Below are 72,089 nucleotides of genomic sequence, written 5' to 3'. Positions count from 1 at the left end.
AACAATATTATGCTGTTTGCTAGTTAACCAAAATGCGGACATTTTACAGCCAATGTGAGTTATATGTAGCAAGAAACCGTGAAACCTTTTATGAGACACTTTATTGTCATTGCATATACTGCATCACTATAATTTTCAAAACCTGACCCAAAATAAAAGTCTGGAGCCTGTGAATATCAACTTTGGCATTTCCTCCCTGGAAATGGGACAGTTGACAAAGAACGTGATTGTCCCATCCTTTGTGTTGTTTACTTTATTTGTATGTCAGACAAGATCTCAAATGAGATGATTCATCTGAAGGGGTAACTTCACAATAAAGGTTTAAAAAAAAGATCTAATTGCGCTTATGGACGCAAACATTTTGCGGCGGCTTACTTCACACTCAAGGGCTGGCACTCGTTTGTGATTGAGGCCGATTCCAATAAACTTGACTTGCTTCAAAACTTTTACAAAGAACATACATGGAATATTCTAGAAGGGTCAAGCCGTCTGCTTTTTGTTAACCCAAAGCTTTTCCCTGATTCAGGATTAAAAATCAGGGCAGCAAACGAACAGTCAGTGAAGAGCTTCTCAAAATGAGGTGATGATGTCACTGGAGTCAAAATGTAGTGATGTCACTGAAGTCCAAACTTCAGGCAGTCATTTGTAGCAATTAATTTGTAGTCAAGTAGTATTTTACAAGTCAGAAACACTATTGAGCTCTTGAGAAAGGCGGTACCTAAAACTACCGTAAGCCAATTCCCAAAAACCGAGTTTTACATCTTCTCTCATTTCATTTTGTTTCATTTTCAAATCCATTTTTGTCAGGAGAAATCCTTCAACGTCTGTCTTTGTTTGAACACTTCTGAACCAAACTGCTTGCAGTATTTCTGTAAATTTGCGTCCTGGCTCGGAACCACACTTGTAATTTAGGTCTACAGCCCCGAGTAAGTTTGGGAAACTGCGGTCTATAGAGAGAGTGCCGAATGTAACTCCGCCCCCTCTGGCACCGACGGCCGCTTAAAGCAAACGCGGTGAATTCTTTGCAGCTCCTGCTTGTCCCCACCGCGCTGTGAGGTGCGAGGGTGTGGCCCGCTAATCTGAGCCAGCTGAACTGAAGCGAAGGCCAACTCGGAGCCACATCGACAAAACACAAACACGAGCGGGAGTGATTTGCACGGCAGACAAGTGGAGCGAGCCGGCCCGTCTACAATAGAGATGTTCTTGTAAACAAGAGCGCGGCGCTAAAACAATACAGCTGTGTCTCCGCTGGCTAAGCGGCGGTCGTCATCGCTCAGTGTTTACGAAAAGCGAACGGCGAGCCCCACGCAGTCTGGAGAACGCAAACCGAGCCCGTCCAAAGGCATCAGCGATACACTTCTTCTTGATCGCAAATTGTCATCTTAGCACAACGTCCTGCCCAAGTAATGCAAAGTGACAGTTTTCCCCCCGTCGTATCTGAAGGCCCGCAACACTTTCTCCACGGCAACATTTCCAAAACTAATCATCGGTCTTTATGGAAAAAGAGCTTATCATATGCAAAGTGCTCCACATCAATGTCTTCATATTCTCGTTTGAGAAATTCATTGCGCTGAGAATTCCCTGGGGAACGGCAAGTTTCTGCCTCGCTAAAGTTTTTTCTTTTTTTTTTTAATTCTCTCGCTTTAATTCAACTTGGCACGTTATTTCTCAGAAATACCGTCGGGCTCGGGGGAGACACACAGACGTGGTCGCACTTGTTAGTGCTGAATAAAGATCAGACAATGGCTGAGGGGAGAGGGGCGGCAGTCTAGTGAGGTATTGACACAGGAGATATTGCCTGAACAAAGTGGATCCGTGAGAAAAGGGAGCGAGCGTGAAGGGAGGCGGGAAAAAAAAGAGAAAGATTATCTTAATTTTCATTCAGGAGCTGCTTAGTGCAGCACCTGTGCATGAATAATGTCATTTATAGGCACATTGAGATGTGCATAATTCCCCCTTAAATCATACACATTAGCGGCATAACAAGGGATGAACAAGTCGGCCTCTCGCAGGCTCGCTCGGGAGCTTCATTGTCAGCCGCTCACCTCCCTGCTAAGAATGTACTTCTTTATTCAAACACTTGGCTCTCCTCTCATTTAACATTTGCTATTCGGACCACAGGGGCTGTGAGGTTACATATCCTGCTTCATATTACCGAGCTGGATTTCATTTGTGCCCCGCAATACTTCAATATAAGGCTAATGGAGCGCCGGCGGCGTCATAACGTTTGTGTTTTCGAGTCTTAAAGCGCCGGGGGTCGTACGGCGGTACAAATACACGATTCGTAGCATTGTTTACCATCAAACGGCCACGGAAAAAAGATTGACTGCTTCTAAAGAGCGGAAATGACGTACTTGCGTTTGGCTAAAGGTTAGCTAGTTTGGGTGAGCTTGATGTAATAGTCTAACACAGTGGTCCCTAACCGTTTTTGCGCCACGGACCAATTAAGTGTCAGAAATATTTTCGCGGACCGGCCTTTACATAAATAAATGATACTTTTCTATAAATTTATAATAAATATATATGTCGCACGCATGCGGGGTTTGTTGTTAAAATAATAAATTTACCGAAACACACACAACAGCAGCAGTAACAATCACGACCCGGCGAAACTCCCGCTCACTGTCAACTACTTCCGGGTACCGAGAATACGTTCTAAACATCACACTGTCCATGTTCTACGCAAAATTATACATTGTACAACCGTAACCGTACGTAGCATATTCTCAATCAATAATTAGCTCAGACTACCAGCAGTATTACAAGTTCTGATCATCAACTTTTCAACAGATTTACTCACCTGAAACACCAACGACAGTTACACTCGCGACCCGGCGAAACTTCCGCTCACTGTCAACTACTTCCGGGTATTGAGGACCCCCGTAGTTGTCCCAGGTGCCTTATTGAAATCCCCAAATATTCGCCACTGATACTATACATTTTAAGAAAAAAACCTAAACTAATTAATCAAAGTATTAATCAAATAATTTTCATTATAACAATTAATTAATTGGGAAAAAAGTTATTAAAAAACAAACTAAGATACAATGTCATTTCCGTCGTTGTAACCATTGAATAAAACAAAACACAAAACACAATTCAGCAAGGCATTAAGAAGATTTTTCTTTCTAAATATAAGCATATCTTATAACGTACACAATGTTGCTGATTTTCCAATCGATACATAACCACTGACTAAACATCGGACAAGACCGCATTCTTGGGTAACAAGTAATGGCTAAGCTAACAGGGTACTTCAGTTATATTTGTGTACTCCTATTCACTTTTCACACAATTCCGCATGGACACAAAACAACATAAAACACTTTTCCATTTGGGCATAAGGTCAATTATTTTATTTTTTTTACCAATGGTAAACATTCACCACTCAAAATAACCTTCCAAAATTTTGTGATGAATTTGTCTCACTGTTCCATATTTTTTTTACTTTTAAGTCAAACTAAATAAATAAGAGAAGACAATTTGCATGTGTACGGGATACTTAGGGTTAAATTCTGAGAAATTCTCAAACCACGGTATCTTTGTCTCAGCGGAATAAATTTACACCAAGAGCATGTCAAACAGTTGAGAACAAGGCGGGTGGGGTTCCAACATGCCACAGTCACAGAAAGTGTTTGTCAGCCACGTCAGGTTTTGTGTTGCTCTGGGAGACACACACACACACACACACACACACAGTAGCCTACAGTAGAAAACAAAAGTAGTAACGAGCATGCCATCAGAGAAAAATGTCAGCAATTTGGGCCCACACTGCAGACGCTGAAGCGGCCCACGCGGCCCAAAGTTCACCACGACAATGTTCGCCATTGTGGTGTCATCTGGTTTACGGCGGGCCCGTTTGAATTTCAACTATGCTGGCGAGGATTTACCGTAGGAGGCGTCTGAGGGAGTTTGCCATACTGACACATTTTATGGCATGATCCTGCAACCACAGAGGGATATCAATCCGGAGCGCCATATCACTTCTTTTACAAAATCAATTTGACCTTTCCTTCACACGTGAACTTCCTTCCGTCTTTAAAGGGAACTGAGGCTTCCCCTTTTCCTCGTGCGCAGCGGCGCCGACATCATCATTTATATCGAGATCATTATTCTTAATCCCTGCGAGCATTCCGGTAATGTTGGATAATTGCAGTGGCGTGACCTCAGGACAAACGCCATTATGAGTCCAAAGGATGACAAGTAATCTGAAGGATGTCAAATTGGCTAGCCGCACGAGACACTCCCTGCCGTATTCCGCCTTTTTTTTTTTTTATTTATCCACATATCTTTGAGATAAGCAACCCAAATAAATGATTCACATCAATTAAGGTTTAATCCCGCACAATGAGAAGTTGTGCAACTATTTCTTTTATGCCGGAACAGCGCTCTTCCTATCGCCCGAGGACATGTCTGTTAAATAAAACCATCAGAGCTTTACGTTGGTGCAATTTGCATATTAAATGCTGGATGGGACATGACGGTAGAATTGGCTAAAGCAATCTAATCATTGCGCCACTCTGACTAGAATCCCAAACACTTTTTTGGCCGATTGGATTTTCGTTCTGAGGACACCGTTTTTAAATTCAGCCTTAAAACAAGTTTGCAGTTCATCGGGAAAAACCGGTGCATAAAAAAACATTTTTACCCCAATATATCATTTTTTTGTTACCACCGGACACGCTATCACCTGCTAAATTTGAAAACAAAACATTTTTTAAACGTCCTGGGAGGTGGCACGTGAAAAAAAAATTGGGCCTAACATGCCGAGCAAGCGGATACTTTCTAACAGGGGTTGACTGCAACAAACATGGCGTGCGGCTGTGTGTGTGTGTGTGTATCACGCTGATCACCTCTGATAGTCTGCTGCCCCATGGCTACACATGCCCTGTTTAGGCAGAGACAAGAAGACACCCGCTTGTATCATGGTCAAAGGCTTCAAGCGCCATAGCTCGGAGGCCCGCATCACTACGCCGCAATTAAAACACACAGACGTGACGTGATATTCTTCTGCAGCATGCGGAACTCTTCTCCTAACAAAAGCAACACCAAAGAGGGAAGAAAATAAAAATAATAAAAATCAGGAAATGAGGAGAAGAAAACAGAAAGTAAATGAAAAGCAATTGGAAAGCAAATTAGGAGAGGACATAAGAAAGGCAAAGGGACAAGACAACCAAGATAATTGAAGAAAGGAAACAAAAAAAGCGGATAAGCGAGGAATTTACCACGATAAAAAGGATTGGAAAAGTAGACAGGAAAGGACAAAACGCAGAGGACATGAAGGAACTTTAAGATGAGTTAGCGGAAGTTGCTGAATGCTTTGTAGAGTGGACACAAAGTGCAGAGCAGCAAACTTCTCAGCCGGGCGTCACTGTGACTTGCTGTGATTTGTTTGCCCCGTGGCGAGCGGCGGTCCGCATGGGAAGACGAGAGGTGCCCCGAGTCCGTTCGCCTCGCTTCTATCGGGTCACATCACACGCCGGCGTCACTTCCATGTCCACTCACTTCGGACCTGACCCACTTTTCCCAGTCCGAGCGCGGTGCCGTCATCCCGTCCGCCTCGGCCGATAGAGCCTGACACGCGGTGATTGGATCCGCAGTTAATTAAAGCCTTGCTGCGCCCGCGTCCCCATCAGCAGATTGATGCTCGACCGCATCACGCAAATGAGAAGGGCCAAACGTTTGAAACTTTGGTCAACTTTGACAAATGCGGTCGAGAGGACAGAATGAAACCCCAACTCTCTTTTCAAGTCACTTGCTGTTCTGCTACCCGAAACAACAGTTTGGAATTTCTAACGTTGTCGTACATATTACACACATAGAATAAATATGCTTGTCGCCAACCAAGTTTCTCATCTTCATTCTCTGCAATATTTCATCGCTTGTCACAAGGCACATGGCTTGGCTCCAATCAAGGAATCAATCTGTGCTTTCACTCAAATAATGATGGAGAGAAAAATGTTTTTGAGCTTTGGGCCTGGGAAGTTGCCTTGGATCCTGGACATCTGAGATGTCTTTTTTTTTTTAAACTGAAAACACCCACACAAATTGACTAGTATCCCCCCCCCCCAAAGTCACCCAAGCCCCTCTCTGCAAATTTGGGCATGATTACAAGTGAGAAAAGCAAAGGGGGGTCTAGCTTCATGGCAGCAATGGAAGATATTGCTCCCATGTGTGCTCTCACACACACGCACACACACACACACACACACACCTCAGCCACAAGTACACACGTGCCCAGCAAGTCGACTCAATATGCACAGTTGCACAAATGGCATGACTCGGAAAGTCTCCAAACCTCACTGGAGGTGAAAAGTGTCCGAGAAGAACTTGAACAAAAACGCTCTGTGGCTTTGGCGTGGCTACCATATTCTACTTTTCCTGAAGTCTTTGAAAAAGAAAAAAAAATAGATGAGCCAAGCTAAATATTGCAAGATTAAGGGCTCCAATGACATTGCTTTTCTCTGATTTAAATTGAGTGGAAGCATCATTACACTTTAAAAGTCTTCAGTGGAAAAAAAAAAAAAAAAAAAAAGTCATTGAGTAAAAAGTCATCTAATTACCAGAGGACAAATGCATATAATTCTTGCCGCCAACCCCCACCTTGTGGCTTGTACTCAAAAGGGAATGTTGTCAACCATTTGGGGATTATGGTTCACGACAGCTCAAGCACTTTTCACTTGAGGTGTCAAGGTTTCACCGGCTGCAAGAGGAGAGTTAATTCCTGCCAGGACAGCCGGCACTTGGGGATCTTTGCAAATTCTGCTCCTGAGTGGCTTGTCATCCACGGCAGAAAGCTACATTCAAGATGACGTTTTCAAGTCTCTCTCTTGCGCAATTTATTTTTTTTGCTATTACTTTTTTATTCATTTATTTAATTTAATTTATTTGTATTTATTATTGTTTTTATTTTTTGTAGGGGAATAATGTCATTGCGCTGTTATGCCCCCCCAGCACAGTTCCCTTGATTCAAGATTCAAGATTCAAGATTCAAGATTCAAGATTCAAGATTCAAGATTCAAGAATTCAAGATTCTAACTACTTGTTACACTAAATATATTGAACTTTTAAAACGTACGACAGAATGTTGACTAATAACGATGTGAAATTATTTTTATCCTAAAAGGTCTAAAAAATCTTAACTAGAATCCTGTGGTGCGTTTTTTTGCAATTTACTTTGAACAATAACATTGACAAGGATTTAAAACATGCATTAAATATACAATAATCAAGTAGGATTGTACCTTTGGATTACAATTGAGGTCAAATATTTTAAGACAAATGTTTAAAAAAAAAAAAATGTTTTCAATACAAGGCCTGACATGACATTTTAAAAAGGAGACAAGCCCTGATTTTGCAACATCCGATTTCCGCGCGTAGCACAAAACTTACCAAAAGACTTGCGGATGCGCGGACAGATGATGAACGTGAATCTTACGAAGATTTGTTACCGACTGACCGTGTAAAAGTTCCCCTCTGACATCCTGCTGCTCACCACGCTCATTTTCTTGAGATATTAGCCAATTTAATTACACTTAAGAGCATTAAGGAGCAACTTTAACTGTAATTTGCAGTTCATGAACTGTTTTTGAAAATGACTCTTAATATAATTAACTTCTGTCATTAGGCCTAATCCCTGCAGGCTGTGCTTCCTTAAAGACATTACATACAGGCGAGGCGAGGCGAGGAAAGGCGAGGCCACATTCATCCTTCTCCAGCAGGAAGGTTGGACCAGGAAGTGGCGTAATTAACTTTTCCCACGGAGTCAAAAAGCTGATAAAACGACGCCTTGGCAAAAAACAGATTCTTCTTAGCAACGCTGCAGAAATGAGAGCGGGCAAAGGGTTAACAAATGGCTGCTGATTTTTTTTTTTTTTTTCCCGAAGACATTAACCCCGTGTTCACTCAAAGTGTCACGTCGTGCTCGGCTGAAGAATGCTGCTTAATTACAGCAGATATTTTACGTCCGAAATGCTGAGCTCTCATTAAATGGAGTTGCAAGTGAAGTGAAGGCCTCAACGGCATATGTGGCTTCATCAAAAATACATGCTGATCCCTGAAAAAAAAAAAAAAAAAGAAAGTGGTCATTTCGAAAAAGGAATCAACCCCGCACCTTGCGATGCTTTGCTTAACGTCTCCTCCGATGAGGTTGAGGACGTGTCACTTTGTCTATGGCGGCCTTTTAATCAGGCTCCAGCCGCGCCGAACTGACCGCTGATTTTTGCATGATATGATTACACCTACCATGCTGCGCGCCGTCGTGAATCAGCCTCCCTCCTCTCGAAAACCTGTAATGAGCGATGTACCCTGCGCCCAGCTGGGACCATGATCCGGCATCCTAATCAGCCTTCAGCCCAGAAAAAGAAAATTAAAAAAAAAAAAAAAGCCGCATGTTAGAATCTGTGTTTGTGCATATCAAAAGATTACCACTTTGGCAAAACACATAATCACTTACCCCGTAGTGACGGGTGGGGGTCCGGGTGGGGGGGTTCTTCTTTGAATGCGGGAAGATGCTACCACTGTTAGATGACCAGCTGCATGTTTGATTTGTGTGGGTGAAGTCAACTCAGTTACTCAACAAATTTAAATCGGAATCAACAGCAAAATATGGCAATCCCATACGATGTTTCTACTTTGATATCGACCTGGAGCGAGAAAGTGAAGCGCAGAGAGTCTCTGTCCCTGAATCAGATGATCCATCACTGCCATAAAAATCTTGTATTTTGGTTTTTGACAATCGTGTCATGTTCTCGGAATCGGTCAATCGCTTGGTGTTGTGGTGAAGAATCGGTTTCACACGGAAAAAAAAAAAAGATGATACAACTCATTACGTTCGACTCTATCCTGCTCATCGTAAATTAGCAATACGTTAAGTTTGAAATATTTTGGTTTTTGCTATTTTTGATTTCTTTGAAGAAAAGTAATATGGTGATGGCAATCCGTGGTGGCGCCCTCTATTGACCAACCTCCACCGGTTGGCAAGATTTTTTCGCAGTTGTCCAGTTCAGCCTCTACAATCATTTGGATAAGACGGAAAATGAGAATAAAATATTTTCAAGGTTAAAACTCATCTTGGTGTGACTTTATTCTATTTTTGTTTTTCAATGATTAACATTTGCATGTTGTTCTACCTTCTGTTCCTATCTTTTCACTGCTGCTTTTATTTTGAAAAATGGCACATCAATAAAGCGTGAGCTTGGCTTATTTTTCCCATCTTCTGCGTTTGTAGAATATTTATTCATGATAATGCGGGCAGGGAGTCGGCGAGTGATGCCGAAACATTAGGCGAGTGTCTTTCATCAGCATCTTCCTCCTGCCCCCCTCCTCCCCCCCTCCTCCCCCCCTTCAGCACCACTGGCATCAGGCTGCACCACCTGCTCCAGGCCTCATTCCGCTCGGGCCAGAAAGAACAGCTGGCCGCTCTTCTGACACTGTGATTGGTTAATCCCTGCTGGTCACTTGTGCCTTCTCCTCCCTGCGTGTCATTGAACTTTTCTCTCGCCCAGAGCCAAGACCCTCCTTCATTCTTTGGCCGCACCCGGCAAACGGTCCGGCTCCCATGTTGGGGTTGTGCTCATCAGGTAAATGTCTGCAAGTCTCATTTTAGTCTTGACTTGTCAATAAGTGGATCAACACAGATTGATGCTGAGCAATTTTGACTCAGTGAAGATCATTAAGAGCTGGGCGAGGATTAGCACCACTGTTGCTCTCGAGGGAAACCATGTAGGCTTGAGGGACGCATTTGTGTTATTTTTTTGGTGACCATATGTGGATGAGGTTAAAAATAAATGGTATAAAAAATGTGAAATTTTAATATGAAAATCCACATGTATGTCAAGTTATTTCATACGAAAAATAAGAGGGGTCAACAATTTTTTTTTTTGTAAATCAGAGAGGCAAGTAAACTTTGCTAAAATAATTTTTTCAAACACATCAAGTCTTTATCATTATAATGATGCTAAAACAATAATATCATATGTGGTCTTTGTAAATTAAGGTGCTATATCAGGTGGATTTTTTTTTTTAGAACGTCAGGTATAAATCAGAAGAAAATAGTCAAAAGCTTTTTTGATTGCTTAAAACAAAAACTTGATATGATGGAAAATCAAAATGTCAAAAATCAAAAATGTGCTGTTGACAGGTCCAATTTGATGTATAAAACACACACAAGCTTATTTTACTGTTTTGTAAATTGGATTATTTGCAATAAATAAATTAACCGGTAGTTGATCAAAAGAGATAATAATCAAATTAAATGGCCCAAAATGTTAAATGTAAACTGAATTTTTTTTTTGGACAGAATAAACGAATTATTAGATCTTGTAATGAGTCAAATAAATCTCAAAATATGACAGGACTCTTGATAATCTAAATACTGGTTGGGCCGGATTAAAGAACAAAGCGGGTCATACACGGCCCCAGGCAATACTTTAGCCAAGCGCTCTTCCGAGGTTGGCTGAAGCTCATCGACTCTACAACAGCGATTCTTTGCTTCCATGTTGAAATTACCGATTGTGTTATGCTTGAGTTCAATCCAGTTTGCAGGCCCAGCGATGTGTTTTGAGAGCATTTTGACAACACGAGCGTATCGCTGTCATTGAGCGCCACGCAGCCATATGCCCGGCCCAGATTGGCGGTTTGTGTTGGACAGCTGAGCTGCGATGATTCACTGCGGGGCTTCGCCGACACCAAAGCGAAGTGTACATTTAGCCCGAGGCCATAGCGCTGCCTGCGCACGCGCTCGCTCCCGCCGCCTCCATTGACTCCTTTACATCGAAAACACCGTCTTGCTCTAATCACTGTCGCCCCGTCGTCTTGCTCTTCAGCAATCGAATGTGTTGGGGTGGGGGAGGGGGCGGGGGACGTGATTTTTGTGTGTGGAGGGGGTGGGGTCAGGGGGTTCCATTTTGCAGTCCTGGATGGGAGTGACACAGGGTCAAGCTAACACAGAGATGCTAACGTAGCCATTATCTATCTATCTATCTATCTATCTATCTATCTATCTATCTATCTATCTATCTATCTATCTATCTATCTATCTATCTATCTATCTATCTATCTATCTATCTATCTATCTATCTATCTATCTATCTATCTATCTATCTAATAAATAAATAATCAAATCATTTTTATGATTTGATTATTTATTTATTATTTTATAATGATATGATTTCTTTCTTTTTTTACGCTTAGTAGCGATGGACATCATAATGTTTTGGGTCGCAAGAGCAGAAATAATTGTTTTCGTGTTGAAATCAGTTAGTAAATGAAGTGCCCCAAAAATCAATGCTGTTCACGTACGTACATCGAGCTCGATTGCAATTAGAAGTGGACCTCCACTAACAGTGCCAGACGATATTGATCAGCGCACGGAACTGGATCACTTTCAGCCACTGTTTGCGGAGTGACACGAGCGATGCGATGGCTCGCTTCGTCTCTTTTTTCGTCTTTGGCTCGCTCGTGTAGTGCTTCGCTCCCGCAATTGCATCACACCCATTCTGACCTTTGACCTTCTTTTCAGCCTGGTCAGAAAGATGTAGCGGACGCTCACTTATTTTGTTGATGTGGCCTTGACAGCATCCCCCCCCCCCCCCCCCCGGCTGGGCTGAACCAACTGGCCCACTCGTTCAACACTTTCCGCCACGTCACATATCAAATTCGACAGCTAATCAACATTTAGCCCCGCTCGCTGCCCCGCTTTCATCCACGAGATAGTCTGCGAATGATCCGGTGGCGACGCGATCGATGGGGGAAAAGGCAAAGCTGGTTGTGATGTTTGGCATGGCTCAACCTTTGCCGCTTTCATCTGGGCCTTTTGAAGTTGCCGTTCATCTGCATAAAGCGAAGTGAAGGGCGGGATGGAGTCCACCTGTCAGCGCCAAGTACAAACGCGGGAGGACGGAAACACAGCTAGAATTTCCTCCTGCTCAAATTAATTGGTGTTTAACATGGGAAAAAAAGTTTTGTGTGTATGTGGGGCGAATCAATCTTTTTGAAATGAGGAATACATTATTTATTTATTTATTTATTTATTTATTTATTTATTTATTTATTTATTTATTTATTTTAAAAGTCCACATTTGTGTAAATAAGAGTAAATTTACTTTATTTTAATACATTTATTTATTTTAAAATATTTGCATAGTTTTCTAAATGAATCGCATTACAGTAATCAATAATAGCAATGAATAAAAAAAAAACTCAGCATGAGAAGCAGCACAAAAATTTGTCGCCTCCAAATAAACAAAGACGACGCGGCGAGCGTTTTGTATTTTGTAATTTGGCTACTTTTATTCGAGCAGGGTCATTTTCAAGAGAAATTACAAATCAAGAATTCAATAATACTTTTACAAAGACATTTCAGGAAAGATTCTTCTTCAGTCATGATATCATACATAGTATTTAACAGTCCCTCTTCATTTTTTAGCTTAAAAAAAAGAAACAAAGATGAAGAAAGTGGAATTTTTTTTTCAGTCGAAAATACAGTGTTTTCACAATTGTATAAAAGTTCCCAAATTTGGAATTTTCCATTATGTGGAAAATAGAGGAAATAAAATAAAATAAGATTAAACTTCGCATTTCACAATGTTTCAAAACACAATAAATGCTCTCTTTACGTAAATTTTGCCCTATGATCAACACCATGTTCCTTTTTACTAAAATATATCTATATATTGAAGACCTATAGTACTGTACACAACAGTATGAAATAAATAAAATTAGGAAATATAAAATGGGCCACATAAATAAGTTTTTTTTTCTTCCGACCTACAAATAAAATGAATGCAATTTGTTCGTTTTCCAAAAAAAGAAAGAAAAAAAAAAGGTTTGGTGTAATACTGACAAAGAAACATTGCACAACATAATGTAAACTAAGTAACTGCTGCCTAGAGTCTTAATACTGACACGGGTGCCGCAGAGAACAATGGTAAACCATCCCATAATACTGAAGCTGGTGGGTAAAAAAAAAAAAAAAAAAAAAAAAGTAACCTTCCTTTGACACAATACGAGGGTGGCACTTGCAGAAAACACACAGGTTAAAAGGTTTGCATATAAGGCTTCTTCTTTTTCATAAAACACCTCAAAGGCTTCATCCTTCATTTGACCCCTCCCCTCCCCGTTTTTTTTTTTTTTCCCTTAAGACGGAGGCACCGCCAGCTCATCCGCCTCCTCCTCCTCCTCCTCCTCTTTGCCCCGTTTCCTTCACAGTCTTCATGATTGGAGGCCTGACACAGTGCGGCTGCAGGTGGCGGAACCAAAGGTGGGTGACGACAAACACCGAAGGGCTGAAGGGGGGGTACGCAGACCCCGCTGCTCTTGTTCCGACCCCGTATAAATATATACATAGGCAACGCTTCCTTTTTTCTTTTTTTTTTCTTCTTCTTCTTGGTGATTACAGAAGCGGAGTGCAATTTGTACAAGTCACTGTTTTGTGCTATAAATACTATGGAACACGGACGGGCAAGGGGAGGTTAGCACCACACTCTTGTGTCTGTACATTTTTTTCCAAATGTATTTATTCTTTGTCGGGTTTGCATAATGCAGCTTCAGTCACAAACCCCTCCCCTTCCCTTCCACCGCCGCCGCCACTGCCGCCGCCTCATTGATTTAGCGGTCGAAGCTTCCCGGAAGCTTCAGGCACGTGCACGTAAGGGTTTAAAACATCCCCGTCTTAAACCCAACAGGTAAGAATACCGAAGCGGGAGAAAAACGTTTTTCCCCCCCCGGCGACTACATGGCGTCCTCCATGGCGTCCTCGCGATCCGATTTGGTTTCCATTTTGCCATCCAGCGAACTGTCGTCCATCGAGTGCTCTCCGTTCTCCTCTTCGTCCCTCAACGTGTCCGGGTCCGTGTCCATGCTCTTGCTTTCCTCCTCCTCCTCAAACTCAAACTCGTCCTCCCTGCGTCCCATCTTTCCGTATTCTTGGTCCACTTCCTTGCGTCCCTCTACGATCCCTCCGTTCACGCCGTCGTGCCGTAAGATGGCCTCGCGCTCCGCCGCCACCGCCGCCAGCTCGGGGTAACCCTGAGGAGCCATTCCTTGCAAGTAGGCCCGGCTCATCAGCAGCTCGGTGGGCTCCAGGTGGCCCTTCTCGCGGGCCTCCCTCTCGGCCGCCTCGCGTTCCTCCGCCTCGCGCTTGCAGTACGAGTAACGATGGTTCATGTGCTGCGAGTACGAGCCCGAGTGCGAAAATCGTTTCCCGCATTTGTCGCACTGGTAGGGCTTCTCGCCCGAGTGCAAGCGCGAGTGCTCGATCAGATGGTGCTTGTGTTTGAAGGCCTTTTTGCAGATCTGGCATTGGTGCGGTCGCTTGCCTGCGGACACACAAAAGAAAAGAGCGGACGCCGTGAGCGCCGTGACGACGGGCGGGACGCCACAACAAATCACACAAAAGCAGAGGAAAAGCAAAGAGTTGGATGGATTGGATGGCGTGGAGCAAAATGACATAACGGGGACATCAAATCCAGAGTTATTCAAATTGGGAGCGGAAAATGCGCTAGCATTCGCCGCCTGATATTAGGAAAGTTCCCTCCTGCGGTCCAAACAAAGAAACTCGTCGACGCGTCGCCAACACGCCGGTTGAGGAGTCGAGAAATCGGCGGGATCTACTCGGGAGGGGGGAGGGGCTTATCTGGAAATAGGATTGAAGTTCACGTTGATAGCATGCCTGCCACAGGAAGCCGCCATTTCATTTCTTTGAAACTTTTCGCAAACGAGACGAGGCGAAAGGGCTTTTTAATCTCCAGTCCGACCACTTCCCTTCTGTGCGGGGACCAGAACAACACGGCGACGTGAGCGAGAAAGCGGAGCTGCCCCGGCCCACCCCGCTTTCATGTCCGAATAGATAAGACGCACAAAAGCGGCAAACACTAGACGAGAGATACCGACTCTGAAATGAATGATGCAACCCCATGAAAGAGGAACTGGCTACGCTAACGCTAATAAGAAAGACTCGTTTGCGGCGCTCTGAAGGCGTCGATGCGATCTCTCGCCAATAACGGGGCCGCTTTTACTCGTCGGGCTAACCAATAGCGAAAAGTATGTCCGCCCTGTTGATGAAGAAGCAAGTTACAAGATGTGCAACAGAGGAAGGAGGAAGAGGAGGGGACAAGTTAAAAGATTCACTGAGGATTTTCAATACAAACATTGACAAAAGGAAATATAATGGGGTTGGAAATAAGGGTCTAGAACAGTATATACCTGTGTGTTCATATTTGTGTCTGAGAAGGGAACTGCTCTTCTGGAATGTTTTGTCGCACAAGTCACACGCGTACATACCACTTTCAGTCTTCTTAATCTTCTTCCGCGACAGACAGGAGTCGGGGTCTGTCATGTCGTCCAGCCCTGACATGTAATCGGCGGTAGCGTCAAGCAGCTCGCCCTTAGCAAGGACAAAGAACAACAGAGAAGACGAGAGGACACACAGAAAAAAATCAATTGGGGTTGGAATTCAGATAACACAAAAATTCCTAATCTTATATATTTACTCGTTCCCTCGCTTTTCACCGGTGATGCGTTTCGTGTTAAACGATTAGGCCCCGCCGGCAACGCAAACAGTTCCATAAATAGTTGTTACAAAAAGTTTCAAATGTACTTTCCCAGTCTGAATGATGTGCCCAGCGAAGGACTAATAACAGGCTAGGTCAGAATTTAGCCCGCGCCGTGCCCCAAATCAGCTAAGCAAGGATGGAGCTAACGAGAACTTTGATGGCTAATACACGGATCAGAAAATTCTGGCACTATTTGATTCTGGTGTCAATATAGGTGTCAAATTGGGACTCTCCAACCTTGGGGACTGAAGTTTTCATTCGATTTAAATGTTAGTAACATTTACATGCTAGAAGGGCTATGCTAAAAATGCTAATCCAATGCTAACCGAGAATTTAGATGGCTGATACACGAATCGCAAAATTTTTGCACTTGACGATTAGTGTCAATGTAGGCCTGATCCAATTTAGGACTCTCCAACCTTGGGGACTGAATTTTTTTTGGTGTCATTTAATTTAAATGTAAGTGACATTTACATCTCGTTAGGAGTGCTATGCTAAAAATGCTAATCCAATGCTATCCAAACGTTAGCATCGAAATCTTTGTCTAAAAATGCAATGAAAGTCTTTTATCTGGCCTGAACGGAGATTTGCAAGGTGGTCTATTGTTTCTCCTTTCAGTCCAGTCAGTAAGAGTAAAATCTCTCTTTATATGATGAAGACAAGTGTGGCGTGTGAATTGATGGAGAACAATACGCGGCGGTGAGAGGAACATTCTGCGGCGGCGATCACAATCACAAGGTGTGACGTGTTCCTTTAATGAACTTGACAATGCGAGGATGTTTGAAGACGGGACGGCGCTATCACTCGGCAATCAATTCCAGCTAAACGCCTGTAGCTGTATTTTTAAAATCTAATTTAATAACTTAGAATGAGAAACATTATTAATACTTTTTTTTTCTCATCAAAATGGTTTCCCTCTATGTTAAACAGCCCTCAGCATGCAGCGGTAATGAACACGGGTGCATTATTAAAGTGCACTCGCAAGCTAATCTCGCTTTAAAATGCGACTGAGGTGTGGCGGGGTGTTCTTCAAGGCGGGATTTGTTATTTCTGCAAACATTGTGGGGCTTTTGCAATTTGGTACCAGGAAGATGATGACTCAACACCGAGTCTAGTGATGGAACACATTTTTTTGGCGCTAATTAGCAGAGATAAGCGTTCATTTGGTTCCGCCTGGAGCCGTCACCGAAACGCAGGTGGTTTATTTACCTGGAAACCATGTTTCCGCTGGTACTTTCTCCGCTGTTGCATCTCAGCAAAGGTAGCGGCACCGGCTGCGTATGTGTAGGCCATGTGCGGTAGGAAACCCATCTGCTCCATACCCGGGTAGGGCCGGAGTCCCGGGATGCTGGCCTGCATGGGCGGCATGAACGTGGCCGGCGGAAAAGCCGTCTGAGGTGGAAGTGACGTGTACATGGGTTTGGCGGCAAAGGGGTTAATGCCAAAGATGGGGCTAGTGCTTTTCTCCAGGTTGCCGTTGTTGGCGGAGGCGGAGAATTCCTTCTTGAGATAGGCTAGGTTCAGAGGCTCCTCAAAGTGCTCGCGCGGCGAAGGGACGCCGCTAAGCTCGACGGAGACGCTGTTGACTTTGGGTCGGCTCTTCACCGTCAACGCGTGCTTAGGTTCCTTGATGAGTCGCGGGAGAGAAAGGTCCAGCGGCTCGGCTTGCAGGTCCTCCGACACCAGGCTGTTGGGGGTGTACGAACTGCTGTGCGAATGTTTGGAGGAGGTGGACGACAGGTTGAGAGGTGACGGAGTGTTGCTGCGGGAATGGTCTAACTTGTCACCCGTGGGTTTGGCGTCGCCAAATTGGTGGTTTTTCAAATGTCTGAGGGAGTTGTCACAGTTGTTGTGGAGCTCGGCGATGGCTGGAGATGTAATACGGTCGCCCGGTTTGATTAGAGACATGGGCGACCGCGCTGCCAGAGGGTCTTTGGGGGGACTGTGGCGGTTGTTGCTACCCACAAGCATTTCCGCGTTGTTCTTGTGCTCGAGCGGCGGCGGCGTTCTGCTGCTACCGTATGGAAACATCTTCCGCTGATCAAACCACTGCTTAACGAATTCCTGAGGAAGGCCGACGGCAATGGAAATCTTGAGCAGCTCTTCGGAGTTGGGCTCCATGTTCATGGCGAAATACGCCTTGAGCACAGACATGTGGTCCCTGTAGGGGTGAAGGGAACCCGCCATTCCCTTTTCGGTCAAAATGGAAGATGTCAGATGAGCGTTCTTCTCCATGAAGATATGCTTGTTGGGCATCAGGTTCTCGCTGGGTTGGAGCACGGCTTTGATCTCCTCGTTCATTTTGCACAGGTAGCGCTCGTGTTGGTGGAGAGGGATGGGACCCGGGAAGGTTTCTTTACAATACTGACACGCGTACGGCGTGAACATGTTCTCTGATGCCTTTTCCTCCATGCCACCTTCCAGCATGTGGTTGGCTTTCTCGTGTTTGATATTGCTAATCTGTCTCTTTGAGTCTGCGGTCAAGCTCTGGAGACAGGCTTTGGCTTCGTTGACCTTCTCAAGCGTGTAGTCTATGATGCTTTTGGTGGCGCCGTTGTGATTGACGAGCGGAAGACTGACCTGCCCCCCTGCTGAGTTTAGGCCCTGTTTTTGCTCCTCCACCTGTGAGCCCAGTTCCTTCATGTAGGCCGTGAGCTTGGACAGCTCTTCCGGTTTGCAGTCCATTTTCTGCCTGCACACCGTGTTGTCTACAATCTGGAGGACCTTTTGCACCTCGCTCAGGTTGTTCATCAGAGGGCCCGGGTAGCCCAGAAGCTGCGACTCCAGTCCGGGCATACCCAGGTGCTGCAGAGGGCTCTGGGCCGTCGAGTTGTGGTGGACGCCCAGCGGACTGTTGCCTCCGACTCCGTTCATGAAAGGCCCGGGGGCGCCGAATCCGTGCGTGGCCATCATCAGTTTATAGTCGTTGAAGTCGAGCGGTTCGGTCTTGATGCTCAGGTGGTTGTTGTGGTCGACCAAGCTCACCGGCTTGCCGTTCTCCAGCTTTTGCCGCAGTTGGGTGATGGCAGTGTTGGTGGGGGAGGAGGACGCCGAGGTGGGCGAGGAGCCCGTTTTCATGGCGCCGCCGCGCATCCGACCGTTGACGGCGATCAGGCCGATGCACTTCTTGCTGCTGATATGCGAACTGTAGGACCCAGAGTGCGAGAAGCGCTTCTTACAGTTGGGGCATTCGTAGGGTTTCTCACCTGGAACGGAAAAGCAGATACGATAAGTCGTTTGAGGGGGGGGGGACACGTCTGCAAGAGTCTTCTTAGACTGCCACTCACCACTGTGGATGCGGAGATGTTCCTTCAGATGGTGCTTGTACTTGAAGGCCTTACCGCACTCGGTGCACTTGAACTTGCGGTTGCCGGCCGCTTGGTTCAGCAGTTGGTGCTGCGGGAAAGACACTTGCCGTTAAAATTCTGCACCGTCACCACAAGCGGTCAGCATGTTTCACTCGCTGAACCTGTCACAAGCGGTGGCGATAACAGAGAGGATCCCACACCTTTTCATTTCCTGCCTGCTCGACTGTCTTTAGAATTTGGCAGCTCCAGAAAATAATCTATATTTAGCGCATTTGCCTTCATTAGAGGGACTGATATGATCTACTTTTCATTCAACTCCCCCGTAATAAGTCTTGTGTCGCCCTGCATACCTGCAGTCGCATCATTTTGGAATTTTTTTCGTAGCATCTCATACGATCATCTGTAACTAGCTAGCTTGAACCTGCTGAAAACGATCACCCCAAAATCGGAGAGGCCATTTTTTTCCGAGCCCAGACCAGAAAAAATCCAATGCGCCCCCCTCCCCTACCGACAAATGCTGGGGTGTACGAATTCCTGGAGAGACAGATGGTAGTGCACAGGACACTATGAAGAAAAGCTCCAACCTTCACAGATCAAGCAGGGAGAGTCGAGGGTGGGGGAGGTGAGGGGGGGACCCGCCGAGCGCCGGAGAGAACCGCGCCACTCGTATGTTGCTGAGTTGCATAAACAAACAGCAACAGCTGCTTCGGTGCCTCCTCCCCCTCCTCCCCCTTCTCCCCCCTGAGGACCTCTGCCCGTTAAAGTTTAGTCTCACTGCTAATAAGACACTCTGGGCCCTTAATTGTGAATGGCACCAGCAAAATGCTCCATCTCGCCTTCATGCACTGGCGCCGTCACTTGTGGGCGGGGCACCGGCAGAACGCTTGCATATGTATAAGATCTAATTAATCATATTCCGGCTAATTGCTTAAAAGGAGGAGGAGCATTAAGACTTGTAAACATACGAGAGCACATGTTTACTGATGGGTACATTATTTCTTATGCTAATGCTCCTCGTTGTCAGGTTCGCCTACGCGGGGACGGGCAGGACGGAAATGACAAAGCGATGGAGAAGCTGACAGCGCAGTTGATTTTATAAGTGAACACAAGTGGTGGAGCAGAAGGAGCTGCGGTGCTTGAACACGATTGGCCGGCCATTGAGAGCGAAAGCGGCGGCGGCACCGGCATGGTAATGTGGGGATTGGGACGGCCAGGCATTGGGCCGGCCCATCTGCTCACGTTTACATCCAGCTGGTAGATCAGGTGATGACATCAAATTCAGCCTGAGGCTGTCATGCGACCTCAGGAGACAAGTCAACTATGCGCGTGACATGGATTTTTTTTTTTTTTTTTTTTTACACCACTTTTTTATCTTCACTATGCCTCCATCAAATTTTCATTGGTGTGAATACACTTGAAGGGATGTTTGATATGAAAGCTTAGCTATGTATGTATTTATTTATTTATGTATTTATTTATTTATTTGTGTTTTAATTTTTTAATTTTTAATTATTTTTATTTATTTTTATTCTTTTTTATTTCCAGGATGTTCCGATTAAATTTGCATAGAAAATAAGGTCATTTCTGACAGTAGCATTTTTTTTTAACGTAAATTCTCTGTCTATTTTTATTTGATTCAGAATTTGTTTTGTTTATTTATAGCTTTGAGTTTTGGCTTGGATAAAAAAAAAAGTCTAATCCCATCCAACATGTTCAGAAATGATTTCTCTTATTTCTCGTATATACAATCTTATTCCATATTGTGGACCTAAATCGTACCATATCGGCTTTTTGCTCTTTAAATCCTAAATTTCTTTGTGCCCAATTTATCATTTTATTCAAAATGTTAAAATCATGTCTCAAATTGAGCTAAATTGCAACTTCATTGCTCTAATTTAACATCCATGACTAATGGAAGTGTTTCATCCTCACGGGACGACTCACGTCAACTGTCACGAGACGCACTTATATTACAAATCTCTGAAGTATGTTGTGTAGATGTTGCTGCTGATTATGCAGTGTGAGTGTGTGTGTGTGTGTGTGTGTCACCAGAACAACATTAAAGACCAGTAGCAAAGTTAAGGAGCTGATAAAAATTTCCAAATTGGAAATTAACACAATCACTGGATCGTGAACACGAAGCTGCAAAATCATATCAAGGAAGGCCATCAAAAAACCATTTAGGGCCTCAATTAAAGTTATTACCATTAAAGGAGTCGCATCTTCAAAATGCCATGAAAAATTAATAATGATTGCCAATCAGAAAAAAAAATGATCTCTCTTCTCGGAGGATCAGAGCACATTACAGATAAGATGGAGGTTGTGCGTGTGTGTGAAATAGCTAACCTGATCCCTCGCAGGCTTGTGCGTGGCCATATGTCGCTCGAGCTGAGTGCGGTAGGCAAACGTGTAGCTGCACAGCGGGCAGGCGAAGTTCTCCTCATTCTTCTCATGGCGGTACTTGATGTGCTCCTTCAGTGATGTCAAGCGCTTGTAGCCTCGGTCGCAGTAGGGGCAGGTCAACAGTTGGGCGAAGGCATCTGGCGTTCCAGGTGGCAGGTCTGCATGGGTAGGAGGGGAAAGCGGGCCAAAAGGTCAGCCAATCAATGGCAGCTAATGGGCGTCTTGCCCAGAATGCTATGGGAGCTATCTATGCAATCTGCCGCACACCCAAGGACTTGGAAGGGAAAAAAATATTTCCTTACTGGACGAAATATTACATTTCAAGTTTACATATTTATGTATTTTAGTAATATCATTGAATTAATTAAATTTAATTACAGGAGATGTCATAAAAGTTTTTGACCAATGAATTTTCTGTTATTTTCTGTTTAGGTATTGAAGACTACACACACATACATCTTCACACACACACACTCGCACACAGCAGGATAGCAAGTTCCTGAGTGCTGTCATGTCTTCAAATCTTTCCCACTCCTATGCTTGCCATGTCTGCAGCTTGACCCCACTCGCTCAATCCTCAATCCCAGTCCGCCTGCTGGGACCTTCAGAGGTGAACTATCTGGTTTCTGCCCAGCTGTTGCTTGAGACTGGAGGTAAACACTGTGGCATCCGGCAAATCTGTGGGACCAACAGCTGTCTGCTCGCGTCGGGCGAGAGAGCTGCTGCAGCTTCTCATCTCTCATTCGGAACTTTTTTTTTTTTTTTATTCTGCCCAGCGCACGAGTCAGGAGGTCATTGTCCTATCTTTTTGATAGTAATACTTTGGCCTCAGTAATGGCTATTTGTGTCCTGTATAGGCACTATATATGAAGTATTTGTAAATATGTGTCGATGTATACATGTGTGTAAATGTATGTATACATTTGTGTAAGTGTATATGTGTATATATATGTGTATATGTGTATATATGTATGTGTATACAAGTGCATACGTAGATATGTGTGTATATATGTGTATGTGGATACATGTGTATATGTATTTATATTTATTTATATTTATTTACATTTATTTATATTTATTTACATTTATTTATATTTATTTATTTATTCATATTTATATGTAATTATATGTATTTATATGTATTTACATTTATTTATATTTATTTACATTTATTTATTTATTTATTTATTCATATTTATATGTAATTATATGTATTTATATTTATTTATTTATATTTATTTATATTTATTTATATTTATTTAAATATATATGTTATATACACATTTCAAAATCGGTTGTGCATTTAAATTGGAATCTGAAAGTTTCCAACACTGAAGATTATTTTTTTCTATTTTATCCTACCAAACTGATGCTAATTGAAAACCTAACGCAGCGACGGCCACAAACAAGTTGAGGCGGCAGAATAAAACAAGAGGTGAAAAAGTGCCGTACCGTTTTCCTCCGGGCCTGCTGCCTCCGGCGTCCCAAGTCGGGAAAGCTCCTCCGGGGCTTCTGGGTAGATGATGGCTGTATCGCCTCGCTGGAGATACTCGGCGATGCTCACTACGTGGCTGTCACTGTCGCCCAGCTTCCTCTTGGCAAAAAAGTCCTCGAACTCTGAAGTGCAATTGACGCTCTTGACTAAAGGCGAGAAGGGAGAACAAACGACAAGACATGAGATTCCTTTTGGGAGTCTCCTGCTTCAAGTGTGAGGCGACACAAAAAGAATAGCGCAAAACGTCGGGCAGATACGACTAAATTATGGGTTCTGCGTGTCATTCCGCACTGCTAAAATAAGAATCGGAACCAAATCCAACTTCAAATCGTACAATCAGTAGAGGAAGAAAAACTTAAGCTTGAATTCTTCGGAAGTCACGTTTAAGACCGGTGGAGAGATCTTTTTTTTTTGGTTGCAGCCAAACCAAAATTCATCCCAGCCGCGGCTGGTGGTGCCAAGATGACCATGAAATTGCTAACCTTCATTAGTCCTCATGTGAGTGACAACTAAATGAAGATCGATTATGGCTAACGAGCCTTTTGGATGGCGAGTCAAGGTGAGCTTTAAAGCCATAACTTGACCGGCCAATTTGTAAAAGGTCAAGGTAGCAAATATTTGGTGATTTGGTCGCCGAAAAAAAAAATCAAATGTCACCGGTGCCAGTAGATCCCTTTTTCGCGGCCTCGACTGCATCATTTACGCTATTCGTTAGTCCTGTCCTTCCGAGCTAATTGCTGGAATTGTGCTCATGCTAATTAAACCCGCTCGCTACTTGTGAAAATGATAAATGCGATATATTTGAACCTGGCCCGGAAGGAAATTGCATTCCTCACAATGACAAGCGTATGTCTTCATTTAAAAAAATAAATAAAAAATAAAATAGTAATAATAATAATAAAACAACAACAAAATAATAAAATAATAAAATAATAAAATAATAATAAAATAAAATAAAATATAATAAATAATAATAAAATAACAATAAAATAAAATATAATAAATAATAATAATAACTCACCTGTACCGTTTCCAGCTATTTGCAAAGTGGTATCGGGGCCCAAAGTGTCGAAATCTTTGATTTCATCTGCACAGAAGGGTGGGGGGGGGGGGACAAAGAGGGCGGAGTGAGTGCAAGATGAGACGTTGAAGGTGCGGCACTTTGCTCATCCCGCTCAATGAATCCTATCAGGCCAGCCAGACGGCCACGTATTTACCTTTCACATGACAACAAGCTGCGACTAAACGTGATTTCCACCTGAGCAATTGTTGAGCTTGAGCCAACATGTGGCTTGAGCTCATTACGCCCCGACTGTGATGCATTTTGTCTCCTTTGTGACATGTTTTCCTCCAAAGCTGTTACACGCAGCGGCGGTGCACTAAAAATAACACAACTCGCCACCGCAAATGAAGAGTTGCGTTACGGCCAACCCACAACCCGATTGCACTCTGTGCGTCTTCATTGGAAATGAACTTTCTTCCAAGAAGGCCGTGTTTTGTGCCTCACTTTGTCACGAGGCGCCACCGTCTGATGTCACTCTTCACGCCACAGGAAGAGGCGGAGCCAGTGGATGCTTAATGTTTCCCCGCACAAAAGCCAGAAGCAAAGTGGCTTTTTTTGTATTTTTAGCCGACAATGGACTTGATGCTGTGAACGCCCCCACTCGCTGGCTTCTGGAGACATTTTTTTTTTTTGAAATCACATGTCTGCCAAGCGGCATCAGAACCGCAGCTTGAGAATAACCGTCTTTTTAGTGGCATAAATCAAGAGCAACAGATTGAAATATACCCACACGGCTCGGATTTCAGCACATGTGCGTGTCCTCACGGGCCGTGTTTGCTTTGGCTAATCAAATTTGGCTGCATTCTTTTGCCCTGACGCAAGGGGATGACCAGTGGGATTTACTGCTCCTCCTCTCTGCCCTGTTGGTGTTTACCTTGGAAAACATGTGTTATCTGCGGCGTGAGGAGGGCGAGCGAGCGAGACGCGGCTCCACCTCTGGCACCGGGCGATGTGTCACCGCGGTGAGCGAGGAAGCAAGCCAGCGGGAGGCGTTTACGTCCTGACACGGCAGCCGACGCTCTTTACACGGCGTGAAAGCCGTCACCAGAAATGCCGCAAAAAATGTGCGGCTGTGGGTCACGGGGTAGCCGTGCGTGTGTTGCGTCAGCGTTGGATCGCACAAGGGCCCACACCTCGTGGAAGAGCGAGACTCCAGCTCACGTCGTCACGCTGCTGTTTGCTATGAAAACATTCCTTTTTTTAATGGATGTTCTCCATTTTGCCTCTGAGCCGTATTCAACTCAAAAAGATATTCAGAGAGGGGGTGTGCAGACTTTTGCATGCATCTTTTCACGATGGAGCAGTGTAACAGTTTGATGTTTGCTATGAAAACATTCCTTTTTTAATGGACGTTCTCCATTTTGCCTCAACAACAACACAAAATATTTAGAGAAGGGGTGTGCAGACTTTTGCATGCATCTTTTCACGATGGAGCAGCATAACAGTTCGATATTTACTGTTTGCTATGAAAACATTCCTTTTTTAATGGACGTTCTCCATTTTGCCTCTGAGCCGTATTCAACCCAAACAAAAAAAATCAGAGAAGGGGTGTGCAGACTTTTGCATGCATCTTTTCACGATGGAGCAGCGTAACAGTTTGAAATTTGGACAGTGACAAGATGGGGAGGGGGGGAGGGGGCAAACGCTTCTATTCAACAATCCTCAAAACGTTCGCAATGACATGTCCGGTGGCAATAAAAATATGGCGCCATGTTACGTTGCTCGCTGGAGCATCAGGTGATTTATGCGCAAATGCCTGTCAGTGACAATGATGTCATGCTTTCCAGAAGACTGCATCCAGCCACATTGTGGGATGGAGGAATGTCAAGGACAAGGCCAGATAGAAGGCTTTGATTGTCTTCTGGAATCACAGGAGCTTCCTGTCTTCTGGCACGACATCGTCACCGTCAAAGTACATTCAAATTTTTCAAGCCAGATTCTTACGAGGCCAACAAGGTCTGATTCGGCCTTCCGGAGGCCCGGTGAGAAGCTCCTGATAGGGCTCCGAATCAGCAGGACAGCGATATGTGTGTGTGTGTGTGTGTGTGTGTGGGGCTGCTAGCTTATCTCAGGACTCAGTTATGTGTTGAGGTATCTGCGCAGACACTCAGGCACCGGCAAAGTAAGAGTAGGCTGGGAAACACAGCAGCCACAAGATTGGGAAAGAGACTCTAATGAACTTGACTCGCTCTCCCAAATATGTCAGACACTTTATCACAGCACAAGCAGATTATGTGAGAATTGCAACATGGCTGATTTACAGACATTACGGCACCGCGGGTCTTTATCAAATAAACAATTACCGTATGCAACGACAGCTTGTTTATCCTTTATCTTGATTTATTTACCCGACTGTCTTCTTCCTCGTATCCCCTGAAGGATACGAACTGTTATTTCGGCTTTTTTTTTTTTTTTGCTTCGACTAATAAATGCGCCACCTCCGGTATTAAAATTTAAGCCCGCCCGAACGTTGCCGACTTCTCGGGCGCCGTGCATGGCTAGTTCATTAGCAGAAATGAATAGCAAAGCCGAGCTCATTTAGAAAGGCGCTGTCTTACATGACTTCTCGCCGCACTCTGTTCCTGTCACTCGCTTCCAAGAATCATTGACTCTTATTATACATGTAAATGGCTATCATAAAAATAAAAATTTCATTTAAGATTGCTAATGACTTTTTTTTTCCAGCAGTCTGGCTTCCTTTAATGGGTCTACCCTGCCCCCTAATTAAAAGTATTTATCTTTCAAGCATCCGTGACTGGCGCCCCGGCAATCAGCGCCGTTTGACAAAAGAGCATAAGTCAAGTTTGGGGGTTGGGGTGGGGGATGGGGGGGTCACCTGGGAGCAGCAGATCGGGGGTCTCGAGGTTATTTTTGTCACATGATGCTCCTCAAAAGTTGTTTTTAATTTTGCGATGGGCTAATGCGACCTATATTATAAAAGCACCGCAAAATGGCGAGGGAAATTTTGAATGGCGTCCATATTACAATTCATGGTGGGGAGCGCCACGGAGGCCTCGCCGTCAGACCTGGCTCCAGCCTTGTTTGCGCCACACTTGGCTCCATTTGTTTAAGGCTACACCAGATGGGAGGGGCTTAACGTATAAGATGATCCCGCAGGCGGCAGCATGAGCACATAAAGAATCTGCCGGTCGGATTAAGCGAGTTCAGTCAAAGAACGGCTCACCTTGAAGGCCGCACATCTGGCGGCTTACAGGCAACCAAATTCTACACCAGGTGTCAAGTTTTTAATTTAAAAAAGAAGGTATTTAGGATTGCATTCTGTAACCCCGCCCCTTTTCTTAACCGGAGAGATGACATCGTCCGACACTCACCGGCACCATCCGCCGAGGCACTCAGCATGTCGCTGTCGGGCCAGATGTGCTCCACTCCGCTGTCCCTCATTTCGTCGTCCTCCTCTTCTTTGGTGGGCAGCCCGTGGCTCTCGGCGCACGGCGAGGCGTCGGCGTTGACCAGGCTGGCCGGGCTACCGGTGCCGTTGATCAGCGGGTCTTCCTCGGACACCTGCAACTTGTCGTCCTCTTCCGTCTCCGAGCCGGTCTCCAACACATTCTCGTAGTTGAGAGCTGCCAAAGAGAGGACGTTTGGATCAGTGGGCGGGGACGTTTCTTTCCCAATGAGGATTTCGACATCTTTTTGGAAACCGCGAAAGGCCCCGCGTCGCTATTTGGCCTGAGTCACGGGTTCCGCCCCAATTACAAGACTGGAATCTGCACTTGATCCACAGCGACGGGCAGACAGCTGCCAGTGCGATGTGGGCCAAAATAGCCGCTAATTTCGAGTCGCACTCAAATGCCTGACGTGCCGGCGTGCTGCACCTTTCACGCATTTCAGATGCTTAACATAGCACGAGCGGCACAACCGAGTTGCGGCGACGAAGCTCAACCCGATGACTCATCGGGGGAAGCCATTCGTGAACATAAATACAAATTTTAACTCATGTAAAAAAAAAAAAAAAAAGCACTGCGACAGGCCCCAAGGCTCAAGAAAAAACACACACGGACGACCCTGGTGTAAAAAAATGGAATACTGAGCACTGAAGAATGAATATTTCAGCAACAACAAAAGAAATTAGCCTGTTAAATCAAACAAATGACCTCTGACCTTTTGTTGCACAATCTTTGGAAGTTTTGACTACTGTGATGGCCTTCAAGGGTCTGAGTTGTTTTGCTTTTACTATCTCTTGAAGATAAAGCGTGCGGTCAGTTCAGGGTGCCTTCATTTTTTTTTTTTTTTCTCCAGGTCAGTTTTGTTCTGTTAGTATTGAAACGTAAAAAAAAAAAAATGCTGGAATTTTATTTGGTCATTTCAATACATTTGAATGGGTTGTTGTAGTATTAATTATTTTTATAATTATTGTATTAATTTAATTATTTTTTTAAATGAACCAATCAATGAAATATTATTTTTATTATTAATTCATCATTAATATGCATTATTTCAGTGGCCATTTTGAGGGGTTGTCTTCAACACAAAACAACTTGACAATTATGAACTCCAAAAACGGCATCCGATCAGTCGCCACCAACGGACAAGCTAGGCGGTCCCTGGAATCAATCACGAGGAGGCAGCACGTCGCGTTACGTTTCTCACATTTTGAGAGCTTTCATAAATCTACGAGAGGCTGCCTCTTCCCACGGTGAAGTCCGTGCATGACACTTGTGTTCACGTTCTACATATGAAAGGCTAAACCTCCCGCAGCCCCCTCCAGGCACGTATGACTGGCTGGTCCACACTTGCCTACATGGAACAACTGCACAACAGGTGCAAATTAAAATGAAAACGGGGCTTTGAGGCGGGGTCGGGGGGTGTGGGGGGGGTGCGGGCGTCTGGGATTGCGCTGACCTGCTTCGAATACCAATCGGTGGAGGAAACAAAACCCTTTCAAGAGGTGTGATCACAAGGGTTTAGGCAAGTTCAGACTCAGTAATGCTGCTTGTGATGACAAAAAGGGCAGTGGTGACCTGGGAGGGAGGGGCGAGTTGCGGGGGATTGGTGCCGGGCGGGGGGTGAAACTGGGCCGGTCAGGGTTCTCCTGGGTGGTCCAAATCTACCTTGGCATGGTTGATACTGAGCCTTTACTGCATAGCACTCAAAAACAACACCATTTGAGGAATTTGACTGTTTCAAACGGAATTCACCGGCCAACATCTCGCCGCTTAGAACAAAAGCAAGCCGGAAGGCTCGATCGGCTTGCCGCCGCGGACCCCAATCGAGGCATGCAAATTTCCGTGACAGCTTGTGAATGACATTATGGAAAGGGCGGCTAGGTTAGAAAGGTTGCGAAAGGGGTCTATTGTGTGGCGCTAAAAGGAACGAGGGAGCATCTCTTTGTTGCGCCGCTGACTTCCACTCCCACGTGTGGAAGGTGGGGCGCCGCCCACCTTCCATATAACAAAACTTTCAGTGAGGAGAAGAAAAGTGGCGCTTTCATTTATTTTCGTCACCACTTTGTGTCGGCTGCTGCACGGGGGCGGCCAACTGTCTTGCCAAACTACAGCCAGTGCCATCTTCCCCGAGCGTCAGCTGTCTGTTGGCGTCGAGGGAGCTTGTCAAGGCACGACATGCGCCGCTAACGTGTAGAAAGACGCCTTTGTTAAGGTGCCACGGCTGACGAGTCGCTCAGCCGCCGCCATTGTGCCGCGCAACAAAGTAATTCTAACCTAGCAACATTTCGCAGGCCGTCATTTTGTCACCCGCTTTATCATCCTTTTGTGGCGGCCAAGACAATGATGTTTACGCTCGCTCGTCGTACCTCGGTGTCAAAACGGCGACGAGCGTTACCTGCGCGGCCGCGCCGCTAATTCGGCCTAACTGTTGCCGTTTCTGACACGGGGCTTTCACGAGACCGCCATTAGCGGCTCTCTTGTAAGTGGAGTGCTGCTGCGCTATTGATTAGGGCGGTGACGCTGGCAGTTTGTTTCATTCTTCTCTTTTTTTTTTAATAAAGATGTATCAAGAAAAGGCGTCAAATAAAGACCGAAGGTTTGAAGCGCTACTCATCAAGAACAGTTGTGCTGCCACTTGCTGAAATCCACAGCCATCAATTCTTTAACTCATAGGTGTCAAATCCAAGGCCTGGGGGGCCAGATACGGCCCGCCACATCATTTTATGTGGCCCGCAAAGACAAATTTTACATCCAGTTTGTGTCATTACTAAAATTACAAATTGTCTTCACTTTAGAACATGAAATGAGTTTGACACCCCTACTTAAACTCATTCACTTAAACCCCAGTTAAAATCTTTGAGGTCTATAACCGTCAATGGCACTGAATGAGTTAACATGCTCGTTTGACCCAATAAAAGTACGGAATGACGTGTGCGATGCAACTTTTTTTTTTTTTTTTAAAAGCCAAAGATCAGCAAGCTTCCCCATCAGGTGAGCGCTTTCCTCCCAGGCGCCGAGTTCAGAGGTGCCGCACCTGCGCTCGGCAGCGCTAACAATGATAATCACATTCATTTAAGCATCCCAAGGTAGCGTTAAGCGCCGCGAGGAGAGCGCCTTTCCTGCTCGGGAGAGAGCCAGAGCGCTCTTCCTTCTCACGGGGCGGCGGTAAGAGGTGATGGCCGCGAGGTGGAATGACTAACACCCACGCTGTAATGCTAACCCCGGCTGACTCTTTAGCCGAGTGTCGAGGCTTAGCTTCGGGTGACACACTTGGCCTCCTACGCCGATAATGAGCCCGGACATTCTCCCTATTGGACCGTAACTGCTCGCGCTCGCTGGCTGTCTCATGAATGTGAGCCAAGCGGATCACCTGGATAGCTGAGAGCGAGATACAGGAGGGGGTGGGGGGGGGGGGGGGGTAGCGTGGCGTTACGCAGCCTTGGTGTGTGGGGGAGGGCACCAAGGTGGAGGCGAGGTCGCTGCCTCGTGGCTACGGCTGGCACAAGTGGATTTTTCGCTATGACCTTTTGTCTGCCGCGGCTACTTCTCGATAAAGAAAATACAGTTTCAAAAAAAAATTGAAGGCGAGACACTACGACCTGGTAAGGGGGGGGGGGGGAACGCCAGATAAACAAACAAGCCAGGAAAGTTTCTGCCATTACACTTGAGAGAAGAAAGAATTGTCAAGTCGCCGACAAAAGTGAGTGTTTGGCTATTTGGTGTTATCTGGTCTGGGAATGAGGGCACGGGGGCCACGAGGGGGCCACGAGGGGGCCGAGTCGTTGAAAAGAGGGAGGTCGTGGGCAAACAAAGACCCTGAAAGGACACAGCCAGAGTGAAGGCAGGAACGAGGAGGTGGGGCCGTGGCGTGCGATGAATGGTGAAAACTCAGCCGAGTGGAAATGCAACCTGGGAGTGGGCTTATGCGTGCATGTGTGTGTGTGTGCGTGAGAGAAAGACAGTCTTCATAAAGAGATGGAGGGCGGGGGGGATGCTGCCACGCTGAAAAGTGCCCTCAATCCAATTTGGAAACTTTATGCAACTTTGAGATAAAGGAATTGTTTGTTTTCGTCTGGGACTATTCAATCGAAAAAAAAATAACTTACTGGGTGTCCAAAAGAAAGGACCCCGGTGACTAATTCCATTAAAGTTACATTAATGTGTCAAGCAACAGGCAGGGGGTGTGTTTGGGGAACTGGTGTGTATCTATCTTTCAGTTGTGTGTGTGTGGAGGGTGGGGGTCCAAATTAGGGCCAAGGTTTGCTAAACAGCTCAGTGGTACCACCTTTGCATCGACCAACCATCTGTGACCCGCCTTCCATAACTACAATCAACCCCCTCGGCAAGCTTGCACGCCCACCGACGCCCCCTCCTCACCCCCCCCCCCCCAACACCACACATGAACCCCTTTCCTCCTCCCTCAGTTCATGGATGTTCCCACCTCAAACAAATGTCCCCCAACCCATTTCCAGCCCCACCTCCTCGTCCTGCTGGTCACACAAGGAAAAGAATAAAAAAAAGGGGACACAAAAGCTTCCCTGGCTGCCCTCAGGACCCCGAGGCCTGCAGAGAGGAGGAGGAAAAGAAGTGGGGGGGTCTTGGATGGGGGGCGACTGCCAAACCTTTTCCTTCCTGCTCAGGTAAGCTCCACTTCACCTCCTGACTGTACTATTACATGCATGGAGCAACAACACGAGGGGGTTCAAATTAGAAAATTTAATTTATTTGATAATTTCCCAGAATAATTAGAGTTAATGTGGGTTAATTAATATGCAAATCTCTCAGCAGATGTTCGTCAGGGAGGCCAAGGAAAAAACAGCCCCCGTCGACGGTACCTTCGCCTAGCCGCCTTATTGCCTCGTAATTACTGTAACTAAGCAAACGTACACACGGTAAGAAAACAACGAGCTGAAAGGAAGCGAGTGTCCATTTTTTTCCTCGCCACAATAAAAGCCACTTTTACTCATTATTAATAAAACATCCTGCCACAAAAGACACTTCAAACACTGACATCAAAAAGTTTACAGCACAACATTTTGCAAGTTTCCAAGCCCACACAATCCATTGATTGACAACGAGTCGTTCCGTGTATCCTCAAAGACACACACACCTAAGAACCGACAAGGCGACACGACGGCCAGCTTTCCAAATAGACAACGCTAGTAAAAACACACGCTAGTGGGGCGGCGGAATCTGCTGACGTCGGCGCGGAGCTGCTTGAGGGGGTGCCAAATTGATGGCCGCTGCCCTCTTATCATCTTGAGTATAAAACCTGTGTGTGTATGTGTGTGTGTGTGTGTCTCCCCAGGAGAGGTGGTGTAGCCTTGCAGCACTTTGAGCCACCCTGATAACACATCTGCTTTAACTGTGTGTTTATGAATCATGCTTATCTGTGCAACCATTGCTACGGCGCGCCAGTATGTGTGTGTGTATGAGTGTGTGTGCACATGTGGGAGTGGACATCTGAGTGTGTGTGTGTGTCACTTTGTGTATTTACTCGGGAGGGAAGCAGGGAGGCAATGACAAAAAGGAAAAAATCTCAAGGAACCTCCAACCAAAGACATTTAAAAAAAAAAAAAAAAATTCCATGTCAACTGCCTTGAAGGTCCTTCCAGAAATCAATGGCAACAAAAAGTCCGCACCGAGAAGAAAGTGAGAGGAACTCTCACCAACTTGCATAAAAAAAAAAAATGTTTCCCAAAGACAAAAATGCTCAACCGTCAAAAAGGTCTTCATTTTTTTTGTCTTTTCTTATAAATCTCTAATCCCGCTGCCTGCTTTGTGCAGAAAATAATCTACAAAAATAAACAACATGTAAGCATATGCAAATATAAACACACGCAATCATTGTGAAATGATTTTTTTTTTTTTCCCAAGACTGATTAGAAGCATTAATTAATCTATAAGCAGTGTTGCAGCAATCTGATATTATAAATATATTAGGCTGCCTGTAAAATTAATTATAAAGCTGTGCTGACATATTGCACTGCCAGGACAGATTAGTCAACTTTTTTTTCTTTCCATGAGCAAAACCTGGATGAAAATTCCCATCTCGCGGCGGCCGTAGCACACCACATAAAACACACAAATGAAGTTTCTCACGCCTCCATTTTGGAAGAATTAATGGTGGCTTCAAGTTCATCTTTAGATGATGCCAAAATCCAGCAAATGCAAACTGGAAGCTTCCAATGTGCGTACAGACGCCATGAATCAAAATCTCATTTGAGGTTGAGCAAGGCACGCACCATGCCAAGTTTACGGCTCGGATTCTGGCAGGGATCGAAGAGCATTCAAATGAGCAACCATCCTTTGCCTTTTTTCTCTCAGACACCAAAACTGTTGACCGGGTTTGATCTGACCAAGGTTGCATTCCTGACTGCAAGGTCGCCGCTTATCTCTGCGTAAATATAACCTGAGCGCTAAAAAAAATGTGTTCCTGCGTTCTGGAGGTGAAAAATAAATTCCACCGTTGTGGATGGTGTGTGTGTTAGCGGACAGGAAGTGAAGCTGGGATGAACTAAAGATATCAGACAGACTGAACCAAGTGGGGGGTGGGGAGCAAGGTTCCAGGTGAGGGGCCACATGAGGGTCGGGGATTCTTCTGTTTCCTCTCTAGATTGACTGAGCCAAAGCGGCGGCCCAGGGCCTCATTCACATGCTAATGAGAGAGTAAAATCACATCTGTTACTCACACACACACACACACACATTTGCTCGTCTGGACCCTCTTAACCAACCTCCAAATTAGCTGGTTAGCTATAGCGCTACGTTAGCCGCGGAAAATGCTTAATAACGACGGAGATGTTTTGTTTCTGGCTCGGCGTGCATCTGGAGGGGATTTTTTTTTTTTAAACAAACACACATTTGGTCGTCTGGACTCTAAACCAACCTCCAGCTGGTTAGCTATAGCGCAACGTTAGCCGCGGAAAAGGCTAAATAACGACGGAGTTATTTTGTTTCTGGCTCGGCGTGCATTTCGTGTCACTGGAGGGGATTTTTTTTTAAACAATGCAAACTAGATTGATTTTTGCAGAAATTTGCTGCTTGAATAACTCCGTACGCGCTAGCTAGCGGCAAGGTGCGCCAGGTGCAGGCCGAGGGCAACGTGACACGACTTAACCTCTCTCGCCATCTCGGTTTAACGGCACCGAGCAACACCGGCGAGGTCCGGGCGGGGCCCCAGAGCCTCGCATGTGTGAGTGGGAGGCAACAAGCGCTGCTTTTTACTCTCTCCCTTTTCCAAATCATCCACCTGTCTTCCCTTTGTAGCCGCGAGAAAGTCGACTTTTAATGACAGCGTGGCGTGACGGAGGAGGTGGGACACCTGGGGCTCTTTGAGCTCACCTTAATAAGACAGCCAACATGTTTAAGGTTACGACCCCTAATGCGAGCTCCCGTTTGATCACGTCAGAGCTGAACATCGCACTTTGCCGCAACAACAGTTACCACATTGGATCTTTAACCCTTTGCGCGGTGCCCTCATTGTTAGCCGGTCGGCTGTCGCAGGCGACGAAACTCCCTGCTTGCTCAGATGAGCGCTTACATAATTGAGCAGCTGCACTGGTGTGATGTGCTGCAAAACAAACGCTCTCTCTCTCTCACTCTCGCTCTCTTCTACCCCAGGGTTCAGCCTCCCCGTGTTTCTGTCAATCCTGCTGTTTTTGATCAGCGGATTGAAAGCGGCGCTCAGGTACTCGGGTGCCGGCGAGGCGCTAATTAGCTCGGCAGGCTAATTGACGTGTAGATTACGCCGCTGAACAAACGCTCAGACTTATTTGTTCTCCGCTACCTCGGCGCTAATGAACAATTTACCTGCCGAGTTAAAGGAGGTGCTTGCGTCAACAAAAAAGCCTTGCGCCCGAGTTGCGTCGCCACATGCCGAGCGAGCATCTCTGGGATTCCTGAGAGCGAGGAAGCGTGCGTTTCCAAACCCTGGAGGAGAGGATGGCGAAGATGCGTAATTCCAGAGGGGGAAACGATTCAGTAATGAAAGAGCATGGCGTAAAGAGAGAGGCTATGCTCCCAGTGTCCCGCTTCACCCCCCCCCCCCCCCCCCATTCAAAAAACGATTTCCTCCATCTTTTTGTCTTCAGGATAGCAAAGCACGTGAACAAGCACATTTCCCCCGCTCGCATCCGTTCTTTAAAAGCGACGACTGCATACAAATATTGGCCCGAGCTTTTGTTTATAGACTAATCGCACCTGTTTTTGTGTTTTGGTTTTTCAGCTTTACTTCTAGAGGAAGTTTGCTACTTTTTATGAATTAAATTTCTTCTGGATACGCTTAGTTTTAAGTTTTTGTTCGTTTTTTTCATGATAATAATAATAATCTCTTATTTTTAAGAGTTCATTTTTTTGATACGCTTAGTTTTAAGTTTTTGTTTTTTTTCAGAATCATAATAATTAAAAATAATCATAACAATAATAATAATACATTATTTTATATCATTATATTATTATTTGTATAAGTTATTTTTTTCTAATAATAATAGCAATAATAATAATAATAATACATTATTTGTATAAGTTTAAATATTTCTGAATACACTTAGTTTTAAATTTCTGCTAGTTTTTTCTTTTTTCAGGATCAGGATATTATCCCGCTTCTGCACACCTTTTTGATTATCTGATCATTTAATTCAGGTTGTATCAGGGAAACAGAAAATATCGAGGACACTGGCACTTGAGGATTAGTAATTGCCCAGTCTTGCTTTAGCGGCAAAAAACTGTGAGGAAGTGAGCCCATCCCTCAGTTAGTCCGGCTGAGACAGGAAACCTGGTCCGAGCGCTTTTTATCTTTCTCGTTCGGTCCCCCTGGACAGAACGCCGCGAGCGCAGGGATCATTTTAAGCACATACCTGATAAGGAAAGATGCATGAAGGAAAATTACCTCCCTCCCTCCTAGCGTGGTGAAGACTCACTCATCTTTTGCAGATAGAGTCCCTTTCATCCCCGCCAATCGGGTTTCCGACGGTGATTAACACCTTAAAACGGGTCATTACGGAGGGCAATGGCGATGGATCAGAGAGCGCCACTTTGAAATCAAATCCCACCGAGTTCGGACCAGGGAGGACGGCGGCAGTTTGAGTTTGCGTCATTATAAAACAAACAGCCTCCCACCACCCGCTAGCACTATGCTAGCAGAACTAGCCCAGTTCCCAGGCCTTCCTTTGCTGCGCGAGAAATAAATGGTGCGCCAGGGGAGCACTTTCCCTTTCCTTCCTCATCTCATTCCTCCCTTGCCACTGTTTGTTTTTTCAGGTAATGCAAACAGAGCATCTCACAGCAACCTTGTTGACTTGACCCCGAGCGACCCCAAGCGCACCTCCCTCACATATCCAGAGGTGAAATTTGACAAGAAGTTCAACTCCTCCCTCCCCAATGGGCTCAAATTGAAATACCCTGTTGCATAACTACTCCATCTCCGTGGTAACCGGTAACTAATTGAACCTCGGTGGGGTTGTCATGGAGGGATTTTATTTATTTTTATTATTTATTTATTTTATTTTGTTATTTTATTTTATTTAGGTTTTCAGATTTCTATTTATTGTATTTCTTATTTTTTATCTATATTTATTTTAATTATTTTATTTGATTTTATTTATTTTTATGACCTGCTCCAACATGCCCACATGTCAGGTGTGACAGAAGCTACCAAGAGGAGCCAATCAGTCTTTAACACCCTGACTTGTTCTTTTAATGCGTCCGCCGCCGCCGCCACTGTGCCTGGTGCACCGTCCTCCGCTACAAATTGGCTTCCAACAGAAATATGAGGTGTCACAGAGCCATTAGACGGACGGAGACTTGAAGTCAGCCCAGGAATCATGTGACAAAGTGCGACAATCAGCCGGCCATTAGCTTTGGCAGCAAAGTCACATCTTCAACTCACATCAACATTAACTATTTTTATTCACATCTTCATCAAATGACAAGCAGGACAGGCCCAATTAGAGCTTTTTTATTATGCTAGCCAGTTATCATTGTGCGCCACCATGTTTTGTACGATAAGTTCAGTTTTGCCTTTTGACTTCTTGCTCGATAACTGGAGCAGAAATATTTTTCTATCAAGTCAAAGTTTGGACATTGGACCCCGAGCTGCCGAGAAAGAGAACGCTGAGAAAGCAGGCATCTGACCCTCGCAGCTGCTTCCTTTTGGGATTCCTCGAGTTGCAACACTGGAATTTCGCCTTTTTTTTTTTTTTTTTTTTGGATGGACAGGAAGCGCACTTTGACCAGAGAACAGTTGCGACATGGCGCAAAAATGACATCCAGGGTAGCGACTTCAGCTGATGAGGCTGAGGACAGCTTCATATCTCCCCCCCCAGTAGAGTTGAAGTTTTGAAACCATCTTGAGCAAGAGTAGCCATCTTGTCTGCCGCCATACTGAACGGACACGCTGACAGATGTTTGCGAGGACGCCGCAATTGGCGAGCTGGCTGGCAATGAGAGGGCCACCCACGCCTCGACGGCCATACTTAATGTTATTACGGATCGCCGGTAGCACATTTCGCTGGACACCCAACCGGTGCGGCAATTTCTCTTAAAAAGCTAGCGTCCTATTTGATTAGCAATGCTCAATTAACGACAATTTAGACGGCGAGGAGGAAGTCGGACCTGAGAGGAGATCAGGTGGCGTCGCGCTGAGTCTGTGCGCGGGAGATAAGAGCGGTGCGCATGCAGTCGGCCCCAGGCCCATTCCGGAGTGTGTGTGTGTGTGTGTGTGTGAGTGGGGGAGGACATGTGCTTGTACAAAGATTTGTGTGTGTGTTGGCGTGGACGACACATGAGAAAGGTGCTTGACGGCGTGAAGCGACTTATCTCTCATTACGGCAAACAGAGCAGGAAGATGCTCTCTTCCAAACAATTAGACGACACGCTGTCGCGGCCGACACGGTGCCCGCATGCTAGCCCGCGCGGCTAACGAGCCGCTCGCGTTTCCAAAGGGACACGTGACGGGCTTTGAGGGCTTTCTCGGAAAATGTAGGATTCAAAATCGATGCGGACTGGCGAGCCAGACACAATGAAGCAACTCCAGAAAGAATGTGTGCAGCGGGAAGCGTGATGAAATGAGAGTAAAGGTGGCTCGCGGGAGGATAAAGCAAGTGACAGCACGTGAAAGAGAACCCCAGTCGCTCTTTTTGTCCTCCGCGTGCATCTGAGCATCCAGGTTGACTTTCACTTTACACGTCGCCACGCATCAACGTGTCCGCCGCCGAATGGCTAAAAGGCAAATGTCGAGTGACAGGCCCCGGAGAGCTCGCCGCCCTGGATGTTGCTGCTCGTCCTTGATGGCGGCCAGAAGAAGATAAATATGTTTGTGGCCAAAGAGGAAGAGGGAAAAGAGGATTTGGCGCCACCCGAGTGTGTCTGACAGCTTGAAGGGCTGGAACGGCGCGGGAGCCGACACCTTGGTGGCTCCCGGGTGGATACGGGAGCCTTGTTGGGTCGGGGAGGAGGAGCGGCAATATAATTTTCTAGCCAGTGTATTTGTATTTATTGTGTCACACCTTCCCGATGACACTCTGGGTTCCCTCTCGGGCAAACGGAACCCGAGCTACACACACAGACGCTTCCAGGTACAAGTCCCTGCTGATGCTTCCAACCACTTCCAGCTGAGGCAATAAAATCCTTAATGGACAACAATTTTGATCAAGTCCAAATGAATAAAATAGCAAGAAGCGAAGGAATCTTCCAACCCTTTCGTGATATTTGCCACTTCAGCTGCCACTCTTACCTGCCCCCCACCCTCGACATGAATAGGGAGGAGAAGAGGGCTTCTTAAGGATGAGTTCCTTGGTTTTAAACAAACATGACCCTCCTGGTTCCTTCAGAGGAGAAGTAGACAAAACCACGGCTGAGTGGTAGAGAAAGCTAAGAGCCCTCCATGGTGGCGATAACTCCTTACTTTTTGTTGAAGAATAGGTATGATGGCGCTGGTAAAAAGGGGGGGCAGGGAGGGGGGAGGTCTTGGTGAAGTACCATCCAACACCACTTCAACAGCACCCTCGTTACTAAAAATAGATACGCCGGGAGGAGGGAGAATTAGGAACATAAAGTCCGCGCGTGCGCGTTGAGGCGAGCCGCGGGAAGACAAAACAGCGCTGGAGTTTTGACACGGCAAACCAAAACTTTGGTGTCGAACATCTTATCTCCCGCTCAGGGACGTCTGTCGGAAACTCTACTCGGGATTGCGACACTTCCTGACATTCCGTGATGGAGAGTCGCGGGGAGGGAGGGCAAAGAGGAAGTAGGAGGGGGGGGGAGGGGCGGCCATCTTGAGGTCTTCCAATAAGGGATTATGACATAGATCATAAATACACTCAAGCTTATAAATATTTGAGCAAAGCTACTCCTCTTGCTTAATGTGCTATACAGGACTAATTAAGCTGCCATCTGATAGATGTAATGACGGGGCGGTGGGCTCGGGGTGTGCGTGGTGCGCTGACGGAGGGATCATGATGTAGCTGAGGTGGCTGGGGACAGAAATATCATCCGTATTGCTAGCTTTATAATCATGATAGCAACGCTAATGATGAGCTGCCACTTCAATTAAAAGCGCTTACTACGACCCAAAAGGAGACCCCCCCCCTCCACCTTTGACAGACACACTTGGTCTCTTTCCACCTGTTTAATTGGAAGTCCAACTTTCCAGCACATAGCGGGAACCCGACATCCCGCCAGTGAAAGATTCTAATTCCAACGTTTTATTTTGGAGGGTGATGACAGGTGCCAACAATAGGCATAAAGAGAGGAAAGGCGGCCCCTAGCTCACACTCTTATTAAGAATTAAAAAAATCTATGCTAAGGAGTGACGTCTTTACGACGCGCCGTAGAGTGAACCCGTTGATTCTTACGCGACCCGAGACTGACTTTTGCGAAGCTATTGTCCGGCGAACCCGAGAAGAGGGAGCCGTAGACGTCCTGACTCGATGATTTCGCCGTAACCGGATGATCGATGCAGATTAATTATGTGATAGTGGTTCTGGCCGCCTGCCACCATGTGATTGTGACTCTCGGCTTGAAGGGGGCAGAGGCAAAAGTCAGGCTCGTTCAGGTACTTTATTCAATTAGAGCTGCGCTGGAAGCATTATTTCACACACACACACACACACACACATGCACGCACCGCTGACCCGACACGCTCATACTGCTGAGCAAACACGCATGCCAAGTAGCCATGAGCCTAATGAGCCCATTATTGTATTTACCTTAGATAAGGTGAACGATGCCTGTCGATAAGAGCCAGATAAGACAGGGGAGGGGCGAGCGGGGGTACATGCCGCTCCGCAATTCAACGGTCGAGCCAAAATGGGATCGGCGGATTTCAAAACATCTACTAGGGCAGGGCGGGATCTGATTCTGAACATCATGAGTGACTTCTCAAGCGCGTACATGCCACATATGTAATGTCCTCCCCCCCCTCCCCTCCTTGTCCTCCTGCATGCAACCTGAGATGGGCCCCCAGCAGAATTGTGGGCAATTTTTCGCTCACATGCTACACTGTCGAAGGCGGCGCTTTTTTGAGGTGAGAGAAAGTGACAGCGCCGACTCTCCAGGGCAAAGCTTCCCAGTCGAGTGGATCGGCATAGTGAAAATCACTTATGAATAGTCATTAAGGCTTGGTTACTGAGCGCCTGCGAGCCCGCCACTTCCTGCCTGGCGTCCTCGCAAGGTGCATCCTTTAATTGCCCGATGATCCCCCCAATGTGTGAGTGCACATCACATGACAAGACGCAGCTTCAGTCAGCCCTGGGCCTCCACATCTGTTCAAGACCCAGAAGAACTCGGAGGAAAGAGTGAAGAAATGAGTTTTTGTCCTTTTCTCATGCTGAAGGAGCAGAACTCGCCGTATCACGGGAATGTTTCAATGTTCCGTTTCCCCATTCCATCGGTGAAGCAACTTGGATGGTCCCAAATAAAAATAAAAATAAAAATAAAAATAAAAATAAAAATAAAAATAAAAATAAAAATAAGTAAATAAAAGGTTCTTTTCCGCCCTGACCTCCCAACGTGTCACCGACGCCAGCCCGCTACCGAGTTTCTCACGCTTTATCGCATTTTCTGTGTCACGACATTCAAATCAGCGGGGTTATCTGTCAGGTGCACTTTGCTCAAGGCGGAGCGAGCATCGCACGTCGTCTACGAGGGTCATTTCTACACTGCCTTTATTTGCAGAGCAATTTCATCCCGTCTGCGTGCGTGGAGGATTGAGCTCGCCGTCTCGCCTTCAAATGTGGCAAATCAGTACAGTCGCCCCCTTTGACACCAAATGCGGCGCGATTATAGACTCGATGCAGCCTTAATAAGCTAAATAATGAGGGAATTGCAGAACTACCCCGGCGCCATTACGGCCCAACAATAACGCAAGGAGAGCGTAAAGCAGTGTAGGGCAGAAGGTAGGCGGCGAGGAAATAATGAGGCTACTGTGGAAGTAATGTTGTCTCCATTGTACGCCTGTGTAAAAGGCTGATTCTTAACACGCACAGCAATAAGCCAGGCGGAGGCTTCGGGAAGAATGGTGCACAGAGCGCCGCTCTCTCTCGCTCACACTCTCTCTCTCTCGCTACTTCACCCCGTTGGCCGCCGCCTTTCTTTCTGCGCTCGTCTCGGTGACGGCCGGCGACGTCGCCGGCTGGCAACGCGTGGCGCCTTAAAGGCGAGGGATGATCTGCAGGTGTGCCAAACTTGTAAACACGCGCAAATTGCACATTTTGCCAACCCGTGGCAATGAGGTCACGGAATAATTGCTGTTTTGTCAGCGTCGAGGCGGAGGAGGATTTTGGCTTCACGCGATGGCAAACATTTTGGCGGCCTTGCATCCAGCTGCTCAAACGAGGAAAGATTCATACACGTTGGTCATTTGTCCCTAATTTTGACCTGCACGGTGACCGACAAAAGTGCCCGTCCGCACTTGCAAGACAAGACAGGTGCATATAATTCAACAGCGGCGCACGTGCGGCCCTGAAAGAGCGCTCGGCGGTGGCCGCTTGGCAGGATTGCATCCAGGTGGCGAGCCATGAATGCCGACCTCTGTCGGGCTCCATAGAGCGGCGAGTGTCTGCAAACAATTCAATACATTCTTCCGAGCCGTACGCACGTTTAGTAGCCGCCGAACGCTCGGGGACCTTTGACCCCATCCTTGCATCTTCAGCTGCTTCCTTCGATACGTTGCAATTTGTTTAAGTAGGTTGAGCCTCGGCGGTAATTTTTTTTCTTTTTTTTTTTTACGAGCCGTTAATATCGATTGGCGCCGGCGCCGAGAGCAGCCCGGCTCAATCTCGGTAACGGCGTTCCATTATATAGCGGACGACAGGCGCGTTAGCCGCGTGTCTTCCATACAGCGGCGCGCGCGGCGGCGGTGAGTTATCAAATTGATAGTGACTCAAATTGATTTGGATAATGAAGGTCGCTGCACCTTGAAATATAACGGCCACTTATTGTAATTACTGTCGCAATTACCAAGGTCATCACCACGGAGACAAAGGGCCTGAAAGGCTCGTGCCAAAGATGAGCCTTTTATTTACTGCTGTCGCTGTGGCGAAACATCTAAAAGTCATGTCAGACATACAACAAATAAGCGCTTAGAATGCTGTTTGACTTCAGGCCCCCTCTGCCCCTCCCCTCCCCATCCCTCCCGCCGTTCCCCTTCTCCTGACTGCCTGTCACCGAGGAACGACATCCTGCTTGAGATGTACTCAACACCTTGGCGGCGGCGCCGGCGGGCACAAAAAGGTTTGACACGGAGCATCTTAGGAAAAAAAACCCAAAGTGACTTATGCGCCGCTGTCAGGTGCAGCGGCTGTTTCCTCGCCGCGCTATCTGTCAGAATCAAACACTATTAGAGCGTGTTTCCTTTCACACAGTCGGGCCTGCAATGAAACCCGTGGCCTTTGTTTGGACCGCACCAAGCAGGAGGATGACCTCAGCTCTGAAACAATAAAGACCCTGTAATGGCCCCTCCAGAGGCACGCCAGGGGGGGGGAGGGGCTATAAACTTTTCTTTAACACACTGTGCAAATTGATGCCATAAAGTCTCCATCTCATTTGGGAGATCCACCGCTTATAAAACAAGTTTGTTTCTCGCCGCCTATTGCGGCGAGACTTTGGTGAAAGCAAACAAGCGCTTTTTTGCTTTTGACAGCGACGTGTGGCTTTAAAAGTTGTAGGAGTGGGCATGAGGCATGGCAAACCGCTAAGAGGATCAAATATGGGAGCACAACAAAAGCTGTGTCACAAGACGCCCCCTCCCCGCCCCGCCCCTCCCCTCCCCACCCACCGCCTTTACCTCTAACCTCCTGTTACCACGACAGCACCACAAAGGCAGCGGCCCATAAGAACACAAAGAACAAAACGGCGGACAGATGTAGGTATTGTCATGCAGAATCCGCGCCAACCCTCCGAAGGCTCCCACCACGGCCCGGCCCGACCCGGCTCGGCCTTGTCTGAAAAAAGAGCAACTGTGCGACACTGCCCTCGCGACGGTCGTGATTGTCGCCGACCAGGTCGGTCAGAATCGGCCATCTACTCTTCACATCACTTGTCTTTCGGTGTTTTTAAAACCCAAAATGGATGCCATTATTTGGCTATCACGTCCGGGGTGGGATCCGGATGGGTCTGTGCTGCAACTTTTGGACCGATGTGTTGCGGCACGTCAGCGTTTGGACCACTCAGGGTATAATTGCCTTGCGGTGGTAATGACTCAAGAGCGGGGGCGTCGCGGAGCTGCCTTAAATTAGCCGAGGATTTAATCTAATTGGTGAAAGTCATCTGCTCCAACCGTCCTCATGCTAAATCCCCTCGCTCGGCAGTCTAGACGGAATTCTCATGTTGGGACAAATGTAGAGCGGCTGGCCGGTCCAATGCCTGAGTTAGCAAAGCGTGCTTTTTTTTTTTTTTTCACCGAATCAATACGCTTTAAATTGATTCCTGATTGTAGAGTCAGGATTTGCCCTGGAGAGGAGCAGCGAGCGGTGAAGGACCCGACGAGCAGGTTAAATAGAAATAAGACATATAATCACACATTTCAAGCACTCACGTCAAGGTAGCGCACAAATGCCTGAACCAAAAGTGGGCCATTGCGAAGGTAATTTGCTCGTCATATTTCCTACGCTTTGAACGTCCTCTTCAATAAACCTGTTGATAGCCTGCGGCACCGCGCCGAGAACACCCGGAGGGAACATCACGTATCAAAGGAAGACAATCTTTCCCCATACAAAGGCGCCACTACACCTTAATGTTGAGTTTAATCTCCCGCTCTCCCAGGTGCTAGCATAACCGTTCATCCATTGACGTAGCATAAAACGTAGGAATCAGCTTATGACATTTTACGAGCGCTCGCGTGTACGTTGCAAGGTGGGCCGCGTTCTATTAAAGATGAAGCTCCGCGGGGCTTAGTGCATAACTCTTTTTTTTTTTATGTCGTTCAATTTAGCTGCCGCCGGTCCTCATGATCAACGACAAACCTGAAGGCGTGTGTGGCATGTCAGGGCTCCACCTCGCCCGCCACCTTAGAGAATTCCTCAAAGTGGATCATTTTCCTGCTTTTACTAAGCGTTTGTTTACACAGTCCCAGTGGGAGGAAAGCGTTACCTACACCTTGAATGCAAATAGCACGCCTACGGAAGTTCAACGAGCTATTCGCGTTAGCTTTAAAACAACAAACCAAACAAAAGAATCTACTTTAAAAAATGCACTCGATTGTGATGAGATGTCGCAGGCTTCCCGCAGCCTTGACCGTCCAAGCTTGTACAGTATGTCGGCAAAATGCATTTCAATATTCATCTCCATGAATATTTTCTTCTGTTTTGTATGAGAAATAAGGTGGAAATCATAAACAGGTTCCGGGGGATGTTAGAAAGGGGGAGGGGCTGTCTGGGAAATTGTGCGTGGTGGGAAGACAAATCATGGCCTTACCTCAGGTGAAAAATATTGTTGCTTTGTTTAAAAGTGCATGGAAGGCGAGCCACGTTATTAGAATGTTTAAATATTAATTCTTCCGCTCGTAAAGACGATGGAAGCGAACGCGTTCACTACTTTGTTCCCCCACAAGCCGCTGCAGTAATCTCAGTGTGCTCGCCCTCCTGGGGGCGAACGTCATTTGCACTTGGGGTAACATGATGGTGTGCGGGTTAACATGTTTGTGGCGATATTACAGCAGGTTGTCACGGGGCCGCTACTGATGGGAGCGTTAACATCTGACACCTCAACAACCTGCAGCTCACCTGTCACATGCTGAGAGCTGGCTAATTGCTAACCACGCGCATGTGGGTCGTGCCCGTGTTGCTATGGAAACGTCACAAATTATTAAGTTGCCGAGACATTGCATATTTTAAAAAGGAAGCGGTTATCCCCCAAAAAATGATTTTGAGATGCACCTAAGCACTTGTTTTATTTTATTCTTATCACTGACATAAAAACTGTCATAGTGCTTAGCTGGAAGAAAAGAAGCTAGCTAGCTAACCCTACCCATCTTGTCAAAACAAGCTAATGACGTCAACAAAAAATATATAATATTCTGGTCAGTTTTTTTCTTATTTTTCCAGATAGGCAGATATTTTTTTGAATGCCAGAAGCTGGCGGTTGTTAGTTTACACACCACTGGCTACACACACACGTCAGTGAGTCACTAAGAGGCCGCCAAAGTGCGGCCAAGGATCCACGTTAGCTTACGCCGACACCGAGAAGACATCAGATAGCCACTGAGAACGTTTGGCGTCACTCTCGAGTCTTCCAGCCGAGCCCCACCCCGCCCCGCCCCGCCGCCACATGTTGAAGTCACTGATGCGGCAGTGGCAATTCACCAGTTGGGTGTCGAGCCACTCTAAAAGCTCATCAAGCACGGCCTCTGCTCGTAGGAAATAGCTTATTCATGACAACGGCGGACACGGCGAAGGTAATTACTGACATCAAGGTGGCCTAGCAAATGTTTAAACCTACAAGTGCTGCCAGAGCGCATGAATAATGCAGCGTCATTTGCATCGAGATCTTTTAAGTGTGCTTTATTCGAAAAAAAAAAACCCTGTAACATGGGCAGCGATTAAACTTTGATGAGCGAAAACTGAGCGCGAGTGTGCGTGTTTGCCGCATCCTTGTTTCTAGAAATTATTTAAACAGGTGATAAAGGGGACGGAGGAGGTGAGAGGAATGGCCAATAAATAATAATAAAGCAAGAGTGGTACAACAGTGGCAGCGGTGCCATCAAACAGGTTCCGTCGCCTTGTTTTAGACAACAAACATGTTTTTACAGCTCTTTGAATAATAATGAGGACAGAGAAAAGCTGGTTGGATTTTGAAAGAAAACAGGCTTACCTGCTTTGGAGCCAGCAGGTGCACAAGGAGCGGGACCCAAAAAAAAAAAAGAAGAGGAGAGTGAAATTAGTGAACACAGTAGCTTCATGTCACTGGTAAAAACATGATGGCACCGTATGATAATGTCTTCAGCACCCTGTGTTTGGCTGATAAATGGACCTGAGCCCTCCCTCTTTGTTAAACAAACCATACATCACCGGCTCGCTCTGCTCGGCCGAGCCGGGGGCCGCTGAGGTGACACAGAGCAGGGTGGGGGGGGGCTGGGTATTTTTAAACTGAGATTGCAAACAAAGACCCCCCCCCCACACACACTTCTGCCCGGAGGATCACCTAGCACCCCCCTCCACCCTGCCCCACTTTTCCCACGCTAACCTCCGGCCTCATTTGCATCCCCACCCAGCGCCGCCGCCATTATTTTCAGGTGAGCTGTTCCGTATAAAAGAGGCGGCTTAAGGATGTGTCACTGTGCACATTAATGTGCATGTGAGGTGATGTCTCCAGGTCCGTCAGTGTGTGTATACACCCCTGCCCATTATTCGTGCTCCCCCCTCCCGCCCCGGGCTCTTAATTACGACTGACTGGCACCAGACACAATCGCCCCCTTGATTCGTCTGCTTCCCATCGCCCCTCCCCCACCGCCGCCGCCATCGCCACCCAGCAGCCCGCGGTTACCCGACTCATTTCCCAGCAGCCCTTCGATCTCCCGTTGGTAAACATCAAGACATGACGGAACTGCGTTGACCCCGCCACGATCGTCCAAAAGTCATCACCACCTTCACTTGACCTCGCGAGAGTTCACCGGCAGCACTTCGCTCTGACACCGGGAGAAAAGATAGTGGCGCTTCTTTTTAGCGTACATGAAGAAAAGTCACCAACTTAATGTGGCGAGCGTCTTTGAAGTTAAAAGGAAGGAAGTGGGACGCCACTTGAGACGCCAGAGGTAATCGTCCAAGGCGCCGACGAGCGTGATGTCACACGCCGCGTGCCGAGGCCTCATTTAGCAAATAAATGAGCTCCAAACCAAAAAGATGTGAAGAAGTGAAGCTCCGCCAGTTAACACATTGTGGAAGACGATCGAATCCATTTTGAGGCGAGGGAGGGTGGGGGGTAGACTTATCAGCGGATACACCTCCATTTTATTTCATTTATGAATTACAAGCAAAGATGCCATTATATATTATTAATTCTCTGCTGTTGCTTTGGCTCCGGCTGGCGCGGCGGCAGCGGCGAGCTACGGATGTCGGCGGCGGTGTAATTACGTTCTAGCCGGGCAGCCATCCGTTTCCTTTCAAAAATTTACAGGATTCTTAATCACGTTGCTCATTTGGGTGCACGGTGGCGGTGATGGCGAAACACAAACAGGGGGGCATGTCTGCTTGCACGGGAACACCTGCTTAGCATTGATAGCAGATGTCACCCAGTCAACTGAGGAAGGGGAAAGTGCGTGCGGCGAGGAGGGAGGGGGGAGGAGGCGGAATTAAAAACGCAAGCATCACCAACTTCTTATTATTTACTGACTCTGAAAATGAACTACTGGAATGGGAAAAGGAGAATCCTGGCAAACGTCAGGCAAGCGGGCCCCGCTAATTGTGGAGGGGCCTCCTCTCTTTGCTAGCGACTTCTTTCCGTTTGCATCAGTCTTATGCTGCATTATTCATTTGCGTTACAGCACGGGATGCTAATTAAGGTTGCCGTTGTCTTTATGTGAAACGTGCATATTTTAAACCGGGTAATGCAGAATGACACACACACACAAACACACAATCTCAAATCACGGCGCCACCTTGCTACAAATCCACTATTGTTTGCAATAACAGCGTGTAGAAAAACACACACAAAGGTCTTGGCGACAAAGCTAGGACCTTGATACGGGCACCTATCAGTAAGATAAGAAAAGACGAGAGAGAGTCAAGGAATTAGGGAGGACGGGAACAGGGGGTGGAGAGGTGACCTATGTCTCACATTTACAGACACACAAAAAAAAACACCTTCCAATTCAGAAGGTCTCAAACACATTACGAGGTCAAGAAATTAACGGGAGATAACGCACAGCGGTGAACTGAAAGTGGTTCCGGGTCATAAAGCGTCAGCCACATTGAAAAAGCTGACTAAGAAAATATCGACGGTGTTGCGATGCATACGATGAAGAATCGAAATGATCAAATTGTTTTGATTAAAAATATTTTTTTCCTAAAATAATTCCAGCAATATTCATAACTATAAATATTAACAATTCTGGTCTTTTTAGAAAAAAAAATCTGGTATTGTATAAACAATGTTTGTTTTTCACGATTGAACACGATTGTACACCGGTTAGCCAAATAGCTTAGCCACGTTGCTAGCTTCGAACGTACACAAACGTGCCAACGCTGCAAGACAAAAGCTGGCGAGGTGTGATGGAGAGCTCGCTCGGTCGGGAAGGAAGGATGAGCGCTGCCTTTAACGCCCATCTGGCTCCGAGATGTAATAAAAGTGACGTATTGATTCCTTTGAATTTACGAATGCCTGCCATAAAGTGCATTTCCAAAGCCGTGGCCTCTTTAGAGGCCCCCCCCTCCCCCTCCTGAATGGATCAATTATGTGCCCACGTAATCCTGTTACCTGAGGAACCCTGGCATACTTCACAGGTCGCGCTCGCATTATGCGCACATTAATTCACTCAACCTTTTTTTTTGTTTATTTGTTTTTTGTGTGTGTGTGTGTATTCCACAACCCCCCCTCGTGCCCCCGCTCTAATGCCGTACTAATTTTAGCGATGCCCCCGCCCCCGGTTTTCCCTCTCCGTCTCTCCGCCAGGCTTTTCCCTACACGCTTTGTTGTCATCTCCCTTTCACCTAAGCGCCGTCATCCCGTCACACGGGCCGACAGAAAAAATATGTCGGAATCATAGGGAGACACTTAAGGTAGCATTTTGTCTGATAAATCCACGGTTGTCTCCACACTGCGCCCGGGGCTATAAACAAGGTAGAGTTTTTTAATACGACACACGAGAGGCTTCCTCCATCTGCTGCGAGATAAACGCCACTGTGTGTGAGGAGGCAAAGCGCCGCTCTACACATCTGTTACACCAGTCGGGCAGCTCCAGCCATTATAATAATATTATCTCTTATATCCAGTTGGCAGAAACACTTATCATAATAAAAATCACAACAGGTACTCCACACAGATCAGAAGGAGAATTTGAAAATGGCGGGATTCCAAAATAGAGTCTTCATTTGAATCTGTGTCAGCATTTTTTCAAAATACGATAAAGGCCTTCCGTGGTACATTGTGAAAATGTGCAAAAATTCATCGTTAAAAATCTTAAGAGTTTGGTGTCAAAGCATTTTTTGTTACGGGCCGCATCGGAGTTATGTTTCCCTCGTGGCGGTATTAATGATTCAACAATTTTCTAATCTATTTTGAAATTAGGATTATAAAAAACATTGTTCCAATAACTCAGGAAAGATAATTTTGGTATTTTGACAAGAAAATGACACATGATTTTGCGGGCCACATATAATGATGTGGCGGGCCGGATCTGGCCCACGGGCCTTGAGTTTGACATCAGTGGGTTAGGGCAACCTAATCCCAAATAATCCTAACCCAGAGTGGATAAAATTTCTACCCCAATCCAGGTTTTTCTAGTTTCAAAAATGGCTACCGACAAGAATATCGGTACCGGCAAACTATACATCCAAATAATACTTCCAAAGCAGAAATAATAATCCCGGTGAATTATGACACACTTGGCTAGAGCAATTCATGATTTACAATATGTCGGCAGTGACTCAACACGTGGCCGCGGTGGCCGAAAGCGGTCACGGATCATCGCGGCGTGAGTGTAAAAGTTGGACGGAGACGGCGGCCTGTCAGGTGGAACATAAATAGACGTACCAGTCTAGATATCTGTTTTACTATCTCAGTGGAGCCGAGAGGGAAAGTGGTGAGGTGGGCTCAGGAGGAGGGAGGGGGGGGATTGCTCAATGGCGGTGAAAGCAAAAAAAAAAATCAGCCTCGATCTTATTTTCCACACTTGGGCGAGCTACAAGCAGCTCAGTTACACTACACTTGCAGTGAACAATCAGTCTGGCAAAGGTTCACAAAACAGCGAAATACCTTGTCACTTACTGGCTGACCTGCTCCGAGGATGAGAAGCGAGGGAGGGAGGGAGGAGGGAGGGAGGGAGGGAAGGAGGGAGTGGGAGTCTCCGAGAGGGGCTGACAACATGAAATAATCGGGAAGGAACTCTGCTGTGACTGAAGGAAAACGGCTCTGTTGGAAAATATCTCTTAAATTATTTATTTTTATTTTACAGATTATAATCCCTGAAGGAAAAAAAAATAGGTCCACTCTGCTGTACATATTTTGTGATGCACAACGACCCAAAAATAAGATCACAACAAAAGTCGTGATGACGAAGAGGTTTAGGTTTCACTCCTGGACTTTCCGAACTTTTTGCCGCCATTGGACGTAGCCTCCCCCCCTAGCTTCTTATACCACACTGTAAAACACAAGCGCCATGTTTGCTGGCACAAACAGCCGTCATAAGAAATGTGGCTCTAGCGAGAATTTCTACAGCCAGTTTTTTTTTCTCCCCCCCCAAGATGGTGGAAAGGTTTGGCTGACTGTCTCGTTCCAGATCCGACATTCCAGCGCCGCCAACTATAATGATGTACAATGACAGGTAATTACTAGGGGTTGTGAACATGAGAGGTCCAGATCAGCAGTATCTGTGAAGGTTCTGGAAAATCTGAGTGGGAGCGAGGACGGCCGCCAACATCCCGAGCGGAGCTCCCATCGGAAAAAAAAGAAAAGAAGAAAAAAATTCCCAGCCACCAGTTTCGTGTTGTGTTTTCCTTGACTTGGATTGTGAAGAAGCAACATTTGGGTCGTGTGTGAGCCACGTGCACCGAATTTCCAAATAACTTCCGAGCTTTGCTGTGTGTGGCAAATAAGTTTCAGTATTTACCCAACAGTTTCACCTGCATGCCGTGTGTGTGTGTTGCGGTAATCAACCTCACGCCCCTCCCCCACCCGCCATAAATTACCTCATCAGTGAGTGAAATTAACGCAAATTCTTGCAGGCAATCTGACAATTTCTAATGCTAATTAGCTTCTTCCCTTTACTTTTAAACTGTAGCACCTGTTTAGGTGCTGGAGTGTGTGTGTGTGTGTGTCGTTGCAGGCGCTGCAGCCGCATTTAATCACAATTTTAATTAAGCATGTTGGTAGATGTGTGAGAGAGAGGCAATTATAATGCAGATGAATGATGATTTTTTCCCGCATTAAATTGTTTTGTTTCTTCGTTAGCTTGATTGCATAAACACTGCTCACTTCTTATCTGCTGTAATTTTGTAACTGTTTTGCTAAGGGAGGGGGAGAACGGAGGGGGGGGGGAACACCAAGTTCTTGGGATTCTTTGATCCGGTTAACCCTTTAATTACCACAGCGAGAGGAAGAGGATTTACTGTCTTTCTTCCTCAAAACAATCAGAGTAGCGGCTTGTCAATCATTGTGAGGGTTTTTGTTAGAGCGCTGACCTTAAAACAACCAATCAAAGTCTTCCGCTCCCAGGCGCAGATGGGTTCCGTTGGCACCGGCTCCCGATCTTTATGTGCTCGTCAAAGTAACATTGGGTTCCACGACGGCGCCTTCGCCCGCCTTTACGGCTCTGGAATGTAGCTTTGAAATTAATGTAAAAACAAAGGCAAACCACCACGGCGCCTTTTTTTAGTTTATATGGGATGGTTTTTCCCTGAAGAGTTGCAAGTGGCGGCCGTCCTCCCTTTTTTCCTTCTTTCTTTAAAAGAGCCACTTCGACACAATCGGTAAACTGGACTTGCCCGAAAACACGGGGGAAAAAAAAAAAAAAACTCCCAGAATCCCTCCGTGCTGTGCTCAGTCCAATGACCCCCTCTCCCCGAAACAACACTCATTCTCTAATCCCACTGAGCACTGCTTTCAGTTTGTCCAGAGAGCATGCAGGGGACAGTCCAGACACACACACACACACATACACACACACAGCTATATAAAACTTTGCCTTCCCTTCCGTCACCCTGAAGTGCATCTAACAGGCCGGAGCTCCTCTCTGAATATTAGCGGTGACTGGCTGGAGGTAAACAGAGCATTAAATCCTGCAAAAGAGGCCAATATGCGCTCGGGACAATGGACCCGGCCCGCCATCTCCAAGCCTTTGTTCTGAGCTTAACAAAACTCTGCCGTCACACTGCTTTACCTCAATGGCGGCCTGTCGAAACGGCCATCAAGCCGTCAGCCCGCAAAAAAAGCTGAGGGCGGGGTGGAGACAGTGGGAGGGGGAGGGAGGGGTGAAGGAAGAAGAGGATGATGATGACAGGAGAAGATGAAGGCAACGCGATTCGTGAGAAGATGAAGCGGACTACCGAGAGGAAGGAAGCCGTTAAATTATTTGCAAACAGGTGGTGGGAGGAGGGAGGGGGTTGAAATTAAAAACATAATCACCCTCGCCTCTCCCACGCAAACCTTAATAACAATATATGGCAGCAGGAAGGTGGGGGCGGAGAGGGGGGGGGTTGTCTGTGACGTGGAACTGGAGCAGCCAGACTCACTAAAAGTTTCATCAAAAAATCCTTATCTGCTTCCCTCTGAGGGTTGCAGCGGGGTGGGGGTGGGGGGGGGGAAGCTGGCCGACACATGTTAAATAAAGTATGTAAGCGTCTGCCATTTTGTAATTGACAAAAAAAAAAGAGCCCTGGTGTAAACGGTTGTCTGTCGCTCTTGCGACTGTCTGGCGACCAATCTGCTTTAGTCTGCTGCTGCAGTCAGCTGAGCAACATTGAAAAAAAAAAGATCACAAAATGCACAAAGTTGAAGAAAAAAAAAAGTCCTGAGTCAGCAGAAAAAAAAGTATCACCCAAAAGTGGGCAGTGCCAAATTATTAATTGCCAGTGCAGCATGACAATTAAAGAAGGCTACTGCAAAGGTAGCACAAATGAATATTTCATGACTTTAATTACTGAAAAGTCATTGCCAGTCACTGCAACTAATTAGCAAACATAATAACATTAGCCAAACTGTGATTGGTGCTTCACTAGCTTGCAGACAAATGAAGAAAGCAGGAACAGGAATACCTCCACCTGCACATCTATTCCCATCAGCCGTGTCCCACTACTTTGCGTCAAGGTTTTGAGATTGTGCCGACAATAATGCCAAGAGGCCCAAGAAAGGAAGTGCTTGAAAAAAAATTTTAATCAATGAGAAATGATCAATTTCTCAGATTTTGCCTTTTATCGGTAAGCCAACTGAACATTTATTTACAGAAAACTAAAACTGGTCAAAATACTGATGAACATCGTCAATCTAATTATCGTCGATAATTTATGTGAATTTTTGTCAGTCATTTATATATAATCTGACTTTTCTATTTCTACACTGTGATTATTTTATTCAATTTTTAAATTTCAAATTGAAAAATTGTCATTCTTTCAATCTGATTTTATTTCCAACGTTTGAAAGGTGCAGTTGAGTTCGCCGTGATTACAGAACTGAGCTTCAATATTTCATAACATCACAGCAGATACATGACTTGCGTGTGTTTTCCTTCCTTCTCTAGGGGACCAGAATAGTTGTTGTACAGTCAGCGCCGTGTTTTAAGATGTCACTCTCAAGCTAATTATAGCCACATAGCATTTGAAAAAAAAAAAAAAAAAAACTTGGAACGTATAGGATCAGATCGCATATAAGTATATATATATATCCGTATATATTTTATTTATATTATATACGTATATGTATATATGTGTGTGTGTATATATATATATCATATAATATAAATATGATAAAAATAAAAATAAATGTGTATTAAAATATCTAAACTTTACAATGCCTTTCAGAACAAATGTGTTTTCCACAATTTTTAAAAATACTCCAGCTCCGAGCTAAAAACAGGAAGTACAGTCCACAATTTGTGTCTATCACCTTTAGTTTGTTATTTGGTGCGAAGGACGTAAAATAAAAAGCGCTCAACAGAACGTAGTGCCCTAACACGTCATAAAATGACCTCAAATTCAAGTATGGAAGACCTCGTCAAGTCGTAAGAATAACACTGCAATTTATCTGAGGAATGCCGGACGATAAGGACTAGGGTGCATATAGATTGCGCGGGGAGGTGGGGGGGTGCTCGATATGGGCTGGCGGTAGCAGTAATTAGGAAGTCCCAACTTTTAGTCAGGAATGTTTGGAGAACAAACATCAGTGAGTCCCAACCACTTGGTTTGTGGAAGATGAGAGCTCATCAGGTGTGCCAAAGGTCAACCTTGATTGGTCCTCCAAAAGATATGAACCTATTTCTCCACTTTCTGCGATGAGCGTGCATGGCTGCCTCGGCCTCGTTGAAACGTAAGCCCGAGTGTCTCCTCGGCCGTGTGAGCCGCCTGTCAGGGCGACGGCGGACGACGGGCCTGTCGGCGTGATTATCCCCCCGCTACCTGAGGAGGTGTTTGTTTGACATCTGCCTCTGACAGCGGCGGGACGAGCGGCGTTCAGGGGCGGGGGCTCCCTATCCAGTCACAACCGATTAACACGTAAATTCACCTCTCTGACTTTTTTTTTTTTTTTTTGCCACGCTCGACTTTGCTGCACATGTCCGTGTGCTGACATTTAAAGTAAAGGGTGCTCCCCCCCTCCCCCCTCCACGTTTCATCTCTCCTTGACTCACTCTTGCCAGAGGTTAACTGTATGTTTGAATAACAGAGAGGCCGCGTGTAATTTCTGACCATTTCCTCTTTAGGCTGCAACCTCCGGTTAGCGGGCCGCTTGATCAGCGGGCGAGATGAAAGCTAGAAAAAATGCGTGCAGCCGCAAAACGACCTAATTTTGTTCATCTCGCTTGGCGATCGGCCGCAATTAAAGCCAGATAACGCGTCGGAATTCCGTGCGAGGGCACGCGGCGGCGCGGGCTAGGCCTCGTTAGAGAAAGGTAATGGCAGGCGAGCGGCGAGGTGGCTCCCGAGCGGTGAATAATGGAGCAAAGTGATCTCGCTTCAAATAGCATCCGCTAGCAAGGTGGCGAACGGCGCCGACTTCCACCTTTACATTGGATAAGCTCAAATCTAAAAAAGTCGAGTCGTCAAAATCACATCGGCGGATTGAAAACAAGCAGCGGGATGAGCCGGGCCGGATGGGCCCCGTAAAGACTTGTCACTTGGCTCAAATGAGGCGTGATATTTGCCGACGCATCACCGTGCGGCGATTAAAGGTGGCGTGCAGGTATTTGCTTTTGTTTTCTTGCAAGGGAAGGGAACAAGGAGGCGGAACATTAAGTCCAACCCGTGTCTGAAGAGTCCAAAGTGCCACCAGCCACCAAATCACAACGTCCTGGTTGCCACTTTGGCCACTGACTGCCAATGTGTTTAAGAGACCACCCCGCCCCCCCGACACCAGCCACCCCGTCCCTCCAAAGCAGGGGTTAATATCATGGCTGCCTGGTAAGGCATTATCCAGAACCTCCCAGAACAAAAGGGCCCTTTTGCAAACAGACTCTTTCTCCTTCACCCCCCCCCCCCTCCACCGCCACCCCCAGTGTCCAAAGGTGTTTGCTGAAGTAAATCTGCCTAAATCCTGCGCAGCTTGGCCATGAGGAAGAGGAGGGGGAGGGAAGGTGTACCGATAATCCTTCTTCTTAACCAAAAAGAAGAAAAAAAGTTGTGTGTGAGGAAAAGAAAGGGTAAAAAGAAATCCATATCACATGACCCCCCCCCCCTCCCGACCAAATCCCACATCTCCCCATCTTTACTCAAGATTTGCATCCATCCCCGCCTGGGAGGTTGCCGATAAAGATATCAGTTACACAAGGAGCTTGCGAGACACCTGCCCGGTGTTTGCGGCTCCCAACTTTTTTTTCCCCCGGCAAGAACCAGACGACACCTGCTCGCGGATGCTCCGGCCCGCCGCTTCTTCTCAAGAAGCGGACGGGTGTCCACGAATAGTGCGAGCACGCCATCTCGTAACACTATCTGTGTGTCAGGAGGGGCCCGGGCCCCCGCTAGAGGAGGGAGGCTATAAAAGGCTTGTAACCAGGGGACCGGCAACAAACAAGCACAAACAGCCCAGTTATTTCTCTCCAGCAGCCACCCCTTCCTCCCTCATCTTCCTCCATCGCCTCCCCCCCCCTCCCACCCCCTTTTCATCTCGGCCCCCTTTCTGATGCTGAATGCAAATGTGCAGCCCTGCTGCTGGCGGCGAGAGGGGCTGAATTGTGATTAAGAGGGAGAAGAAGAAGCAGCAGAAGAGGAGCTCCTTTCTTTGTTCTCCCCCTGGGGGATGTTTACCAGGAGAGACGCGGCGGATCAGATATGAAAGGCATTCAGGTCAGCATTGATGTGAGCCAAAGTGAAATGGTACCTAAGGCATTCCAAAGACCCGCCGTGTCAGGGGTCCGGCCCGCCGGTGCCTCTGCGAGTGTGGGTTCTCTGGCCGCCAGGCGGAGGAGAAGGGGAAGGGGAAGGGGGGGAGCGAAAAATAAAAGACGCGTCTTCACACCAGCGCGGTGGTCGAGGATGCAAAGGAAATAAAAAGAAATAAAAATGGCAAAGAAAAAGAAAAAAGGTCAAAAAATGTTTTTCATGGCTATTTTCGGGGAAGGATAAAAAGCTTCCATCCGATGTCCAGGATGGAGGAGATGATCATTAGTCCGTGTGTGTGTGTCTGTGTGTGTGTGTGTGTGTGTGTATGTGTGTGTGTGCGTCCTGCTTTTATGTGTCTTATCAAAGGTGCGAGCAACTATGCACGCATGTGTACACATGCTGCCGAACTAGGACACAAATCAGAAGAGATGACGATGAAGACAAAATGTCACATCAGAAAATGAGAAAATGACAAAATATCAAATTTAAAAAAAAAAAAAGATTCAATTTTTAACGTGGGGGGAGAAGAAGACTGCCGTGCGCTCGACTTCCACCCGGCAGACGTATTCATAAATCTCTTTTTATATTTACATTTATAAACCACGGCCGAGGGAAGAAGAAATCCAAAGGTGTCACGCCGCCGGTGACGGGACAATTCTGACCTCGGCCGGGCTGTGACAACGGCGCGTTTGTGCCGACGGCGCCGTCGCAGCGGGCCCCGGAACATCTCGCCGTCATTATTTCACTCGCTCAAACAGAATAATCCCTCGGACGCAGACGCGGCCGTGAACTGCTTGTATGCGCTAGAAGAAGCCATCAGGAGCGGAAGGCTGCACACAATTGGCGACCCGTATGGGAATGGCGGCGCTGAATGGCGCGGCGGACAACCCCCCGCCATTATTGACGGTATAAACATGTAAATGAAACACATTACCGCTGACAATCAATTGTCCGCGAGCGGCCTGCGAAACCTCCTCCTTCCCTCCCCCTCTACCTTGAGGGAGAGGGGAGGTGGGTGTGTGGGGGGGGTACCTTGCCTCACTCCCACATGCCTCCCCCCCTTCCTCCCTAAACGCTCACGGTTCTCTCCCACACAACTTTAAAAAGACTGCGGAATAATTGTAATGGACAAATTGTTTGGACTGGCACAAATGTGGCATTGTGTTACACTCAATGCATGCTTAGACACACACACACACACGCACACACACACACGCTGTAATTCAGACTACATGTAAAGCGCGTTACTGAGCTGCAGCTGTTATGTAATCTGAGTACAGTTCCAAGGGGACATCCTGACAATTAAAGGTCAAAGGTCACACCGGGAAATCAGAAATGATTCAGATGAGGGCAATGCAGGATTTAGAGGGCGAAAAAATATAAAACATATTTCCCGGGTTATCACAAGATTTGCCCGTCGTCCGGTGGGAAAATCACGTTTGTTCACCGCTGGATCGGAAGAGCCACACCTGAGCGGGCCCGAACTTTCACTATGTGTGTGTTCTTTGGAATATTGTGCACAGACATGCAGGAGGAAGTGACGAGCTGTGTCTAAATATCACATGACACGCTGGCCAGAGAGCGTTACCGTGTGCCACCTCCAGCCCTGAAGGCCAACAGTCATCTGGATGAGAATGTCATCGCTTGGACAACTTAGTGAGCAAAGGCCTCATTAATACTAATTGGCTGGATGGCTGGAGAAAAAAAAAAGCATCACATTGGCCACAAACAGGCCCTAAAATAAATTGCAAAAGAACACACGAAGCCGCTTTCTCGAAATCGCGCCAAGATTTCGACACCACGCACGTTTGGGTTTGATTCGTCTTATTCTGACGGTGCTCTCGGAGCCGGGCTCGGCGGAACAGACCGGGTTAGTCCTCCGCTCAGTCAGGGGGAGGACACAAACCCCAATAAGACTCTAGATTCCCAGGGGACTATGGAGGGGGGGGCGGAAAGGGAGGGGCCGGTGAGGGCATCAAGCAGGGAACTTACTACATGTCATATAATATTATTCAAAATACTGCATGCAACTATTTTCACAAGCGATTCAAATATCTGAGCTCCTCCTTAATGTGTGAAAATTATTTGGAATACTTTTTAACATTAAGGGGGTGATAAAAAAAATATTCATTTGAACAAAAAGGTGCTACTAAACAAGCTCTAAATATATATTTGCTTAAATAAATAAATATTTAAAAGCCAGCTGCTGCTTTTCACAAGAGGAATATTATGTTTTCCTAGCATCGATCCAGCAAATCAATAAATGAAATCTGATCCAAATAAAGAATCCGTGTCGGCGTTGCTATAAAAATCTAATACAATTAACAAGTCTCGATTCAAGAAAAATGCAAAGCTTGTCTGAGCAGCTGCATGGCAGCCTTCATGTTTCACACACACACGCGCGCGCGCGCAAATACGCAAGCGCGCACGCACGCACACACACAAGCACAGTGTGTATGTGTGGAATAATCAGGAATAACGGGGCCAGGAAATGTCACAGCACATTTGCCTCTTGTGGGAAAGTGCGCACTCGAATGGATAAAGAAAAGCAATAAATGTGCACCTCCAGCGCGCCAATTAGTGTCCGAGTTGAGACGACAAGTCGAACCGTCACGTCCAGCAATGCACGCGACGACCCGCGTCACCGATCATTTTAGGTTCTTAATAAAATTAAATTGAAAAGAAAATGACGCCCAAAAATTCTACATACAAGAGTAGCCTGATGTAAAATAAAAAAAAATCCAACACCCACACGCGCAATGAAGCAAAAACGGAGTCACAAGTCGCGCGTGTCCAGGGATCAGCCACACTCGGGTGACCGTTAGACACAAGCACTCCACTCCACCCCACGACGGACGGGTTCGTGCCAGTCAGCAGGCCCGTCGACACCGACACAACTTTCCAACATGCCAAAGTTTGCTCGTTGCTCCCTCAACAACACAGCCCCCAAAAGAGTGGGCACACAAGACCGCACAGGCAGGCAGGCGGGCGGGCGTGGGGTTTGTCCCCGAGCGGACTAACGGTCCCGACTGGAGCGCACAGCAGGCGACGACTCAAACAGCAGAGCGAGGCGGAAAGATCGGAGCGGATGATCTCTTACCGTTTTTCCGTCTGGGGTTGGCCTGTTTTCGCCGCTTGCACCGGGGCCCATCCGCCATCATCTCCTGCCTCATTTAGAAGTGCGCGTGTGGGCTCACTCAGACGGCAGCTCGCATGGACCCCAACGCGTGGATTCAGTTTGTCGTCTCACTCTGACGGGACACACACACACCAACATGCACGCACACGCACACAAAACAAGAGCCGCGACAGTGTTAGCCTTGCGAGACAGACGCACAAACTAACTTTGGTGTAGACAATGAGAAAAATAAAAAATATAAATACTTGGGATAATTCTGAGATTATGATGACAACAAGGGATGATAAAAAAAATCAACAAAAAACCCACACATCGTCATTTTTTACCCGAGATTGTGTTTAAGATTCAAATAATTTCATTTTAAAAGTTCCTCATTTTTTTGTTTTGTTTATTTAGTTTTACTTGTTCAAGTAACAGCTTGTGTAGTGGCTCCAAACTCGACAATGAAGGGGGGAAAAACACCTTCATCATATTTTAGGCCGTTTTTAAACTGAGTTCCACGGGCGTGCACACACACGAGGAAAAAGTATAACGGAACTTTGAACAAATTGCTGCGACTGCATTGTTTACGCCGCGCGCAGCTTTCGCAAATAGCAAATCAATTAGAAAACACGCAAGTGAAAATGCATGAAAACCAGGTTGCGCTGAATGCGTAAATTGCGCACAAAGAAAAGCTAAAAGATTGTCGTGGGACTAACTGATCAAATATGTGCAAATAAGTTGAAAACGACGTGTCAATTGTTTTGCAGCCTGGCGCGAGTGGGCACAAAGTGGACCGAGCGGGCGGACCAGCGTCGTCTGCTCCTCTCCGAGCACAGGCGGAGCTGCGCTGGGCAAAACGCCGGGCAAAGAGCGCCCGGTGCCGGCTACGAGGAGCCTCCACTGACCGCCTCTGCGCATGCATGGATTTCTCTTTTTCTTTTTTTCTCCCCCTTTCAAACTACCTCATCCACCTGCGCAGGTAAGTTCCAAGTGAGGCGCGAAGTGGAGCGCGTCAGTTTGGAGAGCGAATAAAAGGGAAAAAAGTGCGCCGAACGTACCTGCTTGCTGTGAGGGGAACAAACAGTGGTGTGTTGGTCCGATGACACCGGAGCGCGGCGGTGAGCGGATTCCGGTCCAGCGGTGATAATAAAGCCTTAGAAATGAAGCCTGCTTGTGGTTGGGAGGAGGGAGGGAGCGCGCGTCCTGCTCGGGCAGGTTTACAACTGATGTCTTACACCCACTCCAGGAAACAAACCTGGGTCGTGTTCCGCCTCTTCTAATGACATTTTTTTCTTTCCACCTCCTTTTCTTTGCAGTGCACACGGAGGAGAAGCCCCCTGAAACGCACGCCACCTATCTTCACGGGAGGGGATAATTGAGGGGAGCCAAACGTGAGCATCTTCTGGCTTCAACTTATTATTATTTTTTTTATTTCCTCTATCCCACCCCCCACCCCCACCCCCGACACGCTCTTGTTGCCCCCTCCTGCTCCTCTCGCTTTCTGCATCCTTCTCTTTGGCACTGTGAAACCAACTATGTCCACGCGGAGTTTGTGTGCATGTGTGATGTGTGCGCGCGTGTGTGCGCGGGGAAAAACTTGAGGCACGTCCACGCCAGCCGCAACCACGTAAGGATTCTTATTTGCAAATTTTTATTTACACTTGGTGTTTTGGGCAGAGATGTGCGCGTTCTCGATCCGCTTCATTGACCGCAAAGCGTTGGCCGGTCGCCCAAATGTGCAATTTTTTTACGGAATATGTATTTTTCTGTAAAATACAATAGTAGCAATTTTGTGCGCTAAATTGTTGAATTTAGTACCAACATCTTTTTGTGAGTGTCTAACTATGTTTCTGTGAAAATTATTCAAGAAAACCTGAACTGTTTCACTAAAAAAAAATTGTGTGGGTGTTAACAAATAACAACGTTAATATTTGAACTCTTCGTTTTAAATTTGATGCATAAGATGCCATGCGTTTGTAATTTTATTTATTATTTTTTTACCAAAAGAGTTGAAAATCCTGGCACTGCAAGCAAGTATATCTACATAACTTACGTGTAAATTGCATGGTGGGGGGGGGGGGTTAATTTGCATTTTACTCATTTGCACATTTTTTAGCGCTAGATAATAAATAATAAAAATCAAGCAAAAAAAAAAAAAATCATGGTTTTTACATTTAAATGACGAACTATATTCCAACAGTGACACATACAGGCTATTTTAGAATAGCTCTGTGGCACTAAAAGATCGAAGAAATAAAAAAAAAGAGAGAGAGGGGAGAAAAACATAAAGTGACATAAAGAGACGTAAAGTGTCCGCGGAGCTGCACGAGTCCCTGCAGGAATATTATGCGAATATCATCGACATTTTCGAGCTTTATTAGAGTGATTCTCGCTTCTGGAGGCCACTTAAGAGGATGAACCCCACATTTATTAAAGAAGTCAACCATCTCAACGCGCGCCGCTCTCTCTCTCTCTCTCCCTCTCTCTCTCTCTCGCTCGCGCACACACACACACACACACGCACACACACACCACAGAGGGATGGAGTGAGGGAGCAAGCCCCGCCCTCGGAGCGAGATGATTGGCTAAGCAAATGAAGGGTTATTTTGTGTCCCTTCCTTTTGCAGGTCGCTACTGGATGGCTAATTAAATCATCAATCAATCCCCCTCCTCGTTTTTTTTCTTTTTTTTTTTGCATCAACGAAAACTCAGATGCTGTTTAATTAGCAGAAAAAAAGTATAATTAAGGTTGAGTCTTAAAATTATTACTATTATTATTATTTTTATTATTATTAACGGGTAAGTTGAATTTATTTCCAGCCAACTTTTGTGGTGTGACGGAAGTGACGTAAGGCCGCTTTGCCTGTCATTTTCCCCGGGTGGAAAGTGAATCAGCTCCTGGGTGAATTATTGCCACGCGTAATTTGCTGTTGGGGTATTTGCATGTAAACGAAGCGGCGTGGTTGGCGCACTTTCACACGGGCGCGCGCGCGCACACGGCCACAGATGCATTCATCCAGGCGGGCCTGAAGTGGTAGCTCTCGCTTTTCTCCACGCACGCAGGCTCTTGTGCGTGGGGCCGCATATTCAGCGTGTAAACGGATTAAGTGTGTGTGTGCGTGTGTATGTATGTGTGTGTGACCTTTAGGGGGAGGCGGTGTGTTTAGTGCCTATATGGTGTTAATTGAGGGGGGCGTTACTGTTTTAATATTTATTCTGCATGTAAATTTGATTATCAAAGTGTGATTACGAGGTGAATTCTTTGTCTGCTTGTTTAATACGACGTTGCAGCAAAGAAATCTGATGGCTTATTTTGTCAATTTGAATCAATAGACGCTGGGAGTTTCAATGCGCCTGGAGGCAGAAAATCAAAATATAATCCTCATTTTTGTTGTGTGTGTGCGTACGTGTGTGTGTGCGCGTGTATTTGTGTGTGTGTGTCGTACAAAGCTGCATACTTTCCGGTCCAAACTCCGAGAAGGTGCCGCTCAAATTGAACTCGCGGAAGAAGATGACAGCAAAGAAGCGATACATTTATGAATTTTGAAAAGGTCAAAGGTCAGGAAACAAGTGCTCAGAAGAAAATATGGATTCCTGCTTAGGTACAAATGTAGATTTTTATTATTTTTTTTCTCTTGATGTCAAAGCTGCACTCAACTGAGCCAAATGTACAAATCTGAGCACGTGATGTCGGCTGATGAATAAATTCATGCAAGGTTTGTTTGCTGTATGCTGCACGCATGCACACATGCCGAAGAAAGACGCTGCGGCAGCTACGGCGCCGACACGGGGCCCGACTACCACTCCGCTACCAAATTACAAATGGAGCAGCCGCACCAACATTTCGGGGAAAAAAAAAAAAAAGTCCACAATGGAGATTTTATCTTCAGTTCCTCTCATTATCATGAAGGGTGCTGCTCAAAAGTTGACATGAGGATATCATGAGACACGTGTCAAAACAGATCATGTGGAATTCTTCTTTGTGCAGTTTTTATAAAGAAGGAAAGCGGCGAGAGTTTGACCTGCGACATGTCGATTGACCTCGACGGTTTCTGAACGCCCGGATCTGTTTTTTTTTTTTTTTTTTTTTTTTCTATGAGTAGAGTAGGCGGAGTCTGCAGCAAAGCTCGGGCATCCCGCATCTCATCTCCCCACTGTGCTTGTTTGCGTCTCTTGCAGCTTTGCCAACATCAAACCAAGCAGCTCCCATCTGACTTGGTCTCTGATAGCCGCCAACGCCACGCCACGTCGAGATTGACGGACAATTAAAGAGCGGGAGCCGACGGCCGGGCCGTGTGATGTGTAAGGGCTCCTCCGACATCTAAAATGAAGAGTTAGCATTTTTTTTGTTTTTTCTGATCCCTTTCGCGAGGACAAGAAGGAGAACAAGCTAGCCGGGGCACAAACAAATGTTTGCACTGGAGAGCTATTGATTTGCCATCTTCTCAGCTATTCACTGACACACACACACACACATACACACGATTACAAACATCCGCATGTGAAATGAAGCCACCGATGCTGGATTGAGTCAATAAAGAATTTAAAACAACTTTGCACTCTGCAGACCTTCACTGACAACTGGACTTCACTTTATTAGGGACACCTTCCCGCTCGCCACCACATCAGCAGCCAATGTCGCAAAGAATCAATTTGACAAATAAAAAAAGGCTTCTGATCCGGTCTCTGATAGATCCCGCCAGGAAACTTTTTACTTGCAGAGAAAAAAAAAAGAAAAAAGCACAACTTTATCGCTTGCCCCAATGAATAATTGACAGTGTCTCCGCTGAATAATTAATCAAACATTTGAATAATTGTTGTATCTCTCATCTCAACATTCATTTGCATATTGCCGTGCTCTTAATACGAGTGCACATCCTCTCAGGACACAAAGAAGAAAAAAAAAAAAGAACAAGTGTACATTTGCGGGAACCTCGTCCCACATTTGCGCTCGACGGCCGCAAAAACATTTAGCCGGGATAAGAAAATAATCAAGATCGTTCTTGGGAGTCACATTTGATATTTTCCGCAGAATTCCTCTTAATATCCTTCAGGGAATAAGTTGGTTGCAAAACTAGAAGAGCACTCAGTGGATCCCGGACCTGGACCGAGGTGGAACAAACCTCATTTGGATCCTGTCGATTGCAAAGGAATTTGTGCGACGCAAATGGAAAAATGTGCATTAAGCCATGAAGAGATCAAGCATTAAAAATTAAAATGCTGCAATAATGAGCAAAAAAAAAAAAAAAACAGACAATAATCTAAATGTGAAAATAATAGCCACAAGAAGAAAAACTGCAATCAATACATTTGCAAAACAAGTGACAAAATGGTTTGGATTGTGCAAAAAATAGTTTTGGGGATCAAGGCTAGTCTAAAATTAAAAAAATGATTGACCCTAACAAAAGAAAATCTGAATTCGGCATCTTAAACCGGATGGGAAAAAAAATGACTCAAGTCAGGGACAAAAATGTATTTCCAATATACAACTGCGTTTGTAAAATGTGTATTTAAGCAGCAAAATCTACAAATCAGCCAAGGTCACATGACCCAAGCCAGAAAACAGTTGAGCCGTGATTGGTCATTACGCGAGCCCGGTCGGCCGGCACTGCGATGATGGTGACAAACGGCTGCATTTTGCTGCTTCATTCATATCCCACAAATGAATTATTAATCACAAATTGGGGATTAGATTAGAGTGGAGGCGCATAGAATACATATTATTGCCAAGAAAATTCTTGACTTCAATTCCTCTTCAAAAAAAGAGCAATAACAATCAGGTGTAAAAATTAGGGCGGAGCTAACCAATAGCTCCGCCCACAACTGTGTGGTGAGCTGCTCGCAAGCAAACATCTTTTCATGAACTCTGAAACTTTCGACTCGTGACCTCTCCAACATGCCTCCCGGAGTCTTGCATGTTTTCACATTTTGTATTTGCATTATTTTCGATATATTTTTCAAGCCGGGCTAATCCGTCGGTTAGAGGTCAAGGGGAGGGGAGAGTCACGGTCGGCCGGACGTTGGTTTGTTATCCCGACACTCAAAGGATTTGGAGGGATGTTGATAGAAGTGGCTCGAGCGCTTCCTGCCGAGCGAGCGGGCGAGTAGACGAGACGAGCGCAAGCACGCACGTGGCCGAGGTACGACGCCTCCTTTGATGGCGGCCTTGTTGTCGCAGCCTGCGCCGACTCGAGAGATTGTTGGCCACAATTGACTGTGACAATTAGGGTGCCATCAGCGTCCTGAGTGGCGCTCTTAAAGCTAATTTACATGTCACTTTGTTCTAAAAAGAGAAAAATATGCCGCTCACTGCCTCTCGCCCCCCCCCCCCCCCCCCCCCGCCCCCTCCCAACCTTTTGCGGCTGTCTCCAATCCATCCCAGATCGCCTTGTAAACTGTCATTTGTACACCGCTCAGGGGAACCTGGCTGACGAGAGGCGGCCCGGTCGCCATTTCCATGTGAAAAGAGGCAATCACCAGGGCACTGCTGAGCCTATTGTTGGCGGCAAAGGTGGTGGAGAGACGAGGGGGGGGGCGTCAATTTACAGGCAGAGAAGTTAACCTTCTGGCGAGGTGCGTTTCACACCCATTAGGCACGTATGTGTGTCTGCTGTTTGCCGATTTTCTGCCCTTTTGTCAAACATCTTATTAAGCCCTTGAAGTTCGCTTCGGTGCAAATTGTGAGTGCAAAACCTGTACGAATAGTGAAATAAACAATTTTGGGAACAATTACCGACCGCCGGGATGGAAGTCACCGTAACGGGAGCGAAACACAAAGCCAAGCTCGGGCCAACAACGAGAACATGGAAATTGCTCTTCGTTGTTGAATTGATTGGCGATGCTGTCGCTGTCTTCCCGTGTTGGCAAGCTCAACTTTAGGGAACGGTCGCTTGGGAGTACTCGAGTGACACGCTCAACCACACACCACCAGGATTTACACGATCTAGAATATGGAGCCGATTGCTGATTAGCAAGTAACGATAAAAGTAACGATTACCAGCGTACATTTGGCATAGCGACTGGCCCGGCCCACAAATTCTGTCTAATAAAACAAATAATTTAAAAATTTGCTGTGAGTTTCCACCTTTGCGAATGCAATCAATGACGTGATTGAGCAGTTTTTTCGATCATATTTGAACTGGTCATTGATTTTGCCAAATATCTGCTAATCTATGTAGTCTGAGATTGTTTTTACTCTCACACATACAGGATTAGCAAAGTGCTTTTCTGTTATATATAAATGAAATATTCTCATACATACCACAAAAATTCTTTCACACAAATGTATTTATTTTTTACTAATATATATATATATATATATATATATATATATATATATATATATATATATATAATTTTATTTATTTATTTATTTTATTTATTTATTTTCCCTCTCACACACAACTTAAACACTCGGACGCTCATGATCTCTCACAAAGTAGACATTTGATGATTTGTCTTTTGTCTAGAACAGGGGTGCTCACACTTTTTCAGATAGCGAGCTACTTTTAAAATGACCAAGTCACAAACATCTACCGACTACAAATGAAATTGTGAAAAAAAAAGTCCAACTCCCATTCCGTACGAAAGTGAGAAGTTTTTGGCTTCTTACTTGGTCCAGCAACACTTTTGATGGTCATAAACTTTCTTTAGTTTATAAGAAAAAAGCGAGTACTTACCATCCGTGCGTTGATGCGTCGGGCGTTGATTAGCTTGTTAGCTTTGGCGTCGGGCTTAAATAAACTGCGGTTGGGGGGGGGGGGGGTGTTTACTGTCTATTGCGCATGTGCGGCTCACCGTGATTGCCTCCGGACAGGCTTACCTGTGTGTCAATCAAGCGGTGGGATGGAATCTAACCAATAGAAAAAACATATATATTTTTTTTAAATGTCATACAATCGACGTAATGAGCAATCCCTGGTCTAGAAGATATTTAGGGTTTTTTTTTGTGTGTTTTTTTTTTTGTGGTTTGTCTTTCTCGTTGATTCCACCTGTGCGTCAATCAAGTCTCTCGTGTTAGCCAATCAGCTCCCTCCAACACTTTGCGTCTTCAGGTGTTCCTGATCGTCTCATCATTTGGCTTGTATTTATTTCCCTGGCTCCTTTGGTTCTGTTTGCGGTCTCCTCGATGTGTGTTTTGTTGTCACTCTGCGTTTTGGTCTTACTTGTTCTTCGGCGCAGCGCCTTGTTAGTTTTTTGTTGTTGTTATGAAATCATTTTATTCAGTACGTCCCGCATTCCTGCCTTGTCTCTCCCGCAATCGGTTCCTTAATCGTACCATGCAAAACCTTTTTGAAACTGCTCATTGACACTTGAAAAATTTCATAGACGTTTGATTTTGTCTTAAAAGTTTATTCACACATTCTACTGAATTACTCTAACACACAATTACTGTCTATGTTGTTAAAACATTCTCACGCTGACATTTTTTTTTTTTTAGCTCTTAGTGAAATGCTCTCATAAGCATGAGAAAATCTCTTTGAAGAAAATTATTACCACACTTTTGGACATTTACTGAAATTCCCATACACGGTCATGCACTCACATAAACTCATACTCACTTTTCAAGCTCAAATTAAATTTGTATTTCAGTTTATTATAAGGGCAGTATGTGTGAGAGCATTTCAATACTGTGAGTAACAATTCACTATTGAGTATATTTGAGTGGTCTGAATGAAAGCAATTGTTTTTATGAGCACATTCCAGCATCATATGTGAGAGGTAACCATGAATTATGTCGCTGATGGGCCCTCATAGTAACATCGGGACGGCCCAAGTTTGCCTTGTTGTGAGAGGCTGTCGGTGGCAGGTGCAGTGTGTGTGTGCGCCAGTGTGTGAAAGCCCCCCGGCCCCTCCTACTTTTAACCACTCAACACACACATGCGCACACACCGGCTGTCCTTTCAAAGGGAGCACAGAGTGTGTGCAGAAACAGCAGGTTGATGGGATAATGCCCATCATCTGTTGCACCGTGTCATTTGCGCACCGCCATAACCTGCTTTTGTAACCGCCGTACACACACACACTCTTTTTGGCAGCATGGATTTTGCAAGTGTGTTTACATGTAAGTCTGAACAGACACAGAATCAGATGGGCATCCCATGTGTGTGTGTACGTACATGTGTCAAGGTGGCGTGACATCACCCTGTTGTGCAGCTCACAATAATCATTTGAATAAATTCCCTCTTGTGATGCGAATGACCTAATCCAGATTTGCCGCTCATTATTCCCATTCTGCCACAAACATACAACAGATATAATCTCGATAATTCTTAATCTCAATAATTCCGCTGAAAATGCTGACAAGGTGGTGTTCTACTCAACAGCCAAAATTTGCTTGATATTTTTTCTATAAATTTTTAAGCTTTTTTTTTTTTCTAAACATGACGGTGAGGTAAATATGAGTGAGAATGTCGGTTACTAATCGTGGCCTTTTAATTAATTGTGTAGCATGAGACAGGCTGGATTAGTGCGCGGACAGGTGGGCAGATTTAAACCGTCCCACTCGGACACATGTTGGGACTAAAAGCGAGCCATCATCCCGAACAAAGAGGCTTTTTTTTTTCATGGATACTCTCCAAATGTGTTTGTGTGTGTGTGTGTGCATGCCTGTGTTCAAAGTATAATCTTCCAATCATTCAGCAGATATTTTTTCTTTTTTTCCCTTGGTCGAAACCATCTACTGTGTTTGTTTTCTTTCAACGGAGTCTTTTTGAACATCACCTCTCTAAATATCATCATTAAATGTTGCTGCAAAGTCCCTCCAACATGAGTCATTGTTGTCATGCCACCTTCACACATCACGTGACCCACTAACTGGCACATAAAAATAAACAGACAGATGTAGAAAAATACAGTGTTACCTTCACTCACAAATAGAAATCAAATTTGTAACTCGCTTTACTTATGCTGATGTTTGTGATGTTTTTTTTTTTTTTTTTATCTACCATTAAGGGACAGTTCAACCATATGATGGAAACTTGAATAGAAAAACTAATGAGTTATATTTATTAGAATTTAAGGAAACATTAATATTACAAATAATATAATAATAATAATAATCATTATAATATAATATAATATAATATAATTTATCCATTTATTTTAGTATTGGTCATTAAATGGATGACATCTATTATTTATTTTATTTGCAAATTTGTCATTAGGAATCCGAAAATTTTACTTTAAACGATACCTGTGCAGAGGTTTTACAGTGGCAACAATTTGATCCTGGTTTTTATTCCCATCATTCCCAGTCACATCTTAAGATGCTTTTCTTTAACTTTTTGACCAAACTCCATCAAATGTGCTTAGTAGCGAGTACATCCCAACTAAATGATGTTTGTTTTGCAGTCTTGTCACGCACGTATGGACAGGTCTGTCGGTGCGGAATGAGACTGGGCATCAGTTGCATTTGGACTTGGGAAAAAAAAAAAAAAAATGCATAGACTGTAAAACGCACACAGTGTTTGGGTCTCATTACGCGCAGCCTCCAGTGGCACAGCAACATTTTGTCCTTCATGCCTGTGGCGAGCCATACAGGCTGTTAGTGGCCCCCGACGCTTTCACAGCACATCTTGGGTTTGATCTCCCGTTGGAGGTTTAATGGTGTTGTGTGGCTGAGCAGATCAACACCACACACAAGGTAAACTGTCGGCCATGTGGATACCTCACTCAATTCCAGCCACACACAAACATGTTCTTGCAACTTTATCGAATCAAGCACAAACAAGATACAAACTGACCAAAATAATCACAAAATACATTTCTTATAAAGTAGCAAAACTGGAATCAAAACTTCTGCGAATCCGATTTCATCACTTACCTTTGTGAGCATAGGACAAAATAAAAAAAGTGGGAGGAGCCTCAACTTTCTGGTCTTTCCAGAGCCGTCTGTCAATAGGTGCACCCGGTGTCAGTAGTCCTTCCCATCAAACGGGGCCTGACAAAGAAGCGGCGGCGCATGGGAAAGGGGCAGCAAGGTGAAACTAATGCCATGGATGTTTGATTCATCAGGGCCTCATTGTTGGCGGCCACAGCTGATTGTGAAGGTGCAGTCAAGCAAAAGGGCTGCGGAGTAATCAGTCGGATTTATGGTGCCGAGGGCCTCGGAGCTAGGGAGGAGGAAAAAAAAAAAAAAACTGGATGGAAGCCGTGTACGCCGCGGCGAGAACACGTTTTCGAGTCATGTTCCGACGCTTGTTCTTGTGCATAATGTATGTTGGAGCGCTGTCAGTCGTACAGGTGAACAAGCGCTAACTAGAACCAGCCGGTCGGTCAATAAAATCAATCTGATCAATAAAGTCAAACCATTCTAAAGAATCGGAACCACCTGGAAGGAAAAAGTTAATGAAATGAAGCGGAAATCTTGACACACGTTCGTAAACAAGAAGTCATCGCCGTCCGGCCTCATCGTCATATTTTCCTCCCTTTCTACGATTCTAATTCTCCATCATGTCGGACCTCCCCTCCCCCCTTCAGTGCACCTTCCTGATTGGTGGCGGTGGGAAGACAGATGTAGGGCGAGCAGCCACTAAGCCCTTGTACTCTTAAGCCTAATGTGGAAGTTTTATATGCAGAGAGGTGAAGCGGGGAGGAGGCGCTTGCCACTGATTATGATAATTCCTGCTTTTAATACAGCTGTCCCTCCAGCTTAAGGTAAACCAAATGTTGCCATGGGAGATTAGTGTACCTTGCTTGGCTATTAGTCAATCCCTGCTTCCCCCACGTCAACTCAGCCCCTCACGTCAGAAATGCCACTAAAGCCGCTCACGCTGGCGTTGATTCCAGAAGCGGAAAGGCAGGAAGCAGAATGGAGAAAAAAAATAAAAATGTTGCAACTTGATCAGCCGCTGCACCTGTTGGTGGAAAATGATGCACAGCCGCAGATTCCTTAAAAACATTTTGTCGTGACTTTTGGCCTTTTGTGTGTGTCTGTGTGTGTCTACCTGCCCATTTGTCAGTGAGTGTGAGTGGTTGAGTTTCTTTAATGCCTTCACACCCACAAGAGAAGCAAAACACAGTTTGACACACTTGGCATCATATGTCAAACAAGATGTCAGC

The 72,089-nt window shown here is 45.8% G+C and overlaps 1 protein-coding gene and 1 long non-coding RNA gene across 5 annotated transcripts; one reads left to right on the top strand and one right to left on the bottom strand.

The window, feature by feature from the left end:
* Positions 1-12,264: 12,264 nt before the first annotated feature.
* Positions 12,265-61,286, bottom strand: zeb2b (zinc finger E-box binding homeobox 2b). Of its 4 annotated transcripts, none has more exons than XM_049753189.1 (10): positions 61,085-61,286; positions 60,006-60,156; positions 27,156-27,407; positions 23,782-23,847; positions 22,718-22,906; positions 21,209-21,423; positions 18,842-18,950; positions 16,764-18,760; positions 15,205-15,385; positions 12,265-14,318 (listed from the first exon to the last, which is right to left on the bottom strand). In XM_049753189.1, the coding sequence occupies exons 2-10, from the start codon at positions 60,076-60,078 to the stop codon at positions 13,732-13,734; spliced, it is 3,669 nt and encodes a 1,222-aa protein (XP_049609146.1). In that variant the 5' UTR covers positions 60,079-60,156; positions 61,085-61,286; the 3' UTR covers positions 12,265-13,731. The 4 variants fall into 4 exon arrangements, with proteins under 4 accessions (XP_049609146.1, XP_049609148.1, XP_049609144.1 ...); XM_049753191.1 differs by having other exon boundaries at positions 15,283-15,385; XM_049753187.1 differs by having other exon boundaries at positions 27,156-27,411; positions 60,007-60,156.
* A 142-nt stretch (positions 61,287-61,428) lies between these two features.
* LOC125988303 (uncharacterized) lies at positions 61,429-64,578 on the top strand. Its single transcript, XR_007488268.2, has 2 exons — positions 61,429-61,653; positions 64,206-64,578. It is a non-coding gene; the product is annotated as an uncharacterized lncRNA (long non-coding RNA).
* Positions 64,579-72,089: the final 7,511 nt, after the last annotated feature.

The sequence above is a fragment of the Syngnathus scovelli genome, chromosome 2, assembly GCF_024217435.2.
Source record: "Syngnathus scovelli strain Florida chromosome 2, RoL_Ssco_1.2, whole genome shotgun sequence".
NCBI classification, from domain to species: Eukaryota; Metazoa; Chordata; class Actinopteri; order Syngnathiformes; family Syngnathidae; genus Syngnathus; species Syngnathus scovelli.
Note: the sequence above shows the minus strand (reverse complement) of the source record. Positions and strands in the feature narration are given on the sequence as shown.

Bases quoted from the DNA above. Each gene is read 5' to 3' on its own strand.
- zeb2b (XM_049753187.1), bottom strand. From the start codon at position 60,078: ATGAGGCAGGAGATGATGGCGGATGGGCCCCGGTGCAAGCGGCGAAAA. The intron at 27,412-60,006 runs GGTAAGAGATCA...GTCCTCTCTTTG, and splicing joins CCAACCCCAGACGGAAAAAC to GCAGCTCTCAACTACGAGAA. The intron at 18,761-18,841 runs GTGAGTGGCAGT...TTTCCGTTCCAG, and splicing joins ACATCTCCGCATCCACAGTG to GTGAGAAACCCTACGAATGC.